At 44.4% G+C, this 72,089-nt stretch overlaps 1 long non-coding RNA gene across 1 annotated transcript; it reads right to left on the bottom strand.

The window, feature by feature from the left end:
- Positions 1 to 34,697: 34,697 nt before the first annotated feature.
- Positions 34,698 to 61,152, bottom strand: LOC141106253 (uncharacterized). Its single transcript, XR_012235704.1, has 5 exons — positions 60,111 to 61,152; positions 44,295 to 44,352; positions 39,714 to 39,792; positions 35,366 to 35,414; positions 34,698 to 34,972 (listed from the first exon to the last, which is right to left on the bottom strand). It is a non-coding gene; the product is annotated as an uncharacterized lncRNA (long non-coding RNA).
- Between the last annotated feature and the right edge of the window lie 10,937 nt (positions 61,153 to 72,089).

Below are 72,089 nucleotides of genomic sequence, written 5' to 3'. Positions count from 1 at the left end.
TGATCCTCTTAGCACAGTACCACAGGCAGCTGCAGTATTTACAAGTTAGTGTAGTGCGTCCTCTGCACAGTGTGCACCTAAAGCTACCTGAAGAAAATTAGTGGTGTTCTTCTGATCCTATTAGTACAGTACCACAGGCAGCTGCAGTATTTACAAGTTAGTGTAGTGTGTCCTCTGCACGGTGTGCACCTAAAGCTACCTGAAGAAAATTATTGGTGTTCTTCTGATCCTATTAGTACAGTACCACAGGCAGCTGCAGTATTTACAAGTTAGTGTAGTGCGTCCTCTGCACAGTGTGCACCTAAAGCTACCTAAACAAATTTAGTGGTGTTCTTCTAATCTTATTAGTACAGTACTGCAGGCAGCTGCAGTATTTACAAGTTAGTGTAGTGCGTCCTCTGCACAGTGTGCACCTAAAGCTACCTGAAGAAAATTGGTGGTGTTCTTCTGATCCTATTAATACCACAGGTAGGCAGCTACAGCATTTACAGTTAATGTAGTGCGTCCTCTGCACAGTGTGCACCTAAAGCTACCTGGAGACAATTGCTGTTGTTCTGCTCCTATTAATACCACAGGCAGGCAGCTACAGTATTTACAGTTAGTGCACTGTGTCCTCTGCACAGTGTGCACCTAAAGCTACCTGAAGAAAATTAGTGGTGTTCTTCTGATCCTATTAATACCACAGGCAGGCAGCTACAGCATTTACAGTTAGTGTAGTGCATCCTCTGCACAGTGTGCACCTAAAGCTACCTGGAGACAATTGCTGTTGTTCTGCTCCTATTAATACCACAGGCATGAAGCTACAGTATTTACAGTTAGAGTACTGTGTCCTCTGCACAGTGTGCACCTAAAGCTACCTGAAGAAAATTAGTGGTGTTCTTCTGATCCTATTAATAACACAGGCAGGCAGCTACAGTATTTCCAGTTAGTGTAGTGTGTCCTCTGCACAGTGTGCACCTAAAACTACCTGGAGACAATTGCTGTTGTTCTGCTCCTATTAATAACACAGGCGAGCAGCTACAGTATTTACAGTTAGTGTACTGTGTCCTCAGAGAGCCGTAATTAGCCAAAGCCAGGGTGGCTTTGGCCAATTATGGCTCAGGGGGTTTAGTACATGCCCCACACTATATAAGGTCGCCTGCACGGCGGCCCTGTGTAGTGTGTTCCGGCGTTGAGAGAGAGATAGATATACACAGAGACGGTGTCATTTGATTTAATTTAGATAGAGTAGGCAGGCGAGTCAGTTAGCTGCACTTACAGTGTATTGTGTATATATATATATATATACACACTGTATTCAGTTTAGCTAGATCCGTTCCTGTTATTCTCTTCCTACTACTGACAGGCAGGCAGGTGTTTTTGCAGTATTTACAGCTGCCTGAAGAAAATTGCTGGTGTTCTTATGATCCTATTAGTTCTATTAGCTACAGTATTTACAGTTAGTGTAGTGCATCATCTGCACAGTGTGCACCTAAAGCTGGCTGAAGAAAATTAGTGTTCTTCTGATCCTATTAGTACAGTACCGCAGGCAGCTGCAGTATTTACAAGTTAGTGTAGTGCGTCCTCTGCACAGTGTGCACCTAAAGCTACCTAAACAAATTTAGTGGTGTTCTTCTAATCTTATTAGTACAGTACTGCAGGCAGCTGCAGTATTTACAAGTTAGTGTAGTGCGTCCTCTGCACAGTGTGCACCTAAAGCTACCTGAAGAAAATTGGTGGTGTTCTTCTGATCCTATTAATACCACAGGCAGGCAGCTACAGCATTTACAGTTAGTGTAGTGCGTCCTCTGCACAGTGTGCACCTAAAGCTACCTGGAGACAATTGCTGTTGTTCTGCTCCTAATAATACCACAGGCGAGCAGCTACAGTATTTACAGTTAGTGTACTGTGTCCTCTGCACAGTGTGCACCTAAAGCTACCTGAAGAAAATTAGTGGTGTTCTTCTGATCCTATTAATACCACAGTCAGGCAGCTACAGCATTTACAGTTAGTGTAGTGCGTCATGTGCACAGTGTGCACATAAAGCTACCTAGAGACAATTGCTGTTGTTCTGATCATATTAATACCACAGGCAGGCAGCTACAGTATTTACAGTTAGTGTAGTGAGTCCTCTGCACAGTGTGTACCTAAAGCTACCTGAAGAAAATTGCTGTTGTTCTGCTCCTATTAATACCACAGGCAGGCAGCTACAGTATTTACAGTTAATGTAGTGCGTCCTCTGCACAGTGTGCACCTAAAGCTACCTGAAGAAAATTGCTGTTGTTCTGCTCCTATTAATACCATAGGCAGGCAGCTACAGTATTTACAGTTAGTGTACTGTGTCCTCTGCACAGTGTGCACCTAAAGCTACCTGAATAAAATTGGTGGTGTTCTTCTGATCCTATTAATACCACAGGCAGGCAGCTACAGTATTTACAGTTAGTGTAGTGCATCCCCTGCACAGTGTGCACCTAAAGCTACCTGAAGACAATTGCTGTTGTTCTGCTCCTATTAATACCACAGGCAGGCAGTTACAGTATTTACAGTTAGTGTATTGCGTCCTCTGCACAGTGTGCACCTAAAGCTACCTAAAGACAATTGCTGGTGTTCTCATACTAAAAATACTACAGACAGGCAGTTGATTCTGCTAGCTGCAGTACCAGTATATATATACATCCCAGCTTTGTGCAGCTACATCTCACTGCAGGCCATTAGTATGTCTGGAAGGCCAACAAGGAGAGGCAGACAGTCACAAGCCAATAAAAGAGGGCAAGCAGGCTCTGTGTCTAGAGGCAACAGTGCTAGTCGTGGAGACGGTGCATCCTCATCAGCATGTGGCTGTGGGACACGCTAGTCCTTTTTTTCGGCAGCTGGCCGTGTTGAGCCGCAACATGCGGAAGACTTGGTAGAGTGGACGACCAAGCCGTCCTCATCCTCCTCATCCTCTCTCACCCAGGCTCAGGGTACTTTGTTTGGCAAAGCAGCTGCCAACGCGGCCTCTTCCCTCGGCTCAATGGCATCAGTCACTCCTTCCCTAGCTCCACCATGTCCTCCTGAGGAGTCCCCCGAACTGTTTGACCACAGTGTTGGGTACATGCTCCAGGAGGATGCCCAGCGTTTTGAAGGCTCCGATGATGGTACCTAGCTAGAGGAAGGCAGTAACGTGAGCCCAGAGAGAGGGGGTGCCCAAGAAGGACAGCAATCTGGCAGTCATGTTCCCCCAGCATCAGCATACTGCCAGCTTTGCTCCAGTGATGAGGAGGGAGGGGATGATGAGGTCACCGACTCCACGTGGGTGCCTGATAGGAGAGAGGAGGAGGAGGAGGCACATCACCAACAAGGCAGGATGCCCTCCAGGGGCCAGCTTAAGGGCAGCACACCGACTGCATCACACCGCAGAGCTCCGCATGTGCAGGGCGCTGCTGTCTCTGCGCATTATTCCAACAGTTCTTTTGTGTGGGCCTTTTTTGGGACGAGTGCATCAGATCCCACCACTGCTATTTGCAACATATGTCTCAAGCGTATCTCTCGTGGCCAAAACATCTCCCGCTTGGGCACCACATGCTTGACCAGACATATGTTGACCTGCCATGTAGTTCATTGGCAAGCGTACCTTAAAGACCCACACCAAAGAACAAAGTGGACCTCTCCTTGCTCCTCATCAGCTGGGATCTCCAATCCCACTATACCTTCAGTCCTCTCTGAGACCTGCACTGAGAGGAATGAAGGTGTAGAATTAGGTGGGTCACAGTCAAGTACTTGGGGGCAATCTGCTATCAGTACACCGACGTCAGATTGTACCAGGCAAATTTCCCTGCCCCAGCTGCTGCACCGCCGAAAGAAGTTCCGTCCCAGCCATCCACATGCCCAGCGGTTGAATGCTAGCTTGGCTAAATTGCTAGTACTTCAACTGCTGCCTTTTCAGTTGGTAGACTCTGCCCCCTTCGGTGAGTTTGTGGAATGTGTGGTTCCTCAGTGGCAGGTGCATATTACCGCTGACTCATGGTCCAGCAGGCATGGACAGGGAGATTACCTATCTTTCACCGCGCTCTGGGTGACTCTTCTGACAGCTGGGAAGGATGCAGGACAAGGTGTAGTAGAAACACATGGACTTGTACGTGGCTGGGAGGAGGTGGCTGCGGATCATGTCGTCCTTAGTGACCCTGAGGACTCCGGACCGAATGCCTCAGCAAATCTACGCTGCATGGCCTCCCTGATCCTGCAAAGCCTGCAGAAGGATCCTCGTATTCGTGGTATCAAGGAGAGGGAGCAATACTGGCTGGCAACCCTCCTTGATCCACGTCACAAGGGTAAGGTTGCGGACCTTATCTTACTGTCGCAGAGGGAGCAGAGGATGAAACATCTTCGGGAGGCCTTGAAGAAAGGTCTGTGCAATGCGCTCCCAGAGACTGGGAGGGTACAAACTCCTGTTCCTGGACAACGTGTTGCTGAGGCTTCGGTCACTCAAAGAAGGAGCGGTGGAGAAGGTGGCCGTCTGACCGATGCGTTCAGACAATTTTTTAGTCCGCAGCCCCAAGCTACCATCGCCAGCATCTGTTTTACATGGTGTAGGAATACCTAGGGGCAAGATCTGACTTGGACACCTTTCCCACCGAAAATCCTCTGGGTTACTGGGTCTTGAGGATGGATCACTGGCCAGAGCTTGCACAGTATGCAATTGAGCTACTGGCCTGTCCTGCATCCAGCGTTCTTTCGGAACGCACATTCAGTGCTGCTGGAGGTTTTGTAACCGATCACAGGGTGCGCCTGTCCACCGACTCGGTCGATCGACTGACCTTCATAAAAATGAATCAGTCTTGGATCACCACCGACTCGGTCGATCGACTGACCTTCATAAAAATGAATCAGTCTTGGATCACCACCAGCTACCAAGCACCTGATGCCGATGTAACCGAATAATTTTTTTTGAAATCTCAGATCCCTTCAAGACTGCCTATGCTGATGCTGAGTGACTATCCTGTTATGCTGAGTGACTATCCTCTTCCTCCTCAATGATCATGCTGATAGCTTGTAAGAATATTTTTGGTTCTGGGCGCCGCCACCAGTGGCTAAGGCCCAATTTTTCAGCCCCTGTTTAACAGGGGTGTGTTATTACAATTTTTTTATGCAATATTTTGCAAGGAGGGTTCGTTGCTGCACTCAACTAGAGTATTTGTGAGGGGTTTCAGTGCTGTGGCACCAGCACCAGTGCCTAAGGCCCAATTTTTCAGCCCCTGTTTAACAGGGGCGTGTAATTACAATTTTTGATGTAATATTTTACAGGAGGGCTCATTTCTGCGCTCCAACTAGAGTATCTGTGAGGGGTTGCAGTGTTGTGGCACCAGTGTCTAAGGCCCAATTTTTCTGCCCCTGTTCAACAGGGACATGTAATTACAATTCTTGATCTAATATTTCACAGCAGGGCCTGTTTCTGCGCCCACCAAATGTAACTGTGAGGACTTACAGTGTTGTGGCACCAGCACCACCACCACCAAAGGCCCAATTTTTCTGCCCCTGTTCAACAGGTGCTTGTAATTACAATTCTTGATCTAATATTTCACAGCAGGGCCAGTTCCAGCTCCCACCAAGAGTACCTGTGAGGACTTACAGTGTTGTGGCAACACCACCACCACCAAAGGCCCAATTTTTCTGCCCCTGTTCAATAGGTGCATGTAATTACAATTCTTGATCTAATATTTCACAGCAGGGCCCGTTTCTGCGCCCACCAAGAGTAACTGTGAGGACTTACAGTGTTCTGGCACCAGCACCACCACCACCAAAGGCCCAATTTTTCTGACCCTGTTCAACAGGGGCATGTAATTACAATTCTTCATCTAATATTTCACAGCAGAGCCCGTTCCTGCGCCCACCAAGAGTAACTGTGAGGGCTTACAGTGTTGTGGCAACACCAACACCTAAGGCCGCAATTTATACAGAGTATATAGGGCAGGCCCCTACTTTCAAACATCCAACTTACAAACGACTCCTACTTGCAAACGGAAGGAGACAACAGGAAGTGAGATGAAATCTACCCCTAGGAAGGTAAATTCTCTCCTGTAAAAGTTAATATGGGAAAAACGTGTCTCCTCTCCACTGATGCTTTATCACCAATGCTTGTTTCACTAAAAACCCCAAATTGTCAAAAAACATTTGTCATTGGGACAGAAAGTGAGGTAAAATCTTCTGAAGAGGTGCACAGACAGCAAAACAAATGTCACAGGGGTGATAACCCTTCCCTATGTTTTCCAAAAAGCTTAAAAATAGATTTTTTGGCTGGAGCTACACTTTAAAAATGTACCAGTTCAAAATTACAAACAGATTCTACTTATCAACAAACCTACAGTCCCTGTCTTGTTTGCACCACCTGTATACTGCTGTTCAGAGGGCCTGGGGCCCCACGACTTTCCTTTTTTTAAATTTGGGTGCGGGGTTCCCCTTAATATCCATACAAGACCCAAAGGGCCTGGTAATGGACTGGGGGGGGGGTACCCATGCCGTTTGTCTCACTGATTTTCATCCATATTACCGGGACCGGACATTACATTAAAGCCATAAGCAGTTTTAAATGACTTTTATTACTTTAAAAATGTCATTTTGTGCAGGGACTGTTCTAAGCACAGGAAACACGTGCCACTTTACAGGCATACTATAGACACCCCCCAGGTACGATATTTAAAGGAATATTTCACTTTTTTTTTCACTTTAAGCATCATTAAAATCACTGCTCCCGAAAAAACAGCCGTTTTTAAAACTTTTTTTTGCATTGATACATGTCCCCTGGGGCAGGACCCGGGTCCCCAAACCCTTTTTCGGACAATACCATGCAAATTAGCCTTTAAAATGAGCACTTTTGATTTCGAACGTTCGAGTCCCATATACTTCAATGGGGTTCTAACGTTCGAAATTTCGGTCCGTTCACAGGTTCTGGTGCGAACCGAACCGGGGGGTTGTTCGGCTCATCCCTAGTGCTAGGTAGTAATTAGCCTGGCTAATTGGTAGTTTTATCCACTGACTTTCTGCCCTAAACCTGAATCTGGTGCATTTCTCTCTTCTGTCAATAGGTGGCACTGCTGCTTTTGGCATTAGGATGACAAGACCACAACTACTCCTGTTATTAGAGGCCAGGTTTGTGAAGTCTGAAGAAGTACCAGAGTAGCCTTTTTCACTATTCGGGGATGGTGAACAAGTTGGAAAAGCTTCAGCGTTCAAGTCAGGGCCACAGCGGGGTGAGGGTGGGTGACACTTGGAGTGTACAGCGGGTTAGCTGTGGAAGACTTGGTAAAACTTGAAGAGGATTCAGCGGGTTAGCTGAGAGCCAAGCCAGGAACCCAGCATTTAGCATGGGTGACGCTTGGAATGTACAGCGGGTTAGCTGTGGAAGAGTTCAGAGGATCCAGCAGGCGGCTGGGATCTGAAGGTCTGGTGAGAAGACTGGGAGCTCAGTGAGAAAAGCTACAGCGGGAGGCTGTGAGATGGAGGCCAGGTCCTACACAACGGGGATACCAAGTTTGGTATGTGTACAGATCTGTGTTGAAGTCAACCTACAAGTTCAGTTGCCATAGGAGTCAGCAGTTCTACAAATACAGTGCTGCAACCAGCTTAAAAGCCCTCAACCTGTATAGTTGTCTGTCTATTTTGTCTCGGAGTCTGCCAATTGCTATTGCATCTGCCTAGGGGTGTTCAGGACCTGACCCTCTCTCCCCCAGTTCTTGTTAAGAAACAATAAATCTCTTTTGTTCGCATTCAAAAAGTGACTGGCACCCAATCATTCTATTTTGCATTACACCCACTATGCCTAGTAACCCACTCTACAAAGAAGAATGTCAGCTCTCCCTGACTCTGTAGGTCACCATTAGGCCTCTAGGGGTCAGGGCCCTTGCTACATTTGGCACCCAACATGGGGCAAAGGCATTATTCCTGCAGTGGTCGTCCCTGGCAACCGGCTACAGCTACATTGGGATTTCGTCCGGCTCTGTGGGAAGGGGGCAAGTAACATCTTTATTCTGCATAGACTGTGTTATTATCCATTTCAACCATATGGGGAAGAACCAACGTGTCTCATTGCTCATGGGAGAGTGTCAGCCTGGTCTTTTGTCACTTTACGTCAGCACTGCAGGGGTTAAGGCAGACCCCATTAAAGTTTTGGCACGCCATGTGAGGAAGGAAGCAGGCACTGAAGTTCCTGGAGAGCATGTACGCCAATACCTTGGCAGGGGGAGGAGCAGTCGCTCTGCAGGGGAGGAGAAGGAGATGCTGCTGTGTACTCCGCCATTACCGTTACACGTGTTGCTATACTGTTATCAGGCTGAAAGTATGGCGCAGTTTGGAGTCTCAATGTTGGACTGGAAAGTCTATGTTCCCAGGCATCGGTCTACCCCCACAGAAACTACAGATAAATTGGGACAAGTGTGTCGCCATTCTAGCTCAGGAAGCTCCTGAGAACCCTGTTGCTGTCGCTCGGCTTACTGAAGTGGCTGCTCCTTCATCCATTGAAGCTGCCAGGTATCCCACTTATCTCCTGGGGCCGCAGTCGGGCCCACCCTTCTCTGATTAATGAACCTCCTGGAGAGAAGACAACTGAACCTAGTAAGCCTGATGCGAGTGAGGGCAGTGTGCCTGTGGGGACTATAAAACCTGTGGCCACTAAGGGAGAAAAGTTTGAAAAGTCTGCTGCTGGTAGTTCAAAAAGCAACTTCCTCCCGGCCCAAGAGTATTCCACTGAATCAGATTCCGATTTTCTGTCTGATCGGATCTCTGAACCATTTTTGAATATTATGTTTTGGCCTGAAAGTGATGCTGAGCAACAGAGTGAGCCTACAGAGGAGGAAGTTCTTTCTACTATCCAAGCCTCCAGCATTAGGCCTGAGGTTGTCTGCATCTACATCTTATGTTCTCTGTCGTGCAAGTTTCAGAAAAGAAGGAAAAGCTATGTGTAGCCCGTGGCAGAGGCTAAGGACTGATACGTCCATACTATGTTCGCTCTGTGCTTATGGCCTGTGGCAGGGGCCAAAAATCCAATTGTTACTAAATTGGGATTATGGTTGCTGAGTTACCCAGACTGTGTCATTGCTGGGTAGCCTAATCAAGTTGATCTGCAACCTTGCCTCACCACTATGGGAGCATCTGGAAAGTCTGTTCAACTACTTGATCCTAGTTGCTATTAGTAACACTATTCAAATATTGAAAGCCTGTGACAAGTTCCTTGTGACCAAAGTGGATTACAAAGTGTGCTGGTGGAGTTGTGTTGACTTTGCCTGAAGTTGCTCCACACTTGAAAATGTTGATGCGGTGACATTTCTGCCCGTGCTGTTCTGCTGGACTGTGTTCCTAAATCGCAGCAGTTGCAGGAAATGCCCCACAAGAGTCATGCTGGCCTGTGCATGGAAATTGCCAGTATGCCTCCCTCTGAAAAGTGACATGCTGATTTGAAGTTGAGAGACTTCAGCATGTCTTGTTTTTCATTAACAAGAAAAACTATTCTCAGTCCCTGGCTGTGCTAAGGGCAGGCTGAGATATCCTAAAATTGCAAGGGGACCCCGTTGACCAGGAAGATGGACAAGTTCTTCAAGAATTACAGTCCCTTGCATGTTGGTATGGCTAAACTGCTGTTTGTATACAGCCATGCACCCTGTCCCCGGAGTTGTCCCTATGAAGAAGGGAGACTGCTGGGCAAAGTTGTTGCTGTTTTGCTGCAGCTCCAGTGGGAAGATTGATGGACTTGGGACTCCAAGGACACTGGAGGTGTTTAGTTAGTTAGGTAGGATATGCTGTAGCAAAAAGGGCAAGTTCTCACCTTGAAAATCGGATTACTGAATTAAATTTACTATGTAAATTCACACAAGGACTGTTCTCTGATATTGACCACTAGGTGGCATGAGAGTGCCAACCTGAGTGAGTCTTGATTGCAGCTTTGCTGATATTTCAATGTAGATTGATAAGTAAAAGTTCTTTTTGCTATGGAAAAGGGGTGGCGCCCTCGAGGGGGTGGGGCCCATTTTCCACTGTACATACGATTAGGTATAGTCATTGCTAAAGTATATAAATGTACATTGAAATATATTACTGTGTTCATTTTTGCACCACTTTGTTGCTCTCAGCTGAGAGTGAACAAACTTCACTTATGTACATATTGCACTGTATTGCAATAGGAATAGGATGTGTTTCTATGCTCTCTGTTTTCTTCTCTTTCAGGTGTTCCAGCACTTGTCGCGTCTTCCTTGGCTGAGGAGAGACAATGACAGAAGCTTGTATAACAATGCTAAACTTTCTGTTCTTTACAGGTGTATATAGTAAATAGATAGTTAGGCTATAAGACTACTGTTATTGTATTTTTCCCTCACTTGTTAGGGTGGTACACCACACATAAAACTGTAAATACTGTCCTCTATTTAACTGCCCTTGTGTGAAATGCCACTTGCCTATGTACATATGTTATGTATACCTACTTCATGTGGTACGCCACATGTATTGTTACTTTGTTTGTCCTTCCCTGTTACCCCACCTATCTCAGTTTTTGCCTGGACATCCACTCTCAGGCTTAAGAGTATTTTTATTTTTTCTGCAAACTCTGAGACATAGTTTTTCTTGGCAGGGGGAGAATGTAGCACCCTGGTATTAGGCAGGGTTGCTAACAAATTTAAGTATGTTAAGTAGTAATTAGCCTGGCTAATTGGTAGTTTTATCCACTGACTTTCTGCCCTAAACCTGAGTCAGGTGATCAGTGTTCTTTTAGCCCCAGGCTGAGGCCTGGGGGCTGTATGTGAAGCTGCAGCTGAAGGTTAGGTCTAAGCCTGAGGCCTAGCCACGTGTGTAGAGGCTCAGCCCTAGGGGTGCCTGATCATTGCAGAGGTTCAGCTGGACGGTGAACAGAGTGTTGCCAGATGTGAAGGAGAAGCAGTTGCCACATGGGACGACCACTCCTGTTACCAGAGGCAAGTGAGAACCAGAGGTCAGAGATAAAGGGAAGACTGCTGCCAGTAAGGGACAACTACTCCTGTTATCAGAGGTTTGTGAAGTCTGAAGGAGAAGGCCTTCAAAAAATACAAGGTGAAGGGATCATCATCAGCGTTCAGACTTTATAAAGAATGCAACAAGAAATGTAAGGGTGCAATAAGGACGACTAAGATAGAACATGAAAGACACATAGAGGAGGAGAGCAAAAAAAATTCCCAAGAAATTCTTTAAGTATGTAAACAGTAAAAAGGGAGGACAGACCATATTGGCCCCATAAAAATGAAGAAAGACATCTGGTTACAAAGGATGGGGAGATGGCGAAGGTATTGAATTTATTCTTCTCCTCAGTCTTCACGAGGGAATCGGGGGGCTTCAGTAACCAAAACTGCAGTGTTTATCCTCATGACACATCACAGGAAGCACCTCCATGGTTAACAGAGGACAGAATTAAAATTAGACTTGGGAAACTTAACATTAATAAATCACCGGGACCAGATGGCTTGCACCCGAGAGTACTTAGGGAACTCAGTCAAGTAATTGCCAGACCATTGTTCCTAATTTTTACTGACAGTCTGCTGACTGGAATGGTACCAGCTGATTGGAGAAAAGCCAATGTAGCACCAATATTTAAAAAGGGCCCAAAATACATCCCTGAGAATTACAGACCAGTTAGCCTTACATCAATAATATGTAAACTCTTGGAAGGGATGATAAGGGACTATATACAAGATTTTAGTAATGAGAACGGTATCATTAGCAGTAATCAGCATGGATTCATGAAGAATCGTTCTTGCCAAACCAATCTATTAACCTTCTATGAGGAGGTGAGTTGCCATCCAGATAAACGAAGGCCCGTAGACGTGGTGTATCTGGATTTTGCAAAAGCATTTGACACAGTTCCCCATAAACGTTTACTGTACAAAATAAGGTCAGTTGCCATGGACCATAGTGTGAGTACATGGATTGAAAACTGGCTACAAGGGCGGGTTCAGAGGATGGTGATAAATGGGGAGTACTCAGAATGGGCAGGGGTGGGTAGTGGGGTGCTGGGACCAATCCTATTTAATTTGTTCATAAACGACCTGGAGGATGGGGTAAACAGTTCAATCTCTGTATTTGTGGACGATACAAAGCTAAGCAGGGCAATAACTTCTACGCAGGATGTGGAAACCTTGCAAAAAGATCTGAACAAATTAATGGGGTGGGCAACTACATGGCAAATGAGGTTAGATGTAGAAAAATGTAAAATAATGCATTTGGGTGGCAAAAATATGAATGTAATCTATACACTGAGGGGAGAATCTCTGGGGGAATCTAGGATGGAAAAGAACCTGGAGGTCCTAGTAGATGATAGGCTCAGCAATGGTATGCAATGCCAAGCTGCTGCTAACAAAGCAAACAGAATATTGGCATGCATTAAAAAGGGGATCAACTCCAGAGATAAAACGATAATTCTCCCGCTCTTCAAGACTCTGGTCCGGCCGCACCTAGAGTATGCTGTCCAGTTCTGGGCACCAGTCCTCAGGAAGGATGTACTGGAAATGGAGCGAGTACAAAGAAGGGCAACAAAGCTAATAAAGGGTCTGGAGTATAGCAGTTATGAGGAAAGGTTGCGAGCACTGAACTTATTCTCTCTGGAGAAGAGACACTTGAGATATGATTTCAATATACAAAAACCATACTGGTGACCCCACAATAGGGATAAAACTTTTTTGCAGAAGGGAGTTTAACAAGACTCATGGCCACTCATTAAAATTAGAAGAAAAGAGGTTTAACCTTAAACTACGTAGAGGGTTCTTTACTGGAAGAGCGGCAAGGATGTGGAATTCCCTTCCACGGGTGGTGGTCTCAGCGGGGGGCATTGATAGTTTCAAGAAACTATTAGATAAGCACCTGAACGACCGCAACATACAGGGATATACAATGAAATACTGACATAAAATCACACACATGGGTTGGACTTGATGGACTTGTGTCTTTTTTCAACCTCACCTGCTATAGAACTATGTACCTGAGCAGCCTTTTTCATAAGCCGGGGACAGTGAACAACTTGGGAAAGCTTCAGCGCTCAAGTCAGGGACGCAGCAGGTGAGTGTGGGTGACACTTGAAGAAGATTCAGCGGGTTAGCTGAGAGCCAAGCCAGGGACCCAGCAGGTAGTGTGGGTGATGCTTGGAGTGTACAGCAGGTTAGCTGTGGAAGAGCTCAGGGTATCCAGCGGCTGGGATCTGAAGGTCTGGTCAGAAAACTGGGAGCTCAGTGAGAAAAAGTACAGCGGGAGGCTGCGAGATGGAGGCCAGGTCCTACACAACGGCTACTAAGTTTGGTATGTGTACAGATCTGTGTTGAAGTCAACCTACAAGTTCAGTCACCATAGGAGACAGCAGTTCTACAAATATAGTGCTGCAACCAGCTTAAAGGCCCTCAACCTGTATAGCTGTCTGCCTATTTTGTCTCAGAATCTGACAATTGCTATTGCATTTACCTAAGGGTGTTCAGGCCCTAACCCAGTGACTGGCGCCCAATCATTCTATCTTGCATTACACCCACTATGCCTAGTAACCCACTCTACAAAGAAGGATGTCAGCTCTCCCTGACTCTGGAGGTCAACATTAAGCCTCTAGGGGTCGGGGGCCTTTCTACATTAACAATTAGAAAATTGAAGATGAATACTTTGCCAACCTTAGTCACAGCTCTCAACACACCACAGTAGGTTTTAATGGAGTGGTGATCCTCAAAGATGTTCAGGGAAAAAAAGGAGGGCTCTAAGGTATCCCCTAGAAAAATCAGAGGACAGATGGGAGAGCCCTTATAATAGACTGTATTGTTTAAATATTGTTTGAAATGAAAAAAGATCAACATACATTTGGTGAGGTTGCAAATGACCAAGTGATATGCTACGTGCAACCTCCCAAGTGCTAATGTGGAAAATACCCCTGTCTGTATGCAGGAAAAAGTAGGTTGCTCTCTATGCCTTGGACAATCCGGCCTTAAATCTGTGTACTTACATTTTTTAATCCCCTTGCATGATTCAGCAGCTCCAGCTCCCCTAAAGATTACCTAAGGGAGTGCTTAACAACGGCCATGAATTCCAGGATCCGTGACATCATTCATAGGCTGCCATGGCCCATCCTTTGTCAATGTACCCTCCTCTCTCCTCAAGCAGCCGATCTCTGACACAGAAGAGCCATAGCTGCTGCATCATGTGACCGGATTGAAAATAGCTAAATACACAGATATTTTTTTATACAAGCTATGCATTATAAGTAGGAGGAGGGGGGAGGCAACATTTTTAAGAATGGTTAGAGTTACTTATTTTCCACTTTAATGCCCTACTGTGTCTACCCCTAAACTTGATCCGAGCGGCCATTCCTCTAAACCAGTAAGCTGTACCAAATTCTGGAGTCACTTTTCTGAAGCCTATCGGACTGCCCCCCCATGAAAGGTAAGTTTAACCTCTTGTCGACAATGTAACACATATGTGCAGCAACAGGGAGGGTGGGCCTTAATGCCAACAGGCTGTACATATGCATCTATGGTGGCTGAAGATTAAGAGTGGACTCAGTTCCCAGTCTCTGTTTATGGTCAGGAGCTAGTGAAAAGAACTTCTGATCATGTGACCACTTTGACAGCCAAACTGTCACGTACCTTATAGCAGAGCCTGATGTGTAGAGAGAGGCCTCTCTTACAGCCCCGGCTCAGGGACCACTGATGTTGAGACAGTGGCCGCAGGAGCATGGTGAGGTATGAGCACCTGTAAGTTGTCCAGCCGACCGGAGCTGTAAGTAATAGATGCTTCACCAGAGATGTGTCAGATTTCCAGAATAGCAGATGGCAGCAGGAGCAGGGGACCCTGGAATGGGTGAACAGCAGGCAACAGTTGCTTGGTAGACAGCTGGCTAGTAACAGGTGCTGGAGAATCTGGCAGCACATGGCAGGTGAGGAACCAGCAAGGACCAGGTAGCATTCAGAACAGAGCAGATGGATAACTGGATAGGTGATTAAATGAACCAGATCAGCAACAGACATCAGATGTAGGTATGGATGGCAGGCAGAGAATGGTCAGGATACAGACAGAGGTCAGTAACATGAAGCAGGCAGACGAGCAGGAGGCAGAGCAGAAACAATAAACTAGCAAAGGTCAGGACAGGTAGTGTTCAAACATGGTCAGGACAAGCTGGGTCAATCACAGAAGTCAAACACAGGAACAGATGCAGGAACATGGGAATAGCTGTAGATCAGACAGCACTGGCTTACACAGCTGCTGCACTTAAATAGTCTATTTGGCACCAGTGTTAATGGCAGGTGCCAGCACGCACGTGCCTGCGTACATGCGCCTTCATATGCGCAGTCTATGTACAGCAAGGTAAGCACCCGCAGATCTGCGCCTGTGCATCTGTATGCGCCTTGAGCCTTCACCTGTACTATGGCCAGTGCTTTCCTGACAGAAACAGTGATCACATGTTTAGAAAGCTTGTTCTGCCTCCCGCATTAGACCCAGTTAAAGGGCCACCTGAAGGGGTTAAAGTTATTGTACACCTTAATGTTTTTATAAATAACAAATACTTTATACTTACCTGCTCTGTGCAATAGTTTTGCAATAGTTTTCCCCCTCTTCTCAGGTCCCCCGCTGGCTCCTCCCATCAGTAAGTGCCTATCATAGCAAGCCGCTTGCTGTGAGGACACTTGTGTGAGCTCACCCCAGTGACATTGACACTCCATTAACACAAAGAGAGTGGCTTGGACCCACCACCCTCTCCCTCCTCACTGCCTGTGATTAAAAGCAGTGGGAGCCAATGGTTCTGAGGGTACAACGATGGAGAGAGTCGAGAGAGCCAAGGCTCTCGTGCACAACGCTGGATCAACATTGGTCTCAGGTAAGAATAAGGGGAGGCTCGGGAGATGAGCTTCACTCAGGAGTTTTTTCACCTTAATGTGGAGAATGCATTAAGGTGAAAAAACCTTCAGCTTTTAGACCCACTTTAACAACTGCGCAGTTTTAGAATAATATCCTAATTTTGCAATAGACCACAATAAACACAACTGCCCACTCTGTAAGTTGGCCAGCCATTTTACAATGTGTTGGATATAATTTATTGCTGTAAAATTAATGGTGTTAATATTTGAACTACAGTTGACATTACTCTGGATTAACTCTAAAACACACTAACCATATCTCTGAATCTTCTCCATTCATACAAAACAACAAAGCACAAGGCAGCGTGGCTGGCAAATCCCTTAGAGGATATTAAGTGACTAGTTTATTGTAGTGGAAGTGTAAAAGAATCAATGCATGCAGCATACTTTGACTTCACTACAGATACTGATTACAGGCCACCGAAAACTAGTACCTTTACATCACATCAACAGAGGCAGTAGCAAAGTACTAGACCTGAAATAACTAATCAAGTGACGTCCTTGCAAAAAAATAAAATTTAAATTTCTGTGAAAGTGAAACATAAAGCCCCAATGTACTACTTGAAACTCTTTCTAAAGATGAAGGCAGTGTATGCCTGTCACAAGATTTAAAAAGGGTAGTTTTGAGGCGCAGAAGGAAATCTGAGGCTTTGCAGCCACCTTCTTTGTCCTTGCCTGCCTTTTCTTTAAAATATCCTAAAACAAAAAGGGTTGAAACTTTTAATATCGCCTGCACAAAATCATGCATTATGCAAGCTGTGCAAGGAGTAACATTTGAAAAAAAGTTGCTTTTTGCTTTTTAGTTGCATACCAAGCCACATACAATGAGAGATTGATATGGAAATATTCACAACCCTCTATCTCTCTCAGAAATAGATTTTTGAAATAAACATGACCTGAAAACAAAAAAACAAAAGTGTTGGCTTTAAAATAAATGAAGCACCATCAGTTAGCAAATATGAAGAGGATTTACTTGGCTGTGTGGCTTCAATGTCTGATTTGATCCCATACCCCAGTGCTGGCATGACTCCATCTGCACATGTAAGAATTTCGTTGTATTCAGTTCTTAGGTATCTTGAGAACAAAGGATTTTCTGATGTAGAAGTCTCATCAGAACCTGAAGGCTACATTTAAAAGTAAACTTCCACTTTACAAATCTGTTGACCTACAGATTATGTGTAGGTGCAGATACTTTTGCTCCTTTTTCAAAAATCATTTGGATGTTCCTTTTAAGCTTACCAGAAACAGAAACTGAGCATTCATGAGCATGAGGAAAAGCATATGGTTCTTTGCAACCTGTAGATTTTAATTTCAATGGCTACTATTGCTTGGAGTTAAAAAATACCCTTAAAATGTGAACATGAATTGTTAGATAAATACCATAGTGAAAGAATTCAAATGATCTAGTATAGATCTGTGTTATTCTAAATGTTCTATTTTATATGATTGCATAAAGTAAAGTGTATGTCAAGCCAAAACTTTTTAATGCCAGGAAGCAGCATAGATTTTTTATAATGTGAATGCTGTGATTTGCTCTCTCATTTGTCACATGAGCCAATCCGGCTGACTCCTGATCAAAAGTAGTGATCAGGTGACAGTTTGGTCAGTGTGTGCTCTCAGCACGCACACTCCTGCTGCTGTGAATGCATATGTGTGGTGGCTGGAAGTTAAAGCCCACCTTTCTTGCCACTGCATACAGTGGCGAAAATAATTATTTGATCCCCTGCAGATTTTGTACGTTTACCCAATTACAAAAAAATTAAAGGTCTATAATTGTTATCATAGGTGTATTTTAAATGATAAAGACAGAATACCAACCAAAAATCCCAAAAAAACACATGATACAAATTGAGTTGCAGTTCAGTGAGTAAAATAAGTATTTGATCCCCTACCAACCAACAATATTTCTGGCTTTCACAGACTGGCTACAGTATGTGCTCATGTGGTACACAGATTAGTCCTATCAATTTAAGAAGGTGCTCCTAACGACAACTCGTTATGTGTATAAACAAAACCTATCCACAGAATCTTTTTCTTCCATTCAAACCTCACCCTCATGGGCAAGACCAAAGAGCTGTCAAAGAATGGAATAGAGAAAAGAGGCAGCACCAGCTTTGCGCATTATCCTTTAGTAAATTTATTTGTAAAAACAGATTAAAAACTACTTACAAACATGTCAATATAATTTGTTTTGTAAAAACCTCCAAATGGTGGCAGTCAATGTAGGTACGATGATGAACGAGCAGACTTCAGGACCACTGCTGGCTTACATGTTTCAAAGGGATAACTTCTTCCTCAGAGCCTCTGAGGAGGAGGAGCTTGTGAATGGCCTCAAGGCAGTTGACAGTCACCAAACAAACCATTGGTAACACAATATACCGCCCTGGATTGAAACCCTGCAGGGCCCACAAGCCCCCCCCCATAAGAAACATACAAGTACATATTTGGGGGGCACACCATACAATGCATTTAAATTCAAGATGGTGCTGCTGTAAGACCTATAAACAGTACAAAATATTTTACAGCGCACACATACAAGAATGACATTTCCTGCAGGGCTAGTTAAAAACACCTGAACATATTAAAAAAATACGGGGGTTTGGTCACACTATATGGTCATATAGTGCTAAGCCCACTTACTGCGACAAAGTACCCCGAATTAGTGGGTCCTACACTAGTAATAGAATGGAAGATCCTCTGTCTCAACCATGGGAGCTAAACTCCTCTATGTGGGAGAACTGAAAGGGATACATCCTAATAACTGGTGGCCACTAAATAGGAGGTAATGAGGAGGGGGAGGGGTGCTCCAGCCCAAAAAACCTGGTCAGGGCCTATTACAACATACAAGTACATATTTGGGGGGCACACCATACAATGCATTTAAATTCAAGATGGTGCTGCTGTAAGACCTATAAACAGTACAAAATATTTTACAGCGCACACATACAAGAATGACATTTCCTGCAGGGCTAGTTAAAAACACCTGAACACCTGAACATATTCAAAAAATACGGGGGTTTGGTCACACTATATGGTCATATAGTGCTAAGCCCACTTACTGCGACAAAGTACCCCGAATTAGTGGGTCCTACACTAGTAATAGAATGGAAGATCCTCTGTCTCAACCATGGGAGCTAAACTCCTCTATGTGGGAGAACTGAAAGGGATACATCCTAATAACTGGTGGCCACTAAATAGGAGGTAATGAGGAGGGGGAGGGGTGCTCCAGCCCAAAAAACCTGGTCAGGGCCTATTACAACATACAAGTACATATTTGGGGGGCACACCATACAATGCATTTAAATTCAAGATGGTGCTGCTGTAAGACCTATAAACAGTACAAAATATTTTACAGCGCACACATACAAGAATGACATTTCCTGCAGGGCTAGTTAAAAACACCTGAACATATTCAAAAAATACGGGGGTTTGGTCACACTATATGGTCATATAGTGCTAAGCCCACTTACTGCGACAAAGTACCCCGAATTAGTGGGTCCTACACTAGTAATAGAATGGAAGATCCTCTGTCTCAACCATGGGAGCTAAACTCCTCTATGTGGGAGAACTGAAAGGGATACATCCTAATAACTGGTGGCCACTAAATAGGAGGTAATGAGGAGGGGGAGGGGTGCTTCAGCCCAAAAAACCTGGTCAGGGCCTATTACAACATACAAGTACATATTTGGGGGGCACACCATACAATGCATTTAAATTCAAGATGGTGCTGCTGTAAGACCTATAAACAGTACAAAATATTTTACAGCGCACACATACAAGAATGACATTTCCTGCAGGGCTAGTTAAAAACACCTGAACACCTGAACATATTCAAAAAATACGGGGGTTTGGTCACACTATATGGTCATATAGTGCTAAGCCCACTTACTGCGACAAAGTACCCCGAATTAGTGGGTCCTACACTAGTAATAGAATGGAAGATCCTCTGTCTCAACCATGGGAGCTAAACTCCTCTATGTGGGAGAACTGAAAGGGATACATCCTAATAACTGGTGGCCACTAAATAGGAGGTAATGAGGAGGGGGAGGGGTGCTCCAGCCCAAAAAACCTGGTCAGGGCCTATTACAACATACAAGTACATATTTGGGGGGCACACCATACAATGCATTTAAATTCATTCAAAGAAGGATTAAAGAAAATGTTGTGTTCAGATGAGACCAAAACTGAGCTCTTTGGCATTAACTCGACTTGCCATGTTTGTAGGGAAAAAAATTCTGACTATGACCCTAAGAATACCATATAACCATAACTACAGCTATAAAAAATCATTGTTATGTCCCATTCGTATGGACACTAGCAGGCTTGCCACATTTATATGTTTTATGTATGTGGTCTGATATTCAGATGTCCACAGAAGCCTATACAGAGACTTATAGAGCCTGGACAGTATGGCTGTAATCGCTGGGCCAAGGCAAAAACTAGTGAGTTGCCCAGAGTCAAATCAAAGAGAGAATAACAGTGCCATAGGGTCAAGCGCAGAGCATTTGTTATACCAAGCAGGAATCAAAACCACACCAGTTATAACTTCAAACCAGTAATTTCACAGTAAATAGCTAAATAATAAATTATTATGTTATAACATATAGCATAATAATATATGATTTAGCTTGATTAAAACAGCACCTTTTCAGCAGCAGAAGATTCTCATTCTCCCTATGTGTGAAAAAACTATAACTGTGTGAGAAAAACATGGGATTATGGGTAAATCTTATACCCATAAACCCATGTTTTTTCTTGTAGTTAAGAGGGCTGGGCTGGAAGGGAGCATGTGTCTTTTAGACTGACCTCACCACACGTTCCTGATCCAGTGGACCCAGCGGGACCCATGGTAGGGCCAGCCCTGCTTCTAGGGTTTCTCTAGCTATTATACAAGCCACAACCCCTGTGTTAATCACTCTTCCCACTGACCACACACCCACATACCAGACACACAACAAATAATAGCCTACCACCATCCAACAGTTTGTCCTCAGACTGGTCTGTTGGGCCGCCACATGCATACAGATCTCGGTCTGGCAGATCTGCTAAATTACAATGTGCATGCAATCTGCCAACACGCAGTGCAATTGCATACAGATTGTCAGTGAACTTAGACAGAGCACATAGACACTAAAATGCAACAATCTATCCAGAGATATGAGCTCTAGCTTAGTACACAGAAGTCACTTATTAAGTTTATCATTTAATATCCCAAAAATGGGCAGTGCATAAAATATATACAAAGAAAAGGAATTACAAAAAAGACAAAAAGACATACACAAATGGCAATTCGCTATGAAACTTAACCGGGATAAAAACAGAAATAAACTTTACAGAAGTTTATCCTTTGACAGAAGTATGTCCAAAACCATGTGGGGTTTCCCCAGTCAGAGGGACTGACTTTGTGGAATTCACCCTGTTCTTATCCTATGCGTCTCAATTTATTGAAATATGGATGTGGGCTGGACTTCAGCCCTTGGCCAATCAACCCTGGGGGGTGTTCCGGTCCCAGCCCACAAAACGGTTCTGCGTTCTGAAGTTATCAAAGTTGAATTGGCCCAAAACAGCTCTGTTCGTTGTGTCGGGAGTGGGATTTCTGACACCAGCGCATCAGTTTGATTGCGACAGTACTAATCACTGTTCAGCTGCCACAATCAGGAGCCATATAACATGTGTACGATCAAAAGGAGTTATTTTCATTTCTCTGCAGCTAATATTTTAGCTTTTATGAGAGATAAAATTAGATTATTCAGATCTGTTGATATCAATTAAAGCTGGCAGACAGTTTGGGGCCTTATGAATACCCCCTGCTGATTCTTGTAGCCAAAATGGCTAGTAGTCTTCTTTGAGGCTTTGGGAACGTGAGAATTTATATCTTCATGGAAGGGATAATTTTATCGGCATCTAATGCAGCGTACACACGGCCGGACTAGTCCCACGGAACGAATCAGTTGGACAATCCGACCATGTGTGGGCTTCATTGGACCTTCAGTGGACTTTTTCTGTCGAAAATCAGACGGACTTTAGATTTGGAACATTTTTCAAATCTTTCCGACGGACTCGAGACCGGTCGAAAAATCTGTTCGTCTGAATGCTAGTCCAACGGACAAAAAAGGACGCAAGGGCAACTATTGGCTACTGGCTATGAACTTCCTTATTCTAGTCCCTTCGTACGTCATCACGTTCAAACCAACGGACTTTCGAACGTAACTTTAGTCCGTTCGTATGTGGGCAAGTCCGGTCGTTCGAATGTCCGTCGTAACTCCGTCGAAAGTCCGTCGGAAAGACCGTCGGACCTTTGATGCTGAAGAGTCCGCTCGTGTGTACGCGGCATAAGTGCCAACTCTAGCCTAGAAGCTTGCTCTGTGCTTTTCAACGTATGTCTATGACTGATTACTGAATACTGTGAATACTGTATCTTTAATTTTTTTGTTCAATACATTTTTATTGAGAGATGAAATACAGGTAACAATGAGTGAATAGCAAAATATCAAGAAATCCTCATAGTAGCTTTTGGTACAAACTTAAAAATATGTAAGGACATCCGGCACGGATAATAAATCACCTCATGAATTTTCAGGCGTTCATATATGCCTATTGTCTTTCCAATAAACACTATCCTGTATTATACCGTATCACAGTAAAATTGTAAAAAATGCTAATGCCGTGTACACACTGTGACAGACCTAGCTGGGAGAGTGGAATCGAGCGAGCAGGGGCTCGTACATTGGTTGGCAGCCATGGGATTTGCTCTCCAGTTACTGGGACACTCCAAACCAGCCTGCAGGAGAGCCACGCTGAAAGACTTACTTGAGAGCCGTGGAGGGAATGGTGGGATTGTGCTTCCTTGCCGTGAACACATCCAAACCATCACCTGGATCTAAGGTCCAGATAGCAGGAGAGGAGAGGTACAGATACCAGCCACCATGGAAGAGGAAAATTCAGAAGGAGGTTGCGAGAGATGCAGATACAGTACAGAGGACCAGTATCAGAGCAGGTCCTGCTAGGATGGTTTGATTCTATCAGCTGCGAACTCTGGTAGGAAGCGCTAGCCCGTGAGCAGCGAAACCAGGGAAAAGTTCTCCCCTCCATCCATGTAAGGTACTGGTTGCAGTATGAAGTGCGAATGCTGTTATTGGGGGAACAGCCAGACCAGGAGTGGACAGCCGAGTTAAGCAGGCTGATCCGGGCAGAAATGCGGTTGGACGAGAGCTACAGAGCCCTCCAGTGGTATGTAGCCCAAGTGTGCCCGTGGACAGCGGATGACAGCCCCACGGAAGGCTTTGACTACGATGGCCTGGGATTGTTATACTGGAGGCTGTCCAGGGACCCTGACTTTGGGAGTGATCGGGAGTGGCGTTTGGAGGAAATAATGGAGCTCAGAGAGCGAAGACTGAATGTCTCAGAAGTGCACTGGGCACAGGAAGATTTGGAGTTTCTGGCCGTTCAGGAATGGGAGCTGGAGATCTCCTACAGACAGCTCAGCAGCAGGGTGGGGTTTCCCTTTGCCTGGGACTATCAGGAAATACCAGTTGACAACTCTGAAATCCTGGCTGAAGAGTTGACAATGTGGCAGAGTAACAGTGTGCTTTGCCAACCTGGCCCCGCAGCTAATGAGGCGGAGGTCTTATGGCGGATGCAGCAAGTGCTGACTGACCTTGATGAACCTGTTTCTGCATTGGATGATCTTGGATGGAGGAATGTGCCTGTCCAGCAGCATGCCAGAGAATCGGCAGTGGAAAATCTGAAGATTGCCGTCCCCAAACCTGAAGTGCTGACAACAGGGCAGAGCTCTGCTAACCTCTGCCCAGCACTGATAGCATATTCTGGGTTCCAGGGACAGGAGATGGTGAACTTTTATCCCCAGACACCAGTTGCAGAGACAGGGGATTTGATAGACTTTTCTGCTGAGGAAGAACAACCTGGTGAGCCTCCAGCAGAAGAAGAGCTGTTATTAGGGCCAAACTTCACTGTGCCCTGCCCAGCACCAACAGAAGTATCTGTGAAGTTACAAGGAACTTCCCCAGCTGAAGCGCTGGCAACCGGACAGGGTCCAAGATCTCTGCCCTACACCTGCGGCGGTTCCGGAGGCTCAGGGTGAAAAGGAGGTGGTCACTTCCCAGCAGCAGATCAGGATACAGGGGGAGAAGGGAGAGGTGGTGTTCGTCGTCCCTCCCCAACAGTTGGCCAGGGTGGAGGAAGTGGTCTTTCCTCCCCAGCAAAGATCCGTGCACCTGGGAGACAGTACCACAGACATATCGTCCCAACATCCAGATGAGGGAATGGAAAAGGAAGCAGCTGGCTCACCTCCCCAATGGCAGCTACACAGTTTGGGAGTGGAGGAAGCCAGCTTCCTGCCCCAACGGTTAGCTGGAGCGGAGGATGCGTAGTCCCCAGAAGAAGTGCTGGCAACAGGGCAGAGTGATACAAACCTCTGCCCAGCACCGGCAACAACTACAGAGTTCCAGGGAGGCGGGGCAGTTGGCCTCCCTCCCCAACAGTTAGCCGGAGCAAATGGTGTGGGGTTTCCAGCAGAAGGGCTGGCAACGGGGCCGAGTACTGCTGGACTCTGCCCTCAACTAACAGAGGATGGATTTCCTGTGATGGTGGATGGGACTTCAGTCTCCACCTGTATACCCCAGGGATGCTGGGCAGTTGGCCCAGATCCCCAACAGCATGACGGAGTGAGCCCAGACACCCTGTCTTCTCTCCAGCGGCAGAAAGGACTCCAGGGAGAAGGGCCAGTCCAGGCCTCTCCCCAGCGGCAGATATGTTCTCTGAGAGAGGCAGATGTTGGCTGGGTAAGTAATGCTTTGTTTGGAACAATTTGTTTGGGGTACTGTGTGGGTACAGGCATTAGAGGACTGGAACTACTGACTAACTTCAGAGTCAACCCGTCTGGGGTCTCCTCCTGTGTTAGTCTCCTGCCAAAAGGGGAGAAATGTGACAGACCTAGCCGGGAGAGAGACTTTTGGAGGGGACTGAATGCTAGCCTCTTGCCGATCGATCATGGGTCCTGGCATTTGGGGGAACGGTGCTCTTTGTGAGCTGTATGCCTGGGGACCCTTGAGGTGGTATTACTGTGGATTTGGATCCTGGTCCCCCAGGACACACAGACTCTGGGGACCCTGGATTTGCCATATTAGAAATAGTGGCTGATTCATAATTCTGGGACAAATACTGTTAGGAGATGCTGATGTCAATTCCAGACACCTGTCTGTCTGTTGCCTGCTAGAATGTGTATTGTAAATATATCTAGTATGGGATCTAAGAGTCATTAGATCCCATTGTTGTTTGTGTTAATTAACTCTGCTATTGTGTGAAGAAGAGTTCGGTGTGGATTTGTGATAATGTTGATTGGGTTTTCTGAGCTACAAGACGGCCAGTCTGGCCTAAAGGTCATGTCTGAGTCATCTAGGCTGTCTAAAGGGATTAGTTAATTAGCCCATGTTAATTAGGTTTCTGGTCACAGGTGTATGCTCAGAGTAATATGAGCAGGAGGTATGCGCCTCCTCTTTTACTGTATAAAAGAGCCTGTATTCCTTTCAATACAAGAGATTCCTGGTTGAACTTACATACAGCCTGCCTGTTGTTTGTTCTGAGCTACACAACTGGATTAGAATGGCACATAGCTGTAGTTCTAGTCCCGGATCATCGGATGACCAAACCATCAGATGTTGCGATCTGCAATCTGATTCTATGGCCGCAGAGGAGTGTCGGAAGAGTGGAATCGAGCGAGCAGGGGCTCGTTACACACACAGTCGGATTTTCCGACGGGAAATGTTGGATGTGAGCTTGTTGGCTGAAAATCTGACCTTGTGTATGCTCCATCGAACATTTGCTGTGGGACTTTCCGCCAACAAATGTTGGCTAGCAGGTTCTCAAATTTTCCGCCAACAAAATTTTGTTCTCGGAAAGTCTGATCGTGTGTACACAAGTCCGCGCACAAAAGTTTGTGCATGCTCAGAATCAAGTACGAGCCAGAAGCGTTCGTAATGGAGATATCACATTCATCACGCGGCAAATTATGAAATCTCTCAATGCAGCGCATTCTCTTCTTCTTTATAATGCTATATTATTGAAGTTGCTTTGCTGCTGATATTCACAGAGTTCTGACAAACAGATTTTTTATTATTTCTCGTGATCTCCTGAATAATATTTATTTTTGTTGTTTTTTTTTCTCGTGATTTTTCTCGTGATCTCCAGAATAATCTTGTTTTTTTTTTTTCTCGTGATCTCCAGAATAATTTTGTCGTTTTGTGTGTCAAGTTACCGCAACACCATTATTATCTTATATTTTTTAACATCAAAGATACAACTATGTTGGTGTCCCTTGTTAATTTGACATTGTATTTTGAAATGTACCTGCCTACTCACAAACAAACGGTCCTTTTTTAAGTAAAACACATAGCCAAGTATTTAAAAAAAAAATTAGAAATTTAATAGGGGTCATGACAAAAAAAAGAGGAAGGCAATGCTGGAAAAACAGTTGGAATTGGTGAAGTCTTCCAAAACAGTTGGAATTGGTGAAGTCTTTGTACCCCAGGGCAGACATCAAATCAAGTACGAGCCGGAAGCGTTCGTAATGGAGATATCACATTCATCACGCGGCAAATTATGAAATCTCTCAATGCAGCGCATTCTCTTCTTCTTTATAATGCTATATTAATGAAGTTGCTTTGCTGCTGATATTCACAGAGTTCTGACAAACAGATTTTTTATTATTTCTCGTGATCTCCTGAATAATATTTATTTTTGTTGTTTTTTTTTCTCGTGATTTTTCTCGTGATCTCCAGAATAATCTTGTTTTTTGTTTTTTTCTCGTGATCTCCAGAATAATTTTTTTTTTTAGTGATCTCTATAATTTTTTTGTCGTTTTGTGTGTCAAGTTACCGCAACACCATTATTATCTTATATTTTTTAACATCAAAGATACAACTATGTTGGTGTCCCTTGTTAATTTGACATTGTATTTTGAAATGTACCTGCCTACTCACAAACAAACGGTCCTTTTTTAAGTAAAACACATAGCCAAGTATTTAAAAAAAAAATTAGAAATTTAATAGGGGTCATGACAAAAAAAAGAGGAAGGCAACGCTGGAAAAACAGTTGGAATTGGTGAAGTCTTTGTACCCCAGGGCAGACATCAATTATTTGACTGTCAAAATTGGTAACCTGAGGAGTCCCTTTATAGGGAGCACAATATGGTCCAGGATTTTTGCCAGACCACACCAAACCCAGGCCATCATTCTCAACACTTCCTTCTACACTTCCTTCCATGCTGCTGTGGTGGGTTGGGTGGCTGTGTTGTTGGTGGTGTTGCTGGAGGTGGAGGAGGAGTATGGTCCAACTCACACAGGTGGGTTTGAGTTGTTAGTTCACCCCTCGTCCCCTTGTTTAGGGCCTGCAGAATGATTTCCTCATGATGGCCCTCCTCCATGTGTTCGAGTTTGCTTGCTGTGACACAGCCAAATGCCTAGTGGCCACCAGGGGTCGCGTTAAGTGCAGCAGTAGCCTGGCAAAGGAAAACACTCCTCCAGGTTCCTCGCCTTCCTGGTCCTTTTGGTTGGAGGGCGGAGGGGAGGAGCCTGGGATTCCGTCAGGCTGCTTTCCACAGCCTCCTCCTGGCTGAGATTTTCCTGTGTATAAAAATGGTACATAGTTTTAATTTTTTGGTCATCAATCACACACAATTTTGAGCTCATGACTGTTGCAAATTGAATGTTACCAAATAGAAAAGACTATCCTTCTGACCCCAGCATTTTTCATTCTTGTCCCAATCATTTTTGGCTACTACTGTCTATTGATGTGTAAACCACTTTGTTAAATCAGAAATTAGTGATCAATAACATCATTACATTTTTGACAAGAAATATGTTCAACAATGCTATACTGGGTCAAGCTGAGCTCCTGCACATCTTCCTGGGTAGAAGGCCCAGGTTGGACTTCAGGAGCCTCAGCTGATGTGGAAGGAAGTGTTGAAGGAAGTGTAGATAGTGATGGCCTGGGTTCCGTCTGGTCTGACAAAAAACGCAGTCTGCCGTAGTACCACAGCCTGGGTACATATACGTCATCTGCTGCTGCTCCGTGTCTCATGGAATCTTGGACCTTCTTGCACTCCCTATTATATGTGCTCCTCAGGCTACCAATTTTGGCCTTCAAATAGTTGATGTCTGCCATGGGATACACCAGCTTCACCAGTTCCAACAGTTTATCCAGCGCTGCCTTCCTCTTTTGCTTGTTCGAGTAGCCCCTGCATTGGACTTGCCAGAGACATGGCAGCTCCGTGTACATGTCTAGGAATTTGGGCAGGAAGTCTGGGTCAGTGAATTTATCCACCATATTAGCTGCAAGACACAACACAAGACAAACCCTAATGTCAGGCTAAACTCTCCTAATCTTTTCCCAACATAGGCCTCAATCTATAAGCAGTATAGGCCACTAACCACTGATGCCCCAAGTTACAATTGTACCTTTGTTTGCATGATCGGTGCTTACGATCCTCCGTCCTCCACTCACAGATTGTATGTACAACGCCCGCGCGTTATGCTTTATATACACTGTGCATGCATCAAACACAGCCCCTGTCCTTCTTTCTAGTGTATTCCACGCCTCTTCTCTTTCGGGGCAGTGGGAGAGCGAATAGCGGAGACACAGCAGGTGTGTGCTGTTATCAGCAATGATGAGGAAAGCCTGGAGCAAGGCAATTCCAGATCCAGGAGGAGATATAAGGCCTCAAATATGTCCTTTGAAGAGATTATTATATTATTATTATTATACAGGATTTATATAGCGCCAACAGTTTGCGCAGCGCTTTACAACATGGGGCAGACAGTACACTTACAATACAAATCAATACAGGAGGGATCAGAGGGCCCTGCTCGTTAGAGCTTACAATCTAGAAGGGAGGGTCAAGTGGAGACAAAAGGTAATAACTGTGGGGGATGAGCTGATGGGAAAAAAAAAAAAAGTACAGTTGTTAGGTGTGGATAGGCTTCTTTGAAGAGAAGTGTTTTCAGGGATCTTCTGAAAGCTAATAAAGTAGGAGATAAGCGGACAGATTGGGGTAAGGAGTTCCATAGGATTGGAGAGGCTTTGGAAAAGGCCTGGAGGCGAGCATGGGAGGAGGTGACAAGGGAGCTAGAGAGCAGGAGGTCTTGAGAGGAACGAAGAGAGCGAGTAGGTTGGTATTTAGAGACTAAGCAAGTGATGTAGCTGGGGGCGAAATTGTGGATGGCTTTGTACGTAGTTGTTAGAATTTTGAATTTAATTCTTTGGCCGAGCGGAAGCCAGTGGAGGGATTGACATAGAGGAGTGGCAGACACAGAGCGACTGGTAAGGTGGATGAGTCTGGCAGCGGCATTCATAATGGATTGAAGAGGTGATAGACTATGTAGAGGTAAGCCAATGAGAAGGGAGTTGCAGTAGTCAAGGCGAGAGATGACCAGCGAGTGAATTAAGAGCTTTGTTGTGTCATTGGTTAGAAAGGGGCGTATTTTGGAGATGTTGTGGAGGTTGAGGCGGCAGGATTTGGACAGTGATTGGATGTGTTGCTTGAAGGAGAGTTCAGAGTCTAGGACTACACCTAGAACCTTGGCATGTGGGGATGGGCTTATAGTCGTGCCATCGATTTTGACAAAGAGATCAGGGGAAGAGGCATAGGGGGGAGGGAAAATTAGAAGTTCAGTTTTGGCTAGATTGAGCTTAAGGAAATGGTGAGACATCCAGACTGATATATCTGAGAGTAAATTACTGATACGTGAGGAGACAGAGGGAGTGAGCTGAGGGGTAGAGAAATAGATTTGGGTGTCATCGGCGTAGAGGTGGTATTGGAAGCCATGGGAGGCTATCAGTTGACCCAGGGAGGCAGTGTAGATTGAAAATAGTAGAGGTCCAAGAACAGAACCCTGAGGGACCCCAACAGAGAAAGGAAGAGGAGAGGAGGAAGTAGAGTTATAAGAAACGCTAAAGGTGCGGTTGGATAAGTAGGAAGAGAACCAGCGAAGTGTACAGTCACGGAGACCAAAGGCGTGTAGTTTTTTGAGGAGGAGGGGGTGGTCAACCGTATCAAAGGCAGCAGAGAGGTCCAGGAGTAAGAGTACAGAATAGTGTCGATTGGTTTTGGCCGTTAGTAGATAGTTTGTTAGTTTTAGGAGAGCAGTTTCTGTGGAATGTTGAGGATGAAATCCAGACTGAAGGGGATCGAGAAGGCCATTATCAGCAAGGTGGACGCTCAGTCGGTTGTAGACCAGACGTTCGAGGAGTTTGGATAAGAAGGGGAGCAAGGAGATGGGGCGTAGGTTGTTAAGATTGGATGGGACCAGTGAGGGCTTTTTACGTATGGGTCTGACAAGTGCATGTTTTAGAGAGTTAGGGAAGATGCCAGAAGAGAAGGAGAGATTGAAGATGTGGGTTAGAGAGTGTAGTATAGGGCCAGAGGGTGAACGTAGCATTTGTGAGGGAACAGGATCCAGAGGGCAGGTGGTAAGGTGGACATTAGCAAGTAGTTTAGCAACTTCGTCTGTAGTGGTGGGGTTGAAAGAGGGAAATAATGATTGTGCCTGTGGGCATGAAGTGTAAAGCGTGGAGGGTGTTGGCACAGTAGAGATCTCAGCGCGAATAGTATCAATCTTCTGTTTGAAGTGATTGGCGATCTCCTGTGCAGTGAGTGAGTTGGCGGGTGGAGGCGGTGGAGGACAAAGTAGAGAGTTGAAGGTGGAGAAGAGTTGACGGGGACAGGATGATAAGTTGCTAATGAGAGTGGTAAAATAGGTCTGCTTGGCAGAGAGGAGGCTGGAGTTGTATTTTTGGAGGGCAGATTTATATTGGTAGAAATCTCTCTGGGACTTAGTCTTACGCCACAGGCGCTCCAGAGCACGACTACGTTTTTTAAGACTTCTAGTATCATCTGTTTGCCAAGGTTGAAGGGGTCTGGGCTTGATTCTGTGTGTAGTGAGGGGGGCAAGTGAGTTCAGTGAGGCTAGAAGTGAAGCGTTGTACACAGAAATGGCTAGGTTGGTGCAGGATAGGGGAGAGATTTTTTCGTAGAGGTTGTTGTTGGCAGAGTAGAGAAGAGAAGGGTTGAGATGACGTAGGTTTCTGCGGGTATCTTTAAGGTGGTTGGAGGGAGAGGAGGTGAAGGAGAGGGAGAGAGTGAAACTAATAAGGTGGTGATCAGAGAGAGGAGATGGATAGTTAGAGAGGTTGCATGGAGTGCAAAGGCGAGAGAACACGAGGTCAAGGATATTGCCTTCTGAGTGAGTTGGAGCATGTATCCACTGCTTCAGGTCAAAGGAGGATGTTAGGCTGAGAAGTTTGGAAGTGGAGGGAGTGTTAGTATTAATAGGGATGTTGAAGTCCCCGAGAATGATAGTGGAAATTTCAGAAGAAAGAAAGTAGGGTAGCCAGGCAGAGAAGTCTTCAAGAAAGGTTGATACTGGTCCAGGGGGCCTGTAGATCACAGCTATCCTTAGAGAAATTGGAGAGAAAAGGCGAATACAGTGTGCTTCGAAAGAGGAGAGTGACAGAGAGGGAGGTGGCTGAAGTACCTGAAAGGTGCTATGTGGGGCTAGCAGGATTCCGACACCTCCTCCCTTACGTCCGCAGGATCTGGGGGAGTGAGTCCATAGAAGACCACCATGGGATAGGGCAGCAGAAGATGCAGTGTCGGATTCATGGAGCCAGGTTTCGGTAATGGCGAGTAGGTTAAATGAGTTGGCAATAAAGGTCATGGAGAGAGGTGAGCTTGTTGCAGACAGAGCGTGAGTTCCAAAGGGCACAGGAGAAAGGGAGTCTGGATTTGGGAGGAATAGAAATGGGAATTAAATTGTGTTGATTGCGGTGGCTGCTGCCAGGGGGTGCAGGGTGATGGGCGCGTGGGGTACAGTTAAATGATGGAGGCCCAGGGTTTGGGGATATATCTCCAGAGGTTAGGAGAAGCAAGAGGGTGAGGGAGGTAATATGGGAGTGGGATTTATATGAGGTGACATGCCCCAGGGTCTTGGAGATTTTTAGTGTATGTGGATTTAGAATTAACAGGAGTTGGTGAGTGCAGTAATAAGGACAGGACAGGAGTGAGGGTGATATATATATGCTGTGGGGGGGAGAAGAGGGGTGAAGGAGAGATAGTTTAAGGATGGAGGACAGAGTTGTCAAAAGCAGTGGTAGAGAAAGCATGTTCCAAGGAAAAAGAGCTAAAGGAGTAAACAAGTTCACCTGATGTCTGTGTGCTGGTTTTCAAAGTGTTTATCTTGTGTCCTTTCGCTTTGTGCATTCGCTGAAGTGCAGAGTCAGAAGTGCATTTCACTTGTAGAAATCGCCACTTTGGGAAAGAGCCAAGTTGCAAATGTGTACCCCCTGCAAATGCTTCCCCCAAGAGAAGCTTAAATATATACTGATAGGGGTAGGGTGTGGGCGGATTTCAATTAGCAATCAAGAGGTTATAAAGCTTGGCTGGTTAATAGGGCAAAATTCTTAATTCACAAACAGACTAGCAAGAGGGCACTAAAGTTCAGAGGGCCATAATTTTGGGTAAGACAAGGGAGATAATAAAGCATTGTAATGTGGACAGGTCTACAGACAGTTAAGTAAAAATAACATACCAGCATTATTAGAGACACATAAGAAAAAAGAAAAAAGAAGTGTTTCAGTTTTTGGCTGGAGCTGTAGTAGTAGGAGCATACCAGAGTTAAGAGACATAGGAGACAGATTTCACTAATGCGATTCTGGCTGGAGCTGTAGTAGTAGGAGCATACCAGAGTTAAGAGACATAGGAGACAGATTTCACTAATGCGATTCTGGCTGGAGCTGTAGTAGTAGGAGCATACCAGAGTTAAGAGACATAGGAGACAGATTTCACTAATGCGATTCTGGCTGGAGCTGTAGTAGTAGGAGCATACCAGAGTTAAGAGACATAGGAGACAGATTTCACTAATGCGATTCTGGCTGGAGCTGTAGTAGTAGGAGCATACCATGAGATGATGGAGATCTTGACATGGACATCTTGAAGAGGGCAGACTATGATGGGAATCATGGACCGTACAGAAACCCAAATGTGAGAAAGGCCAAGATCATGACTAAAGTTGTGAAAAGTCTGCACCAGACTTTTGGGGTATGATGGTCCAAGGAGCAATTGAGGAAACGCTGGTCAGACCTGAAATTGAGGGAGCAGGGTCAGTATAGAAGGATCAGGAAAGTGCTGCAAAAAAGTAAGTATTTGTCGTGTGTTCCTATTATTATTATTATTACTTTTGTGCTGGTACATGTGCTTTTCTTTACTGTTGTACAGTTTAAAATGGCAGGTTTGAGGTTCATGGGCACAGTAATCGTTCGTATTAAGCATTGTTCGTTCGACCACTAATATGACGTTTTTGGCAGATGCAGGTTAACTACATTTGTTCATGCCTATTCGTATTAAAAGAAGTTTATTACATTGTTGTCTAGATGTGTTTGAAACTATAATGAAATGTCAACTTGATTCAGTGTATGGAGAGGACACTCAGCAGCTGTTTACACATCTGGACACAGGAGCACTAGTGTGGGACACCATAACAACCTTTTTATGGTGTCCCATGCAGGTGCTCAGTGGATACTAGGGGTCTCTCCATGTGTGAAACTTGCACAAAACAGGTAAGTATTCCAGCTTTGGAAAGGAAAAAAATCATGTCTTCAGCTTGGAACTCTGCCAAAACAGACAATTGGACGACACTTCCAAGCAATGTTTCATATTACTATTTCTCGCCTCTAATATCTGTCTGCTATGTATACATTTTTTGTATTCACATAGGGGAGAAAAGAATTGGGACATCTGAGGACACCAGGAACCCCACACCTCCTGAAAAAGGGGAACTCAGCACACAACCTGAGGATGTGGATGCAGAACCTGAGGATGTGGATGCAGAACCTGAGGATGTGGATGCAGAGGTTCAGGAAGTGGTCAAAACGGTGTCCACAACACGTCAGTGTCTGAGACCACAGCTTCAGGTAATAGATGAATACCTTCATATTTATAATATATGGTGTGTTTTTTTATTTTTAGGTGATGTGGATGTTGTGGAAGAAGAAACTCACTTCAACAGTGCAAGTGCACAAGTACTCATTAGTGAGATAAAGATGTGCAATTGAGATTTAGAAAAGGTCAAGCAAAATATCAATGATGTTCAAAAAAGACTGACCAACATCATTAATGTTTTAGGCAAAATCTTTAAACCAAAAAAATGTAAATTTTATCGTTATTGTTCTACGTTTTTTAACAGTTTTAAAGTAATTGCAAAGCCAAATTTTGAAGATGTACACAGTGTGTCAACATGTGCTGTCTGCCATCATGGGATATCAATGTACACGTTTTGTGGGTGCAACCCCTTCCTCAAAATGAAAGTAGGTGAGAGGAAGGGGTTGCACCCCGAAACACATCCATTGATCCCCCATGATGGGAGCTAGCACATGCTGACACACTGTGGCTTATTTAAAAAAAAAAAAACACTTTGCACTACAAGTGCAATGCAAGTGCACTTGAAAGTGCACTTGTAGGGCAAAGTGGATTGTCCTTTCTGAAATAAGGCCCAGTGTGTCAACATGTGCTAGCTCCCACATGGGGGATCAATGGACGTTTTTCGGGGGTGCAACCCCTTCCTCTCACCTACTTTAGTTTGGAGGAAGGGGTTGCACCCACAAAACGAGTACATTGATATCCCATGATGGCAGATAGCACATGTTAATTAGAGGGTTTGGTATCACCACAGAGTGGTACTGTGGATACTAGGAAAAGTACTCTGTGCCACATTGTCTAAATTGAAAGGCAAAAAATGAAATTGGAGGGCTTGGACTTTTTAGGCACGACCACAAAGGGTATATGATATAAAAAACTATAAGTTTATTAAACATAGAAAATACATATAAAAAACACCATATGAACAGAGCATATAAATATATCAAAGTTACACTAGTATATCCAGTACATAGCCATGGGAGATAGCATAGATGGTTTAGGTATGAAATACCACTCATTCCATAACTGGTGTATTGAACTCTGGATAAGGGCTATGTAGCTGACTGAGATGGTAGTAGCGTCTTGAGCTCTACATGTTACGCGCTTAGTGCTTCTTCAGGAGCATCAAATAGACTTACTAAATAAAAGACAAAATATATGGTAAAAAAAAAGCATAATACATAAAACCTACAGATATAATATTAAAAAATTGATATTAATACTGCGACTAAGGGATGCTGAGATGGAATATGTAGACCGGTCGACATGAGGGACACACGCAAGATTCGTGAACTATGGGGACATGCGTAACAAAATAGCAACAGATAATTGTTTCGAGGCCCCATATTGGGATGTAAATAAAAGATAAAATAGAAGGCCAAAAGGGTATAGCAATCAGAAGGTCCTCTTGTTAAGAGGAGAGGGTCAATTAAACTATGGTAAATTGAAATTAAAGAATGTTAAGATCGATGAAATAGGAGAGGGGAAACAGTAGGATAGGGGGATTGGTAGAGGGAAGGTGTATACTTACGTGTATTAGATAGGTGTTGGGAGAAGACAACACAATTGTGTGGAGAACGCTGCGGAAGCCATAAGACAAAAATTATGTAAAAATGAGTAAATCAATGATTATTTAGTAGTCTTACATAGTTACATAGTAGGTGAGGTTAAAAAAAGACACATGTCCATCAAGTCCAACCTATGTGTGTGATTATGTGTCAGCATTACATTATATATCCCTGTATGTTGTGGTCATTCAGGTGCTTATCTAATAGTTTCTTGAAGCTATCAATGCTCTCCGTTGAGACCACCGCTTGTGGAAGGGAATTCCACATCCTTGCCGCTCTTACAGTAAAGAACCCTCTATGTAGTTTAAGGTTAAACCTCTTTTCTTCTAATTTTAATGAGTGGCCACGAGTCTTGTTAAACCCTCTTCTGCGAAAAAGTTTTATCCCTATTGTGGGGTCAACAGTACGGTATTTGTATATTGAAATCATATCCCCTCTCAAGCATCTCTTCTCCAGAGAGAATAAGTTCAGTGCTCGCAACCTTTCCTCATAACTAAGATCCTCCAGACCCTTTATTAGCTTTGTTGCCCTTCTTTGTACTCCTCACTCCATTTCCAGTACATCCTTCCTGAGGACTGGTGCCCAGAACTGGACAGCATACTCCCAGGTGCGGCCGGACCAGAGCCTTGTAGAGTGGGAGAATTATCGTTTTATCTCTGGAGTTGATCCCCTTTTTAATGCATGCCAATATTCTGTTTGCTTTGTTAGCAGCAGCTTGGCATTGCATGCCATTGCTGAGCCTATCATCTACTAGGACCCCCAGGTCCTTTTCCATCCTAGATTCCCCCAGAGGTTCTCCCCCCAGTGTATAGTTTGCATTCATATTTTTGCCACCCAAATGCATTATTTTACATTTTTCTACATTGAACCTCATTTGCCATGTAGTCGCCCACCCCATTAATTTGTTCAGGTCTTTTTGCAAGGTTTCCACATCCTGCGGAGAAGTTATTGCCCTGCTTAGCTTAGTATCGTCTGCAAATACAGAGATTGAACTGTTTATCCCATCCTCCAGATCGTTTATAAACAAATTAAATAGGATTGGTCCCAGCACAGAACCCTGGGGAACCCCACTACCCACCCCTGACCATTCTGAGTACTCCCCATTTATCACCACCCTCTGAACTCGCCCTTGTAGCCAGTTTTCAATCCATATACTCACCCTATGGTCCATGCCAACGAACCTTATTTTGTACAGTAAACGTTTATGGGGAACTGTGTCACATGCTTTTGCAAAATCCAGATACACCACGTCTACGGGCCTTCCTTTATCTAGATGGCAACTCACCTCCTCATAGAAGGTTAATAGATTGGTTTGGCAAGAACGATTCTTCATGAATCCATGCTGATTACTGCTAATGATACCGTTCTTATTACTAAAATCTTGTATATAGTCCCTTATCATCCCCTCCAAGAGTTTACATACTATTGATGTTAGGCTAACTGGTCTGTAATTCCCAGGGATGTATTGGTGCTACATTGGCTTTTCTCCAATCAGCTGGTACCATTCCAGTCAGTAGACTATCTGTAAACAACGGTCTGGCAATCACTTGACTGAGTTCCCTAAGTACCCTCGGATGCAAGCCATCTGGTCCCGGTGATTTATTAATGTTAAGTTTCTCAAGTCTAATTTTAATTCTGTTAACCATGGGGATGCTTCCTGTGTTGTGTCATGAGGATAAACACTGCAGTTTTGGTTACTGAAGCCCCCCGATTCCCTCGTGAAGACTGAGGAGAAGAATAAATTCAATACCTTCGCCATCTCCCCATCCTTTGTAACCAGATGTCCTTCCTCATTCTTTATGGGGCCAATATGGTCTGTCCTCCCTTTTTTACTGTTTACATACTTAAAGAATTTCTTGGGATTTTTTTTTGCTCTATGTGTCTTTCATGTTCTATCTTAGCTGTCCTAATTGCACCCTTACATTTCTTGTTGCATTTTTTATAAAGTCTGAATGCTGAGGATGATCCCTCAACCTTGTATTTTTTGAAGGCCTTCTCCTTTGCTTTTATATGCATTTTTACATTGGAGTTAAGCCATCCAGGACTTTTGTTCGCTCTTTTAAATTTATTACCCAATGGGATACATTGGCTAATGCCCTTATTTAATATGCTTTTAAAGCAAACCCATCTCTCCTCCGTATTCTTTGTTCCTAATATTTTATCCCAATTTATGCCTTTTAGCAAGGTTTGTAGTTTAGGGAAGTTGGCTCTTTTGAAATTCAGTGTCTTTGTATTCCCTTTATGTTTCCTGTTTGTGTGATTTATACTGAAACTAATTGACCTGTGATCGCTGTTACCTAAATTGCCCCGTATTTCCACATCCATGATCAGGTCTGTATTGTTGGTAATCAGTAGATCCAGTAATGTTTTATTTCTAGTTGGTGCGTCTACCATCTGACCCATAAAATTGTCCTGCAAGACATTAAGGAACTGGCGAGCCTTAAATGAATGCGCGGTTCCCTCCGCCCAGTCTATGTCTGGATAATTAAAATCCCCCATTATGATAACACTTCCCATCCTTGCTGCTAATCCAAATTGTGATAGGAGATCTGTCTCCACTTCCTCCCTCAGGTTAGGGGGCCTATAGCATACTCCCAGTATTATTTTCCCCTTAGCTTCATCCCTTTGGAGCTCTACCCATAAGGATTCCACCTCCTCTCTAGCTCCCTCAGTGATGTCATCTCTCACATTCACTTGTACTTTATTCTTGATATATAGGCATACCCCTCCCCCTTTTTTACCCTCTCTATCCTAGCGGTATAGGGTATACCCTTGAATGTTTGCCAGCCAATCATGAGAGCTGTTGAACCAGGTCTCTGAAATTCCCACAAAATCCAAATCCTCCTCGTACAACAGTATCTCTAGTTCACCCATCTTGTCCGTCATGCTCCTGGCATTGGTGAACATGCCACATAGTTTAGACCGGTCGCATATTGTCCTCGTATCGGGTGTTTCGAGATTGCAACTAGGACTTGCTACTATACTCACCTTGTGTTTTTGTGCTTTGGTTAATCTACCACTAATGCCCCCAATACTACCCTCTGGAATATCTTTCGTGCTGGCTATCTCTGCCTCTGGACCCTCCCCCCATGGCCTAGTTTAAAAACCCCTCTAACTTTTTTGCCATCTTCATTCCCAGCAGATCTGCACCCTCCTCATTTAGGTGCAGTCCATCCCTTCTATAGTACCGGTTACCGACTGAGAAGTCGGCCCAGTCCTCCAGGAACCCAAACCCCTCCTTACTACACCAGCTCTTCAGCCACTTGTTTACTTCCCTAATCTCCCTCTGCCTTTCTGGTGTGGCTCGATGTACCGGTAGTATTCCTGAGAATACTACCTTGGAGGTCCTTTTCCTCAATTTAGCTCCTAAGTCCCTAAAATCGTTCTTTAGGACACTCCATCTGCCTCTGACTTTGTCATTGGTGCCAACGTGCACCATGACAGCCAGGTCTTCCCCAGCCCCTCCCAGTAATCTGTCCACAAGATCCGTGATGTGCCGAACCCGAGCGCCCGGTAGACAACATACTGTCCGGCGCTTCAGGTCTTGGTTACAGATTGCACTCTCTGTCCTTCTAAGAATTGAGTCCCCTACCACCAGAATCTGTGTTTCCTTTCCCTTTGCTGCCCCCCCACTCTCACTGGAGGAGTTCTTCCCCCGGCAGCTAGGATAGGGGGGGCACTGAAATAAAAGAGCAGAGGTTAAGGCGGCATACCTGATAGTACCGACTAGAGTAAAAGTCCAACTGTGGACAGCTGCTGGGGTAGGAAGCAGCCGCAGCCAAGATTAGGTGAGGAATGCTAAAACGGCGTCCCTAAGTACGCACGCCCCGCTAGTAGTCCCCCCAATCGGCAGACGCCGATGTGACATCATCCAAGCCAGCCGCTGATCGCACATTGCGCATGCTCCCAGACCTGACGTTGGCGTTGATACAAGTACGGCGCGCGAGAGAGGAAAGTAGAGCAGGAGGTGCAACTGTGGATACGGCAGGGGGAGAGGAACTCCCCCTGGCGGTTCCAACATGCGCCTACATCCTAAGGAGAAGGAGATGTGTCGCTGGGTGGCCGCATAGTACCGAATAATAAGCCATGTCCGACCACAACCAGGCTAGTACCACCAAGATGCATGCAGAAAACTGCCAGCATAAAACAATAAACGCAGTATAAAATCAATAGTATTGGTACCACAAAACAAAGTAATATATGATAACAACAATACCACAGTAAGAAAACAAACTGTTTTTAACCAATATTAGAAATTGGTGGATATAATAACATATGAACTCTAGTATAAAGTTCAAATAGAGATTATACTTAATGCATTAGGCCCCTTTCACACAGACGGACCGTCCATCCATTTTTCTTCCATCCGTCGACGGACGACAATGCATTCCTATGGGCAAACAGATGACCATCTGTTACCATCAGTTAACCTCCGCTTCCGTTTTTATCCGTTTTTTTTAACGTACAAAGCTACGTCCGGATCCGTCAAAACGGATATTAACTGACGTTAACTGACAATGTCCGTCAACGTCCGATCAGTTAATATCCGTTTTGAAGAAATAATTCAAAGTTCATACTTTGACAAATAAAAAAACAAAGTGAAAAAAACTTTATTTTAAAAGGGTTATGCAGAATAGTAAAACTGTTTTGAACATATCATGTGCTTTTGTGTCTTTTTATGCTATCAAAACACAATGAAATACCCAAATTAATGAATTAATAAATTTAAATTTGCACTGCACTATTTATATATTTATATATATATATATATATATATATATATATATATATGCATGGCAATGTAGGATGGGTGGAGCAAGGCTTTCTGGGTAATTTCCTTAAATGCAAAGAAACTGCTGCAAACGGATGAAAACAGATACAAAAACGGATGAAAAAACGGATGTAAATGTGTACATTAATGGATGAAAACGGATATTAACGGAACGGAAGACGGATGAAAACGGAGATTAACGGAACGGATGACGGATGAAGACGGATGAAGCAACGGATAAGAATTGATATGTTTTTAACGTGGCTAAACTGATGGTGCCCGTGTAAAAGGGGCCTTAAAGAGGACAGGACGGGGCAATATTAAGCTGAAGGGGGTGAATGGACAGAACTAAACGTATGGAAACAGATATATTGTATGTGTGAGAGATGATAGGGGACTAATGAAGAGAGTCAACTATTTTACATACGATTAGGGGCGCTAATACCAGAGTTCACAAAAAAGGTTTGTAAGTATGTGCCTCGTTTATCCCAGGGGCATGGATGGCACCAAGGCTCTCTATCCATGTGGTTTCCCTTTGGAGAATGTATTTGTCCCATTCACCACCTCTGGGATCCTTGGGGATGACGGCCAGTACGATGAAAGATATCAAGGAAACATCAAATTTATGATACAAATCCAAATGTCTGCTAACAGCAGTAACCATTTTTCCACTTGCTGAATAGTAAATATGATCCTTGATTCTCGATCCTAAGTGTCTGGCCGTTTTCCCCACATAGAAGGCCCCACACTGGCAAGACATGAGATATACTACCCCTTGAGTATCACAGTTAGCACAAAATTTGGGAACAAAGGTTTCTTCATTTGGAAAAGTGAACCTGGTGCCTACATTGATCTACGGGCAAAATGAGCAGTTGCCACACCGTGTCATACCATGATCAAGCTGTTTATTTTTGGGTTTATCTGAATAGTGGCTGGATGTTAACTTGTCACGTAGAGACCTTGCTCGTCTGAATACAATTTCTGGGAAGGGACTAATGTACTTATTGAGGATAGGATCCTCTTGGAGAGTTGGCCAGTGATTGGCGAAGATGTTACACAATTCCTTGTGTTGTTCTGAATATCTGGTGATATATTTGACAGTCTGACTGGTGTTTGTTTGTTTGGTTTTGTAGAGTAAAGAATTGCGTGATTGACATACAGCTTTATGCAGAAAGCATTTGCTTGGATTTTAAATTCATCCAGATGGGTACAATTACGCCGTAATCTTAAATATTGGGCATATGGAATGCTCTTGATAAGTGCTCTAGGGTGAGCACTGTCTGCATGTAGCAGGGTGTTACCTGCAGTCTCTTTCCTAAAAAGGGTAGAGGCTAAACAATGATCTTGGTCTTTAAGGCGTAGGCAGATGCACAACATGTGCCCATCGCTACCCCCTGTACCTGGAGGAAGTGGGACTCTTTAAATTTAAAGCAGTTACGGGTGAGTATGAATCTCAACAACTCCAAGATAAATTCACAGTAGTTTCAGCCCTAGGACGGAGCTGTCAGCAGGGAAGGAGAGGAATATACACCACACCGCACGCCATACGAGCCGCTGCTAAACGAAATACACCTATATAGTTTGGTGCACTGTAGCACCTGCATACTGTGAGTACCCTCCTGGAGGAATTTCTTTTATTTTAATTAAATCCCTTACTATATTACACCATGGAGCTTTCTTTTTCTCTTTTATGAATGATGTTTTACCTGTGAGGATTGGACATACATCATTGCATCCTGAGTGAGCCCAGGAGTGGCCCCAATGAGTGTTTTGACACTGTTTAACTACCGTGTCACACGAATAGAGGTGAGCGCAAGCACAAGTGGGGGATCACGGGAGAGCACATCCAGCTTGTTGTGATTTGGACACTTTTCAGGAGAAGCTTGATGAACACTTCATTCATGGACACTGTTTTCTTGCACTTCTTTGTTTCAGTTTGAATCTACTGATCGTATTTTGTTTGGACACTTGATTGTCACAGGATTTGCACTTATTAATTAGGTCTATATTCATGCATGATGCACTTTCAGCATTTTATATAAGGATTGCACTTTTATGTGGATGCACTTTGTGAATTTTATATATAAGGATTGCACATTATATATATATATATTTTTACATGTAAGTTTTTATTAGCATACTAATTATGGTTTAACATTTTTGCACAATTAGTTTATATTTTATACTCAGTTTATATATATTCATATTTTTTTTTTCAATTCACATTTTTAGCGCGAGCACAATTGATTTTATTTATATAGAAAAATATTAGTTTTTCAATTTGGTGATGGAGGTCTCCGATATGCGAGAATACCATTGTTTTTTACATAGAATATTCATGACCATTGTCTCATAGTATGTTTTGGTCATTAGGACAATGTTCCCTCCTTTGTCAGAAGCCTTGATTTCAAGGTTGGGGTGATTCTGTAGATATTGAATAGCTCGTAACTGAGAGGATGTCAAATTATTTGCTCTGGGTATAATGGTCATATGTCTGATATCATTGACTGTGCCCATCAGAAAGGCCCAAATATGGGGGTTCGTCATCAAATCTGAGAAGCGTTGAGATTTAGGTTGAATTGATTGGTAGAAGATCTCAATGGGATGGAGCATAAGGCACCCTGGGGGGGTGTCTGGCTGGTAGGCTCCTCCGATTGGTCACTTTCGTCAAGGAGAAGCATTAAATCGTGGAGGGCTGGAAAGTCCTCAATCGAGAAATGCTTCACCTGTTCAGAAATAAGTTTGTCTTGTTTTGATTGGAGGTGGTCCCTATCAAAAAGAAATTTATATGTGAGATTTCGTGAGAAAAGATAGACATCTTTGATGGCTTCGTATTTGTCGATATTTGTCGATGGGCAGAAACTGAGTGAAAATTTAAGGACATCCAGTTGCTCGTCATCAAAAGAGAAAGGGGTAAGATTAATAACACCCAAGCCTGGTGCTATGTCAGAAGCGTTGTGGTTGTGGGCAACTGAAAATTTGGCTGGGGGGATATTAGGTTGGATATGTACATCTAAGGTGCTCTGTTTGGTATACATTTGAAGTTGTGCTGTAGGTGGGATGGTCATGAGGGGGGTAAGTATTTGTGATTGCACCTGATCAGCAGAAGCTAGAGTAGCTCGGCCAGCAACTGCTGAAAAAGTATTGTGGTTGGGAGTTGTCTGGGAAGAATGATGAGTTTGTGCTTGAGTGTTAAGTATTTGTATAGCTTGTAGGGGGCAGTGGAACCCATATATTTAGGTTGAGACTGAGACCCACCTCCGTTATTCAATGTATTACTAGACATGTGCATTCGTTTTCGTCCGACTGCATTTTCGTCCGAATTTCAGGTATTTTCGTTATCGTTTTAACAAACGATAACGAAAGTGCAGAATCCGAAAAACGAAAGATCCGACATAAAAAAATGCTTTATTTTCGTTTTCGTTGCTACAACAGTTCGATATAGATAGGAGATTCGACATGATGATGACAATAACAATCTGTGTCCATCAAACCTGTGGTCGAATGTGCCTAACCTTAACTCTATTAGTCCAAGATTATTCTACATAGAGAGAAAAGATTCGACGTAGGGGAGAAAAGATTCGACGTAGGGGAGAAAAGATTTGACGTAGGGGAAAAAAGATTCGACATAGGGGAAAAAAGATAAACAAAAATAATGATGATGATGAATGTTATTGGCTAATTGTAACCAAAGAGGAGGAGCAGTAAAATAGCTAGAACTAAGTACACACGTACTTTGGCTTATGGTGTCTGTTGAAAGTTCTGAGAAGATTCGACGGAGCAGGTAAACTATATGGCATCGTACAGTTTAGCTGCTCCGTCGAATCTTCTTTGAACATTCGACAGACACCATAAGCCTTCAATGACAGATTCGACCTGAATTTAGATTTTCGGACGAATGCAATTTTTAACGAAAAACGAAATAAATAAAAACGAATTTCGGGAGTAACTAAATAAATTTATTTTTCAGACGAAAACGAAATTCCGAAACGAAATATTTCAGTGTGCACATGTCTATGTATTACCATGTGTTTGAGTGTGGTAAAGCAAGCTAATGTCTTGGGTAGGGGGATGTTTTTTAGAAGAAGGTGTAAAAGAACCACCACCATAATCCTGCTTACATGCTCCTAGGTTGCTGTGAAAACTTGTGGAGTTTCCTTTTCCTTTTCTAGGAAGAGACTGGGAAGAAAAAAGAGAAGAATCAGATATAGTGTCATCGTCAGTTGCTGTGTAATAATTTTTGATTCTAGACATACGATTTTTATTTCTAGAACCCCTCCCTTGAGTAGGATTATGCCACTGATAGGCAAAGCCTTCAGAGAAAGCCAGCCTATCCTATGATAATTTGTTATGTTTTTTGTAGATAATATCCTTTCTAATTCTTGTTACATAATTTTTAGTTTCTTGTACCCGCTTGGCAAATTGTGCATGATTCTTAATACTTTCATTCATGGATTGCAATAGAAGGATCTCTTGATCTAGAGTATTGAGTTCAGATTGGTACTGGGTAATCAGCAGTTTCATGAGTTCAGAACTGCATTGTGTAAGTACATTTTCCCAGGCTACCTTAAACTCCGGAGTAATTTGGAAAGATGGATAGATCTGCACCTTTAAGCCAAGAGGGCTGATGTTTTCACAAACATATTTCTATAAGAATTCTATGTGCCAGTAAAGGTTCAAGTAAACGTTTCAACTTAGCCATGTATTGATTTATGCCTATCTCTTGCTCAGTATCAGTGTTACAATTAGTCTAAATAGTCAGTCATGTACCCCATCCAGCCTGAGCCCACAAAGTCAATTTTTAAAAAGAAAACAAAAGGTCAGTACCAAAGGTAAATTAAGAAGATATTGGGTAATTAATAATAAAACAGTCGAAAGTATATGACAGCCATTCAAAAACCACTAAAAAACAAGTGCCCAGGTGTTACCACCCATATAAATTAAATAAAGGGTTTTGTATCACCACAGAGTGGTACTGTGGATACTAGGAAAAGTACTCTGTGCCACATCCTAAATTGAAAGCCAATTAATGAAATTGGAGGGCTTGGACTTTTTAGGCACGACCACAAAGGGTGTATGATAAAAAAAACTATAAATTTATTAAACATAGAAAATACATATAAAAAAAAATCAACAGAGCGAGTCGATATAACAAAGTTACACTAGTATATCCAGTACATAGTCATGGGAGATAGCATAGATGGCTTAGGTATGAAATACCACTCATTCCATAATTGGTGTATTGAACTCCGGATAAGGGCTATGTAGCTGATTGAGATGGTAGTAGCATCTTGAGCTCTACATGTTACGCGCTTAGCGCTTCTTCAGGAGAATCAAACAGACTTACTAAATAATAGACAAGATAGCACATGTTGACACACTGTGTGTTTTGTGGCTTTATCAAAATAGATGTAGGGAAAAGACACACATTTTAGGCATGGGATCATGAGGGAAATGTAAATTTTGAGTCCTAATTTGTGTGCATCTTCAAAATTTGGCTTTTACAGGGGTGAGATCACCTCATCTGATGAAGGCGACATCAACACAGTTTTGATATACTAATGTCTCATATGGCCTTCACTTTATCAAAGTTGAACTTTTTAAGTTCCTGAGTTGAGGATGTGTATGTTATGGTTTTAAACATGCCTGTTTAGCCACAAAAAGGCTATATACTGTCAAACATACATGTTATACACCAAAGATGTTGGTTTGTTAAAAAACCCTTTTATAACGCACATGTGAATGTGCTTGGAGTAAAATGTTTTATACTCAACAATGTGTGGCTTCTTCTTTCAATGCTCAATACCGTTTTTTTTAGTAAGTTGGTGTAGTTACAGTGACAATAAAGGAGTATTTACTAAAGGCAAATCCACTTTGCACTACAAGTGAACTTTCAGTGCACTTTCAAGATTAGCCTTTAGTAAATAACCCCCACTGGGCTGTAAAATTTGCCAATTTGCCAAAATCAGGCCATTTTGGGGACTACGAGCAGTTAAATCACGGAGTTGAAAAGGATGATTATTTTTATCATTAATGCATTACATACATTAACAACAAAAACATTGTGTGTGTGTAGCAGACCCACAGGACAACATAACATAATAGTTAGCTGAAGAAGAGATTGTCAACTCATGTATTTAATAAGTTACGTTTGCACTATTGAAGAAAATGGCCAAAAATAAAAGGCCATTGGAGAACCTAGGAGACAGATAAGAAACACAAGCAGTAAATCAAATGAAATATGAGTTTAGTTTTAAAAAAAAAAAAATGATTTTAACCACCTCAATACTGGGCATTTTTGCCCCCTTTCTGCCCAAGCCATTTTTCAGCTTTCAGTGCTGTCGCACTTTGAATGACAATTGCACGGTCATACAACACTGTACCCAAATGAAATTGTTATCATTTTTTCCCCACAAATAGAGCTTTCTTTTAGTGGTATTTGATCACCTCTGCGGTTTTTATTTTTTGCGCTATAAACAAAAGAAGAGTGACAAGTTTTTAAAAAAACACAATAATTTGTACCTTTTGCGATAATAAATATCCAATTTTTTTTCTTTAAAACAAATTTTTTCTCAGTTTAGGCCAATATGTATTCTTGTACATATTTTTGGTAAAAAAAAATCGCAATAAGCGTATATAGATTGGTTTGCGCAAAAGTTATAGCGTCTACAAAATAGGGGATAGTTTTATAACATTTTAATTTTTTTTTATTTTTTTACTAGTAATGGCAGCGATCTGCGATTTTTATCGTGACTGCGACATTATGGCGGACACATCGGACACTTTTGACACATATTTGGGACCATTCACATTTATACAGCGATCCGTGCTATAAAAATGCATTGATTACTGTATAAATGTGACAGGCAGGGAAGGGGTTAACACTAGGTGGTGATTGAGGGGTTAACTGTGTTGCTAGGCAGTGATTCTATCTGTAGGGGGCGGGGACTCACTAGGGGAGGAGACCGATCGGTGTTCCGCTGTACTGGGAACATACCATCGGTCTCCTCTCCTCTGACAGGACCGTGACGTGGATCTGTGTGTTTACACACACAGATGCTGTGATACCGGACATCGTGGCCGCTGGGCACGCGCACCGGGTGCCTAGTGACATGGCGCGCGCGATCGCCGGCGGCGGCGCGCGCGGCCCCTGGTGGCCTAAGAAAGCGAGGACGTCATATGACGCCCTCCCGCAACGAGAGCTGTGCCGCCTGGCCGTCAATTGACAGCCGGCGGTCGGCAGGCGGTTAAAGAGCTTCCAGATTCTCTGGTAAATCAATTGCCTCCCTACCCACAAAGTACTCCATATAGCTTTGTCGTACTTTTGGGGGGCAAGCCAGATCGCCAGTTTCAAGCGCCGTCATTGTTTGTGCCAGGGAGTCGGCCTCAGTCGCAACTGAGGCCAGATAGTTGGCTGCATTCTTCCTTAGGAAATTATGAGGAATGCAGCAGCTCATAATGATATCATTCAGTTTGTATTCGGCCATATTGATGGCTGTTTGAAAAAGCCTGAACTGGCTGTGTCATATACCAAATAAGACCAGAACTGTGTGGACTGCAACAGAGTGAACCAGACATAAACAGGTGAAAGTAAGTTTATTAAGGTAAATGCATATACATGTGAACACACCACAGACATACACATACAAACAGAGTGAACAAACCAAACAACCAAATAGTGATAATAAACCAACTAGCATATGTAGCAAAAGGGGAGACCAGAATCATAGTCAAGCCAGGCCAGGCCATAAACGGGAGATCAGTAGATGGGGGGGGGCAGGAGTAAACAGACAGGGAACAAGATGGAAGGGATCAGGCTGCAGGGCAAAGATCCAGGGATACAGGAACAGATATAACAGATTCAGGATAAGGAATACAGGAATCAGGCATCAGGCATCAGGCACCAGGCATCAGGATAGCAGGTAAACATGCTGCAGGTCAGGGCACAAGGACAATACCAGGGCAAGATGAGTGTGCACTTGCCGGGTATTTATACAATAGCTGCTAACGAAGTCAGGTGAAGCCTGATTGCAGAAGGTAATACCTGCTCCACACTGCCAGGATCCCTCCGCTGGTGGACGCCAGTACTGCGGTCAAAAGATGCCATAATACCAGCAGGGAAAAGCTCTTCTGACAGCTCCAAACTGCCATTAGATACCTGCTGGTGGGCCTCAGTACTGCACACCAAATGGCTGATATTACCAACGGAGAGAACCTTTCCTGACAGGCTGGCCATTATGACAAAGGCATTTTCGACCACTCTTCTGGCACGGGCCAGCCGGTAGTTAAAAACCCTCTGTTCTGGAGTCAGGGTCCTCATGGGGAATGGCCTCATCAGATGGTCCCCCAGCGCAAAGTGGCAAGCCTAAGCTGCCATTCTGAAGACCCCTGTAAAATTCAGTCTGTGCGATCACTCCACCATCTGACATACGGCCATTCTTCTACACGTCTAGATAGAGAAACACATAAGTCGCCGACAACACCGCCAACATCACAATACTACTGTACCCCTTGTAATTCTAGTAGTATGACCCTGAGTTTGGGGGTGGGATGATCCAGACGTGCTTCCCATCTATCGCACCACCGCAGTTGGGAAAGTCCCACTGCTGGTCGAATTGGGAGGCCACACTCTGACATTCCTGTGGGATGGAAGGAAACTGTGGAGTCAAACAAGAAAAAAAGTGTACTTTTGCACATAACATCGCAAGCAGATAAGACACAAACATTCTTGGCCAACATAAGTAGAACATTTATTGAAATGAGTATTTAAAGACAAAAGTATAAGGTCCACTTTTTAGATTCCTCACCCCCTCTGATGGCCCATTGGAAAAATTTTATGGTGGGGAGAAATGTTTTGGACAGGTAACTGTTTCCACTTCATTGAGAGCTGAATGCATAAATAGTATGTGTTACTTTGGCCAGCCCCTGCTTACACTATTGGCAGCCCACTGGACAGGTAAGAAGTGTCATAATCCAAAAATATGAATACACACTGTCCAAATTGAAGCACATTTTTACATTCTGCAATTACCTATCAAGATAATAGGATAACAAAACTTTAAAGAGTACCATTTGAAAGTATTCAGGCAGGCACTTGCACTACATGCTTTGGTGAATTCATCCATAAATCTGACCACAAAAGAGGTAGGTATAGTGTGTTTGGATTTGGCAAAGTCAGCAGATAGAGTATTGGTATCGGATGACTTAGCGGTTGGGGAGTGGGTTGGTTCCAAATGAGTTTTGGCCCCCCCAAAAAAGCCTCTTGCACTATGCCTGAATTTAAGGACAACAATAACATTTGGACACATTTTAGGGCGTGTTTAGGGTAAGCACTACAATGGAGCTGACAAAATACATTGTTATTAAGTGACTAGGCTAGGTGTGTATGGGCCCAGAATAGCATGCTGGGGAGTAGGGATGAGCCGAACACCCCCCCCCCCGGTTCGGTTCACACCAGAACATCCGAACATGCAAAAAAGTTTGTGCGAACACCGTTAAAGTCTATGGGGCACGAATGTGAAAAATGTAAAGTGCTAATTTTAAAGGCTTATATGCAAGTTTTTGCCCTAAAAAGTGTTTGGGGACCTGGGTCCTGCCCCAGGGGACATGTATCAATGCAAAAAAAAGTTTTAAAAACTGATGTTTTTTCGGGGGCAGTGATTTTAAGAATGCTTAAAGTGAAACAATAAAAATTAAATATTCCTTTAAATATCGTTCCTGGGGGGTGTCTATAGTATGCCTGTAAAGTGGTGCAGTTTTCCCATGTTTAGAACAATACCACAGCAAAATGACATTTCTAAAGGAAAAAAAGTAATTTAAAACTGCTTGCGGCTGTAATGTATTGTCGGGTCCCAGCAATATACATGAAAAATGGCATGGGTCCACCCAGCCCATTACAAGGATCTTTGGGTCTGGTATGGATATTAAGGGGAACCCCGCACCCAAATTTGAAAAAAAATGGCGTGGGGGGGCCCCAGGCACTATATACTCTGAACAGAAGTATATATACTATACTGTCTGCCCTAAATACTCTGCAGAAAATTGGGTCTTAGGTGTTGGAGGTGCCAGAACACTGTAACCCCTGACAGTTACGCTTGTTGGGCGTGGGAACGGGCCCTGTTATGAAATATTATATCAAGAATTGTAATTACATGCCCCTATTAAACAGGGGCAGAAAAATTGGGCCTTGGGTGGTGGTGGTGGTGCCAGAACACTGTAAGCCCTCACAGTTACTCTTGGTGGGCGCAGGAATGGGCCCTGCTGTGAAATATTATATCAAGAATTGTAATTACATGCCCCTGTTAAACAGGGGCAGAAAAATTGGGCCTTAGGCAGTGGTGGTGGTGGTGGTGGTGCCACAACACCGTAACCCCTGACAGTTACACTTGTTGGGCGCAGGAACGGGCCCTGCTATGAAATATTATATCAAGAATTGTAATTACATGCCCCTGTTAAACAGGGGCAGAAAATTGGGCCTTAGGCAGTGGTGGTGGTGGTGCCACAACACTGTAACCCCTCACAGACATACTTGTTGGGCGCAGGAATGCGGGCCCTGCTATGAAATATTATATCAAGAATTGTAATTACATGCCCCTGTTAAACAGGGACAGAAAAATTGGGCCTTAGGCATTGGTGGTAGTGGTGCCACCACACTGTAACCCCTCACAGATACTCTTGTTGGGCGCAGGAACGGGCCTGCTGTGAAATATTTGATCAAAAATTGTAATTACATGCCCTTGTTAAACAGGGGCAGAAAAATTGGGCCTTAGGCAGTGGTGGTGTTGGTGCCACAACACTGTAACCCCGGACAGTTACGCTTGTTGGGTGCAGGAACGGGCCCTGCTATGAAATATTTGTTCAAAAATTGTAATTACATGCCCCTGTTAAACAGGGGCAGAAAAATTGGACCTTAGGCAGTGGTGGTGGTGCCCTAAACCAATAATATTGTTGGAAGCTAGCATCATCAAGATTGAGGAGGAATAGGATAGTCACTCAGCATAGGCAGTCTTCAAGGGATCCCACATCCATAGAAAAATCAATCAGTTACATCAGCATCAGCTGCTTGATAGCCTATCAATGGAGTCTGTGTACAGGCGCACTCTATGATCCGTTACAAAACCTCCAGCAGCACTGAATGTGCGTTCAGAAATAACGATGGATGCAGGACGGGCCAGTAGCTCGATTGCATATTGAGCAAGTTCTGGCCACTGGTCCATCCTCAAGACCCAGTAACCCAGTGGATGGTCTGTTGGAAAGGTCTCCAAGTCTGCTCTTGCCCCAAGATATTCCTGCACCATGTAATAGACGCTGGCGATTGTTGCTTGAACCAATCAGACCTTGGCTCTGAGGACTAAAAAATTGTCTAAAGGCATCGGTTAGCCAGCCACCTTCTCCACCGCTCTTCCTCTGACTGACTGAAGCCTCAGCAACACGTTGTCCAGCACCAGGAAATTGTAACCTCCCAGGGTCTAAAAACGCATTGCACAAACCTTTCTTAATGGCCTCCTGAAGATGTTTCATCCTCTGCTCCCTCTGCGAAGGCAGGATGAATTCTGCAACCTTACCCTTGTAACGTGGATCAAGAAGAGTTGCCATCCCTCTCCTTGATACCATGAATCCTAGGGTCCTTTCGCAGGCTTTGCAGAATGTAGCAAAAGTTTGCAGACATATTCCATTGTGAGTCCTCTGGGTCACTGAGGATGACGTTGTCAGGAACTACCTCTTCCCAACCACGTACAACTCCTTGGGTTTCTGGGGACTGAAAACCATCCCTTGAAGGCTGCTGCTGAGTGTTATCCTTTACATCCATGCTGACACAATCCTACTCCTCCTCTTCTTCCTGTGTGTTTGGCGGGCCCACAGAAATGCTATCTGGATAAAGGGGGCCTTGAGAGGTAAGGAAGTCCTCCTCTTCCTCCTGCTGTTCTGCCTCAAGTGCCCTGTCCATTATTCCACGAAGCATGTGCTCCAACAGGAAGATAAGAGGGACAGTATCAATGATGCATGCACTGTCGCTGCTCACCATCCTCGTGGCCTCCTCAAATGGTGACAGGACAGTGCATGCATCCTTGATCAGTAGCCACTGGCATGGCGAAAAAAAGCCAAGCTCCCCGACCCTGTCCTGGTGCCATACTCACACAGGTACTCATTGATGGCCCTCTTCTACGAGTGCAGCCGCTGCAGCATTGCCAACATTGAGTTCCACCTGGTGGGCATGTCACAAATGAGGCGGTTGATGGGCAGGTTGCATACCCTTTGAATGTCAGCCAGCCGAGCACTGGCATTGTATGATCACAGACTTTTCTGGCCTGCCTCAGAAGATCTTGTAAGCCTGGGTACCTGCTCAAGAACCGATGCACCACCAAATTCAGGACGTGTGCCAACATGTGACATGGGTCCAGTGTCCCTGTCAGAGGGCGGAGAGAAGGTTGGTGCCATTGTCGCATACAACCATTCCTGGCTGAACCTGGCATGGCGTCAACCACCTCTGAGCCTGCCCCTGCAGAGCTGACAGAATCTCTGCCCCAGTGTGGCTCCTGTCACCTAAGCAGACCAACTCAAGCACCGCATGGCATCTTTTTGCCTGAGTGCTTGCGTAGGCCCTTGACCACTTACGGAGCACCGCTGGTTCAGAGAAGAAATCAGAAGAGGCCATAGAGGAAGAAGAAGAGGAGGGGGTGGAGGAGAGAGCTGTGGCAGAATGACCACTAGCATTTTGGAGGCGTGGTGGCAGAACAAACTCCAACAATACTGAACCCTGTCCTGCATCCTTCCCATGGCCAGCAGAGTTACTCAGTGCGCCGTGAAGGAAAGGTAATGTCCCTGCCCATGCCTGCTGGACCATGAGTCAACGGTAATATGCACCTTACTGCTGACCGCCCTGTCCAACAAGGTCAAAACATTGCCTTCCACATGCTGGTAGAGAGCTGGAATGGCCTTCCGTGAAATAAAATGGCGTTTTGGAACCTGCCACTGAGGTACAGCACATTCCACAAATTCATGGAAGGGGGCAGAGTCTACCAGCTGATAAGGCAGCAGTTGCAGTGCTAGCAATTTGGCCAAGCTAGCATTCAGATGCCAAGCATGTGGATGGCTGGGACCGAATTTCTTTTTCTGGTTTAGCAACTGGGGTAGGGAAATTTGCCTGCTAAAATCAGATGGAGGTGTACTGATAGCAGATTGGCTGCAAGTACTTGGGACACCTATTGCTGTACCTTCATTCCTTTCAGTGCAGGTTTTTGAGAGGACTGGAGGTATAGTGGGGTTGGAGATCCCAGATGAGGAGCAAGGAGAAGTCCGCCTTTTTCCTTGATGTGGGTCTTTCAAGTGCTGTTGCCAACAGACTGCATAGGATGTCGTCATATGTCTAGTCAAGCATGTGGTGCCCAAGCGGCTGCTGTTCTGACCACGCTTGATCCGCTTCAGACATAGGTTGCAAACACAACGGTGCGATCTGCTGCACATGTGTCAAAAAAGGCCCACACCAAGGAACTTTTCAAAATCAACGGGGAGTCAGCAGCGCCCTGCACCTGCGGAGCTCTGTGGTGTGATGCAGTAGGGCGGCTGCCCTTAAGCTGCCCCCTAGAGAACATCCAGCTTTGTTGGAGTTGTGCCTTCTCCTCTCTTCTATCAGGCACCCAAGTAGAGTCAGTGACCTCATCATCCCCTCTCTCCTCATCACTGGACAAACTTGACAGTATGCTGCGACTGGGGGAACATGACTGCCAGTTACTAGTCCTTCTTGGGCACCCCCTCTCTCTAGGCTCATGTTACTCCTTTCCTCAACCTGGGAACCAACATCGGAGCCTTGCAATCGCTGCGCATCCTCCATCAGCATGTACCTGACACTGTGGTCAAATAGTTTGGGGGACTCCTCCGTGCATGATGGTGGGGCTAGGGACCGAGTGACTGTGGACAAGGAGCTGGTGGAATAGGCCACTTTGGCAGCTGCATTGGAAGGCAAACTACTCTGAGCCTGGGTGACAGAGGATGAGGAGGATGAGGACTGCTTTGCTATCCACTCCACCAACTCTTCTGCATGTTCTGACTCAATAACACGGCCAGCAGCAGAAAAAAATCACCAGCGTGCCCCATGGCCACCTGCAGAGGATGCACCATGTCCGCAACCAGCATTGTTGACTGTAGACACAGAGCCTGCTTGCCCTCTTTTAGTGGCCTGTGAGCGTCTGCCTCTCCTTGGTGGCCTTCCGGACATGATGTATATTTTGTTTGGCAACACCACACTCCACTGTATTGTGTAATGTGTACACCACCAGAAAAGTAGTAGCAACTGCACTACGGCTGCACTGTATTGTGTAATGTGTACACCACCAGAAAAGTAGTAGCAACTGCACTATGGCTACACTGTATTGTGTAATGTGTACACAGCAGAAAAGTAGTAGCAACTGCACTACAGCTGCACTGTATTGTGTGATGTGTACACCACCAGAAAAGTAGTAGCAACTGCACTACGGTTGAACTGTATCAAATAGATTTCTAGGCTACACCGACTGGATGCAGAGTGTATATATATATATATCTATATATATATATATAGATATATATATATATATATATCTAGATATAGCTAGATATATCTAGCTATATCTAGATATATCTATATATATCTATATATATATATATATATATATATATATATATATATATATATATATATACTAGACTATCTATATATATATATATCAAATACACTGCTTGAAGTAGATTAGAAATAGCACACCACGGAATGCACTATATATATATATAAATATATATACACAGTGGGGACGGAAAGTATTCAGACCCCCTTAAATTTTTCACTCTTTGTTATATTGCAGCCATTTGCTAAAATCATTTAAGTTCATTTTTTTCCTCATTAATGTACAACAGAATTGTTGACATTTTTGCAGATTTATTAAAAAAGAAAAACTAATATCACATGGTCCTAAGTATTCAGACCCTTTACTGTGACACTCATATATTTAACTCACGTGCTGTCCATTTCTTCTGATCATCCTTGAGATGGTTTACACCTTCATTTGAGTCCAGCTGTGTTTGATTATACTGATTGGACTTGATTAGGAAAGCCACACATCTGTCTATATAAGACCTTACAGCTCACAGTGCGTGTCGGAGCAAATGAGAATCATGAGGTAAAAGGAACTGCCTGAAAAGCTCAGAGACAGAATTGTGGCAAGGCACAGATCTGGCTAAGGTTAGAAAAAAATTTCTGCTCCACTTAAGGTTCCTAAGAGCACAGTGGCCTCCATAATCCTTAAATGGAAGACATTTGGGATGACCAGAACCCTTCCTAGAGCTGGCCGTCCGGCCAAACTGAGCTATCGGGGGAGAAGAGCCTTGATGAGAGAGTTAAGGAAGAACCCAAAGATCACTGTGGCTGAGCTCCAGAGATGCAATCGGGAGATGGAAGAAAGTTGTAGAAAATCAACCATCAATGCAGCCCTCTACCAGTTGGGGCTTTATGGCAGGGTGGCCCGACGGAAGCCTCTCCTCAGTGCAAGACATATGAAAGCCCGCATAGAGTTTGCTAAAAAAAACCTGAAGGACTCCAAGATGGTGAGAAATAAGATTCTTTGGTCTGATGAGACCAAGATAGAAATTTTTGGCCTTAATTCTAAGCGGTATGTGTGGAGAAAACCAGGCACTGCTCATCACCTGTCCAATACAGTTCCAATAGTGAAGCATGGTGGTGGCAGCATCATGCTGTGGAGGTATTTTTCAGCTGCAGGGACAGGATGACTGGTTGCAATCGAGGGGAAAGATGAATGTGGCCAAGTACAGGGATATCCTGGACGAAAACCTTCTCCAGAGTGCTCAGGACCTCAGACTGGGCCGAAGGTTTACCTTCCAACAAGACAATGACCCTAAGCACACAGCTAAAATAATGAAGGAGTGGCTTCACAACAATTGCGTGACTGTTCTTGAATGGCCCAGCCAGAGCCCTGACCTAAACCCAATTGAGCATCTCTGGAGAGACCTAAAAATGGCTGTCCACCAACGTTTACCATCCAACCTGACAGAACTGGAGAGGATCTGCAAGGAGGAATGGCAGAGAATCCCCAAATCCAGGTGTGAAAAACTTGTTGCATCTTTCCCAAAAAGACTCATGGCTGTATTAGATCAAAAGGGTGCTTCTACTAAATACTGAGCAAAGGGTCTGAATACTTAGGACCATGTGATAATTCAGTTTTTCTTTTTTTAATAAATCTGCAAAAATGTCAACAATTCTGTGTTTTTCTGTCAATATGGGGTGCTCTGTGTACATTAATGAGGAAAAAAAATGAACTTAAATGATTTTAGCAAATGGCTGCAATATAACAAAGAGTGAAAAATTTAATTTTATACTTTCCCACTGTATATATATGCAGATCTCCTCTAGAGCAGTGATGTTTTGGGGCTGTCGCTGGGCAACACTGACTTTCAACTCCCTCCAAAGGTTTTCTATGGGGTTGAGATCTGGAGACTGGCTAGGCCACTCCAGGACCTTGAAATGCTTCTTACGAAGCCACTCCTTCGTTGCCCGGGCGTAGTGTTTGGGATCATTGTCATGCTGAAAGACCCAGCCATGTTTCATCTTCAATGCCCTTGCTGATGGGAGGAGGTTTGCACTCAAAATCTCACGGTACATGGCCCCATTCATTATTTCATGTACATGGATCAGTCATCCTGTTCCCTTTGCAGAGAAACAGCCCCAAAGCATGATGTTGCCACCCCCATGCTTCACAGTAGGTATGGTGTTCTTTGGTTGCAACTCAGCATTCTCTCTCTTCCAAACACGACGACTTGTGTTTCTACCAAACAGTTCTACTTTGGTTTCATCTGACCATACGACATTCTCTTCTGGATCATCCAAATGCTCTCTAGCAAACCTCAGATGGGTCCGGACATGTACTAGCTTAAGCAGGGGGACACGTCTGGCACTGCAGGATCTGAGTCCCTGGCGGCGTAGTGTGTTACTGATGGTAGCCTTTGTTAAGTTGGTCCCAGCTCTCTGCAGGTCATTCACTAGGTCCCCCCGTGTGGTTCTGGGATTTTTGCTTATCGTTCTTGTGATCATTTTGACCCCACGGGGTGAGATCTTGCGAGCCCCAGATCGAGGGAGATTATCAGTGGTCTTGTATGTCTTCCATTTTCTAATTATTGCTCCCACAGTTGATTTCTTCACACCAAGCTGCTTGCCTATTGCAGATTCAGTCTTCCCAGCCTGGTGCAGGTCTAAAATTTTGTTTCCGGTGTCCTTCGATAGCTCTTTGGTCTTCACCATAGTGAAGTTTGGAGTGTGACTGTTTGAGGTTGTGGACAGGTGTCTTTTATACTGATAACAAGTTCAAACAGGTGCCATTAATACAGGTAATGAGTGGAGGACAGAGGAGCCTCTTAAAGAAGAAGATACAGGTCTGTGAGAGCCAGAAATCTTGCTTGTTTGTAGGTGAGCAAATACTTATTTTCCACCATAATTTGCAAATAAATTCTTTCAAAAATTAGACAATGTGATTGTCTGGATTTGTTTCCACATTTTGTCTCTCATAGTTGAGGTATACCTATGATGACAATTACAGGCCTCTCTCATCTTTTTAATTGGGAGAACTTGCACAATTGGTGGCTGATTAAATACGTTTTTGCCCCACTGTAGATATATATATATGTATATATATATATATATATATATATATATATATATATACATATACGTGTATATACTAGACTGACTGTATATATATATATATATATATATATTAAATATACACTGCCTGAAGTAGATTAGAAATAGTACACCACAGAATTCACTGTAGAATGTAGATTTCCAGGCTACATTGACTGGATGCAGAGTGTATGTGTATATATATATATATATATATATATATATATATATATATATATATATATATATATATATATATATAAAAACACACTGCGAGAGAGAATTGGTCACGATTAAGCAACCAATTTTTGGTCCAAGAACTCCTCCTCCCCCTGTTCATGGACTGGACTTGGGTCAAAGCAATAACTCCAACACCAAGTCCAACAACAGCACGAACTCTACGACGAGAACGTAACCGAAACATGGCTAGAAAACGAACGGCTGCTCAGACGAACTGACAGAACGCACTGAAAATCAGAAAGAACCTGAGAAGAACAGGCTGAAAATCAGAAACGAGCAGACAAGAACGCACTGAAAATCAGAAGCGGACTATAATCAGAACGCACTGAAAGACAGGAACAAACTGACAACATTCACTAAAGAACAGATATGAACCGACAAGCACAAACTGAAAAGCAGAAACAAACTGTAAAGCACAAGGCTGAAAAGCACGAATCGTCTCTCACCAAACTGCTACTAACACGAGATAAACACGAGATTAGCCGAAGGAGCTCAAAGGGTGGCGCACTGGCTATTGAACTTCCTTTTTTTCGGCTCATCGTACGCGTTGTACGTCACCGTGTTCCCACGTTCGTAATTGTTGGCCAACATTTGTGTGACCGTGTGTATGCAAGACAAATTTGCGCCAACAACCTTTGAACAAAAATCCACGGTTTTGTTGGCGCAATGTCCAATTGTGTGTACGGGGCATAAGAATAGCGAATAACAGAAAACGGAGGAAAAAAAACTTAGTGGGGAGCAGAAGTGAAAAAGAAGGGGTGGGGTAGGGTGAAGAGATAGGATCCCTGCGTCATCCAGATGCTTACATACACAGTTACCCACTGAGATACATGTTAGACAGTTTGCGACATGATTTCCGCGTCGGAGGATGAAAATTTAAAGTCAAACCAGCAGGACCATATTTTTTTTGACAAATCAGATTTGTTTCTATGGGAAAGTGTGAGGTCTTCCATATGATAAGTATGGTCAACTTCTGACAACCACTGACGTAGATTTGGGATAGTGGGTTGTTTCCAATGCCTGGGTATAAGTGGCTTTGCAGCGTTCAGAAAATGAGGCGTTATCAATGTCTTGTATGTTCCCACTGGTTTGCCTGTACATTTAAGCAGTACGACCCAAGGGTTATTAGGAACTTCTTATGGAGCACCACTGGGGTGAAGTGCCATCTCACCATCAATTTATAATTCACCTCAGCTGTTTTAGTAGACATCGAAGAGGTATGTGTTAGCTGTAGAATTGTAGATCGTTGGGCCTCAGACAGTGGTTTCTGTAGGTCCTGCTCCCATTTATGTAGGAAAGTCGACTCATCTTTTGAGGATAGGGCAAGTAAGGCTTGGTAGAAGTAGGAAATGGGTTTAGCAATAGGTTGATCAATTCGATCGGAGTCAGTTCCGAGACAGAGCGTAGTGGTTTGGGGAGTGATTTTATAAAAGCGGAAAGTTGTTGGAATCTCCATTGGTCTAGGAATGACACTGCTGCGGATGGCAGAAGGGACGTGAGAGGAAGAATGCCTGTGGTAGATGTTACTTGATGCAAAAGGGTCATAGATCCAAAGCTCATAGAGTGAGATTCAGGGTTCAGGGTCCCCGGTAGGAAGTAGGCATGCCCAGACAGTTGCATGAGGGGAGAATTATGTGGCCATTTGTGTGTTTTGCACAGAGAGTCCCATATCATAAAAGGTGGACCATGTGAGAGATGAGGTGGATGTGGACAGATTCCTGAATTTCTTAGGCATCCATATTCTAGGGAATAGATCCACACCACAAGTTCAGATTCAAGGGCCACCCATAACTTAGAGCAGTGGTCCCCAACCTTTTTAGCACAGGGGACCGGCATTGTGGATGAAAATTGTGCCAAGGCCCGAGGGTGGGGGGTGTCTGGGTGACAATGCGTTTTTTTGCAGCCAATCTGTCAGAAAAAGGCTGGTGTTAGCACTTCAATCATCACAACATCATGGTTAATATGGTGTCAGGATGATTGAAGCGCGTTATTTTTATCATTATATTATAATATAAAATTAAATAGTTCAACTCACCATAATGCAGAATCTGCCACCAGATGCAGTTTGTCACTTGCCACCAGATGCAGCTTGCCACGGTGTCTATCACCAGATTGCCACTTGCCACATTACCTGCCACTAGATGCAGATTGCCACATGCCACAGTCACATGCCACCAGGTGCAGATTGCCACATGCCACCAGATGCAGATTGCCACAGTCACCAGCCACCAGATGCAGATTGCCACAGTCACATGCCACCAGATGCAGATTGCCACATGTCACCAGATGCAGATTGCCACCAGATGCAGATTGCCACAGTCACATGCCACCAGATGCAGATTGCCACAGTCACATGCGGCCAGATGCAGATTACCACATGCCACCAGATGCAGATTGCCACATGCCACCAGATGCAGATTGCCACAGTCACTTTTCACATGCCACCACATGCAGATTGCCATATGCCACCAGATGCAGATTGCCACATGCCACCAGATGCAGATTGACACAGTCACTTGCCACGTGCCACCAGATGCAGATTACCACATGCCACCACATGCAGATTGCCACATGCCAGTCATATGCCACCAGATGCAGATTGCCACATACCACCAGATGCAGACTGCCACCAGATGCAGATTGCCACATGCCAGTCATATGCCACCAGATGCAGATTGCCACATACCACCAGATGCAGACTGCCACCAGATGCAGATTGCCACATGCCAGTCACTTGCCACCAGATGCAGATTGCCACATGCCACCAGATGCAGATTGCCACAGTCACTTGCCACATGCCACCAGATGCAGATTTCCACAGCCACATGCCACCAGATGCCGATTTCCACAGCCACATGCCACCAGATGCAGATTGCACATGCCACTGTCTCCTGCCTTCTAGACACAAATTATCACTAAGCACAGAAGCAGTGCAGTGGAGTGGTGTGTTCCGCGTGAGAGAGAACAGCGGTGATGCGGGGCGGGCGGTGAGAGATGATGTCACCTCTCTGCTCCCCCGCTTCACCTCCAACAGTATACCGGCTGGGCTGTGTAGGCGGAACAGCGGTGATGCAGGCGGGTGGTGGGAGATGATGTCATCTCTCTGCTCGCCTGCTTCACCCCCAACAGTATACCGGCCGGGCTGTGTAGGTGGAACAGCAGTGATGCTGGCGAGCGGTGGGAGATGATGTCATCTCTCTGCTCGCCTGCTTCACCCCCAACAGTGTAGCGGCGGGGCTGTGTGGGCGGAAGTGCAGTGTTGGCGGTGATCTCTCTGCTCGCCCACCGCTGCCGCACCTCAGATTGTGCAGACTTTGCGGCCCGCCTGTAAACAGGCTGCTGCACGGTAGTTGGCCGCAGTCTGGGGGTTGGAGACCCCTGACTTAGAGTCTTTGTGGTATTTCCAGTCTGAGATTCTATTTAATACAACCGCTAAGAAATAACCCTTAATGTCTGGTAGGGCTAGCCCCCCACTACGTTTAGATCTAGTGAGCAAGTTTCTTGCGATTCTAGGTCGCTTATGGTTCCAGATGTATTTGCAGATTAACGATTGTATCAGTTTCAAGAATCCCGGAGGGATTCTATATGGAATCATCTGGAACAGGAATAGCAGCCTGGGCAGCATGTTCATCTTTACGATGCTTATTCTCCCCAACCATGAATGTGCGAGTTGGGTCCAGTATGTAGGTCAGCTCTTATCGTGTTCGGTAGGGGCATGAAGTTCAAAGAGGTTAGTTTAGCGGTGAGGAAGATACCTAAATATTTCATCAAGAGATTTTGCCAGCTAAATGGGAAGGAATGGAGATATTTAGTATTTCAGATTTTTACATGTTTATTTTGAAGTTGGAAATAGTGCCGAATGTTGTAAAGGCCGACATTGAGTTAGGGAGGCATATGAGAGGTTGTTGGACATAAAACAGAATGTCATCCGTGTAAGCCGTGGATTTATGTTCTGTGTTGCCTATGGTGATTCCGTGGATGTTAGGGTTGTGTCTTAACCTGGATAGCAACGGTTCTAGGGAGAGGAGGAATAGGATGGGGGAGAGGATACACCCCTGGCGAGTGCCATTGTGAAGTATGAAAGGATCACTTAAAGTGCCGTTTATACGCAGTTCTGCCATGGGGAGTTTGTAGAAAGCTGAGAGCCGACCCAGAAGAGAAGGGCCGATTCCCAGATGTGACAATTTTGCCATCAGAAATTCCCAGTCCACCCTGTCAAATGCTTTTTCTTTTCGGCTGGGAAGATCTGCGTACATACGATATCAAAGATACGGTGCAAAGGGAGTTGTCCCGGGCTTCTCTTCCAGTGATAAATTCGGTTTGGTCCCTAGAGAACCATTGGGGTATTAGGGGGAGGAGTCTATCTGCAATCGCTTTGGCATACAATTTGGCATCTATGTTCAGCAGTGAGATGGGTCTATAGCTTCCGCAAGTGCTAGGATCTTTACCTGGCTTAGGGAGGTCGTTAGGCATGAAGTGTTTCAGGACAGAGAGCTTCACCCGCAGCGATTGAGTTAGCATACAAAGTCAAACGTGGGATAAGTGTATTTATAAATGTACAGTTTTATGCTACTGTTAGACGATCTGGGCCTGGGGCTTTGCCATTAGCCATAGCTTTAAGTGCTACTCATAGTTCTGAAGTGGTGAATTCTCCCTCCAGAGCTTCAAGAGAAGCAGTGGGTATTTTGGGTAGGTTAGCTTGTGTTAGGTATTCTTGGATAAGTTTATCTCTTGTGTCTTTGTCTGTTATGGTGTGTTGTACGTGATAGAACTGTTGATAAAAGGAGCAGAACTCTTTAGCTATATCCGATGTCTCATATGCCAAGTTATCAGTTGGTGTCTTCATTTTCACTATGAATGCCGCAGATTTTTGTTGTTGTAATGAGTGGGCCAATAGTCTGCCAGGTTTGTTTTCCAATTCGTGCAATCTTTGGGCAACACATCGGAATTGTTGTTTTTGTTCTAGGTGGAAGAGGCTCTAAGTTCCTCCGTCTTCAGAGTCAGTGATCTAAAGAGCATTTGTTTTATGCTTCCTTTCCAGGGGTTGGTGTGTTTTCTCCTTTTTCTTCCTAGAATCTAGTTCAATAAGTCTCCCCCTTATGTGCGCCTTGTGCACTTCCCAGAGTACCCCTGGCGATATGTCTGGGCTTGTGTTTTCTTTAAAGTAAAGGGGCAGTTCCTTTGCTATCTGTCTTTTATCAATTTCCTCAAGAATAAGATTGTCATTAAGTTTCCAGTTCATTGTCTTTAGGGGTAGGGAGGGAATTCTCAGCTTTGAAATAATCGGGTCATGGTCCGATATTGGGGAGGTCTCAATATGGGAACTAATTGGCAGGGCTAGGTGATGGTGGTCAATAAAAAAGTAGTCAATCCTACCTCGTTCCTACCTCTTACCTCGTAGAAACAAATATCGACCCGATGGGTCACATATCCTGGTCTCAACTATAAAAAGGGTACCCCTACGGAATCCAATGGCCACTCCCTTTGCCTTACGAACATCAGACAAACTGTAATACCATGCGGGGTAGTGGTGGGAGAAGAGTTTTACTGATGTGGTTTGGGTGAGAGGGGTCTTTTGCAGGAAGACAATGTCCCCCTGCAAGCGAAGTAGTTCCCTATATAGGTTATGTCTCTTACCAGGGGTGTGGAGTCCCTGAACGTTGAGGGATAGCAGGTTCACCGTGGCCATTAAACTCGACAGGGAGACTCTTTCTGTCCATTCCTCTGATGAAGCTGGATCTGAGGCAAGGGGAGAACAGGAGAAGTGGGAGAAAAAAAAGAGAGGGAGGGGAGAGAGAGGGGGTAGAACAGGTATAGCAGAAAGAACCAGTCAATAGATACCAACATGGAATCTAAAACTTCTAGCCACTCTCGAAAGTGTGCATGTTTTGCTCACAAATATCTGCGGTGCATATGCAGGGCGTACCTGAGTCCCAACATTCGTGGGCTCACCACCCCAAAGGGGGTAGCCACACGCGGGCATAGTGCCACCCGTCGCCCCGCAAGGGGGGTGTTGGTAGCACTGGGCATTTGAAAGCACACACCGAATCAGGGGTGTATACCATCGTAGTGCTCCGGCACTGGCATTCTGTATCTTTAATAACACAGAAATAAACTATATCTAGAATTATACTACTTCTAAAGATCACATCACATCTCAGCTACTGGCACAATTGCCCTACTCTTATATTTATGTTACATCCACGTTCACGTTTATGTTACATCTTTACCTTCTAGACGACGCATAGCTGAGTCTAAATGGGCCAACTAACATGTCTGCATGGAAGGTTCCCTAGGTTTGGGGGTGAAGGTTCCCCCAACTTAAGCTTGGCACAAGCTGACATTTCAGCTTGTCCTCTTGCAGATAGGAAAGTGCTACTGCGCCCCACTTTGAGTAATCCTAAAGGGTCTGGATCAACAGATCGCCCTGCAGATCCACTACATCCACTGGCCACTGACTAACTACTGAAAGGGTACAGGCAAATCTGTCATTGTGTGCTGTAATCATTCTCAGCCATTGGCCCCTGCCATCTATTAGGCTGGATTCACACCTATGCATTTTTTGTGCTTTTTGCATTTTGCAGATTTGCTCTACAGAACGTGTTCCATAGGAAACCATGTTAAATGGACTGCAGTGCAAATCTGCAAAAAGCACTAAAACTGCATAGGTGTGAATCCAGCCTTAGTGGCACTCTATTAGTTACCACACCCAGATGTTTAAGCCTGGCATAAGGCCGTTCCTGGGTGGTCTGTCCTGCTTCCATGGCTTGCGCACCAGGGGATCCACACTTTTGCCTGCCTCCCACACTTTTTCTCTTTCTGCCCCATCAGAGGACCTGCCAGCACAAGGCCTGAATTCCTCTAGGCTGACACCAAACCCATCAGCCCGTAGGAACACAGTGCAGTCAAATGCAGCATCTGAGAGAGGTCAGTTTTCCCCCATCATCCTGTGGTCCTTCCTCTGCTGTGCATAACAACATATCCTCAATCATGATACTTGTTGCTGTGGGGACAGAGGATATAGCCACAGAAGACTTTCTGCCAGGGGTCATCATCTGACATGTGTCACACCCTTCTACTCTGTCCTCCTCATCAGAATGCCTGTCAATGCAACACCTGAGCTCCTCTGAGCCGACATCAAACCTATCAGCCAGTAAGTAGTTAGTGTCGTCAACTGCAGCTACTGGGGTAGAAGACTCTTATTAGGCCGGATTTGACTTAATACCCTGTAGAATTTCCTACGCAACACACAGCAACAAATCCTCAGTGGCAGTACTTGCAACTGTGACGACAGAGGAGAAGGTCACAGAAGACTGAATTTCACCAGGGGTTGTCCTTTGACCCATGTAACACACTTCTTCTCTGTCCTCCTCAGCAGAACGCCTGCCAGCACAACACTTGAGTTCCACACAAATTTAGGGTACATTAGTTCTTTACCAGAATTGGTACATTGCTGTTTCCTTCAATAGATTGCTCTATCTCATGTTAACAAATGTGAAAAGGCTAATGCGCAAGGGCAAAAATAAAAGGATTAACCACTTCAATACCATGATATATCAGTGCCCATCAGCGCAGCCTCATGAGTGCAGCCTTGCCAGTGCCCCCTTATCAATGCCCATCAGTGCCATCTCATCAGTGCCACCTCATTAGTGCAGCCTTATCAGTACCCACAAGTGCAGCCTCATCAGTGCCCATCAGAGCAGTCTCTTAAACACACATCAGTGAAGAAGAAAAATTACTTCTGTGCAAAGTTTTATAACAGAAATTTAGAAAAACTTTTTTTTCCCCACAATTTTCAGTCTTTTTTATTTGTTTAGAAAAAAATAAAAAACCCAATGGGGATTAAATACCACCAAAAGAAAGCTCTATCTGTCTCTAAAAATTATAAAAATGTCATGTGTTGCATGACTGCGCAATTGTCATTGAAAGTGCGATAGCACTGAAAGCTGAAAATTGGCCTGGGCAGGAAGGGGGTGAATGTGCCCAATATTGAAGTGGTTAAAACCCAGACTAAAACCTGATTTTTGAACTACATTACCAATGAAATGTCAACTTTCTTCCACAGGTTAAATTTATCTGAAATAGTGCTGTACTGACTTTTGTTTCCAGCATTCAACTTACCAGAGAGACATTAAGTCCCCTTTCAAACTACAGCGCCGGTCGTTTTTTGCCTTGCTTTAGCGGCGTTTTAGCTGCGTTTTGGCGGCGCTTTTCGGCTGCTAGCAGGGTGGATTTTACCTTAAAAAGAAAGGTAAAAAATTCCATTTTGCGGTGCTCTCAAAGAGCAATTACAGAGCTTTGGAAGCACTGCCCATTCATTGCAATGGGCAGAGGTGTTTTGGAAGTGCTGTTTACAGTGCTCCCAACCCGCCCCAAAGATGCTGCTTGCAGGACTTTTTATAACGTCCTACAAGCGCCCCGCCCCAGTGTGAAAGCACACACTGCAAATAATGGGAGGCAGTACTTTTTAGAAGTTAGTTCTAGTGCTAAAATGCCCAGAAAAGGAAAAATTGTTGAACTGAGCCCAATGCTTACTCCAGAGAAGGGGCAGCAGAATTATATCATTGGTCTTTAAAAGTCTCACATTCTTCAGATGCATTTGCGATCATTGCAACAGTTATTCATATTGCAGTGCTATGGAGCTCCGGGTGAAGGTGTATAAAGAAAAAAACATGCCCCATCTCATCTACCTTCTTTATTCATATAATTAGCATAAGACAAAATGATTACATATGGTAGACATACGTTGTACATAAATACACAAAATCTGCTATAGTGACATTGGTTTACGCAATTTTGCCATTCTCTTATAGCTATACCTCCACTTAGCAACATATAGATCGGTAAACCACCTTCCACAAAATGTGTTTGCAAAAATAAACTAATTGTCTCAAATGTGCCTACAAATAAAACACTGTATTAACCAAATATAGATACTGACTTACAAACTCGAACAAAGAGCTGAAAATACTGAGCAATACACAAGGAGACCTTTCCATAGTGAGATCAGTAACCATACAAAAGAATGGAAAACTTTAGACACAGCTGTCAGCTTCTATTACTCGCTTTTTGTTTCAGAGAATAGAGGATTATGTTGCAGCTGGTCAGTGAATAATGACCCTCACATCATGGAGGAAGAGCTTTGGTCTGAATGACAAGTGTACATTACGTGGTTCCTGGAACGATGGGATTGTCCATTTGTGGAGAGAAATGCAGCTTGGGGGCTTTGAAAGTACTATTTCTAACAATTCCCATCAACCCCAAAAGGGCTTATAGCTAGACTGTTCTGTACCAAAAAAAATCTTAATGCTTTCAGAAATAGGTGCCATTCAGTTAGAAATGTTTTCTCACTAAATAACACTTGATGGTCTACTCAAATAAATGGCTCAGAGGTGTCTGAAATAACAATGTTTAGCAAAAAGGGATCCTCAATCATAGCAAATCATGAGATGGCCTGATATCTGGGTCTGGAGATAAATATTTGTGCTGATGAAACCATTCATTCAACAGCGAAAAAAAAAAAAAAAGCTGAAATCCAAGTGTTTTTTTTATTTTTCAAAACTGAAAGAAAACAAAATAAATAGGTAGAGATGAGACATAAGATAGTCATAAACATGCAGCAGTGCTCTTAAAGATATTTCCTAAACCTTTGCATAAGCATGCAAGATTCTTCTTGTCAAGCACGTATGTTTATGCATGGAGAAGCCATCCCTGGCTCCAGCGGGGGAAATAATAGTGATTGCTTTGGTAATTTTTTTCTTGAAGATCAACCATTAAAAGTTTCTGTAAAGGGTCCAAAGTGCCCATAGCAGTGGTGGACAAAATGTAAAAGACTGTTTTTAATTTATAAGCACCCACCGTAGTTCCGTACTAGCTCACAGGGGCAATTTAAAACACATACATTTGCAAGTACAAAGCAGCCACTATATATATCTATATATATCTATATATAGATATATAGATACAGTATGTCACAAAAGTGAGTACACCCCTCACATTTTTGTAAATATGTTATTATATCTTTTCATGTGACAACACTGAAGAAATGACACTTTGCTACAATGTTAAGTAGTAGGTATACAGCTTGTATAACAGTGTACATTTGCTGTCCCCTCAAAAAAACTCAACACACAGCCAGTAATGTCTAAAGCGCTGGCAACAAAAGTGAGTACACTCCTAAGTGAAAATGTCCAAATTGGGCCTAGCTAGCCATTTTCCCTCCCCGGTGCCATGTGACTCATTAGTGTCACAAGATCTCAGGTGTGAGTGGGGAGCAGGTGTGTTAAATTTGGTGTTATCACTCTCACTCTCTCATACTGGTCATTGGAAGTACAACATGGCACCCCATGGCAAAGAACTCTCTGAGGATCTGAAAAAAAGAATTGTTGCTCTACATAAAGATGGCCTAGGCTATAAGAAGATTGCCAAGACCCGGAAACTGAGCTGCAGCACAGTGGCCAAGACCATGCAGTGGTTTAACAGGACAGGTTCTGTCAGAGAACTCACACAGCAAGCACCCGTCTCCGTGCAGCAGCTGCCAACCCTCATTTCACTAATGTGCATGCACGGAACTGTAGCCAGAGACAAATGAGATCCAGAGTGAGCATGCACAATGGCACCTCCATGCAAACGCGCGCGCTGACGCGCACCGCGAGTGCCAATAAGTGAACGCGCATGCACTAATGCGCTAAGACGCTAATGTGCATTCGCGCATTCACAAACGCACGTACGCTGCCATGAATCCTGGCACACAGCACCCTATATAAACAGAGAGTCTGCCTAGCATCAGTGCTGGATCGTCTTCAGCTTGTCCCTGTGTTCCTGTTGTTACTCTGCCTGTTTGACCTTGTTCCTGAAAACCCGGCTATCTTCTGACCTTTCTGTTGGATCTCCCCTGCCTGCTGAACCTGCCTCTGCATGCAATACTAACCTTCGCTTGGACTTATGATTACAGCTCTGCCTTCTGATTTGGTACCCCACTGCCAGCCTGTTGCCGACTCCTGCCTGTTCCTGACTCTGCAGTTGATCCTGATCTGGCTCTCGCTGAACAAGTCTGGTGATCAGTTTCCACATCTCCTCAGCAGAGGTTCCTGTATCTCCAAGAAGTTCCGGCCTCCTGCCTGCAGGCACCTGCACCGTTTCATTGCCCTCGCACTCCCTGTACCCACCACCAGGGGTTCTTGGACTGGAACCGTGCAAGAGGTCACCCTCATAATTTCGGGCTCCGCTGTAAAGTACGTGACAGGTTCCACTCAGAACAGGCCTCGCCATTGGTCGACCAAAGAAATTGAGTGCATGTGCTCAGCATCATATCCAGAGGTTGTCTTTGGGAAATAGATGCATGAGAGCTGCCAGCATTGCTGCAGAGTTTGAAGGGGTGGGGGGTCAGCCTCTCAGTGCTCAGACCATACGCTGCACACTGCATCAAATTGGTCTGCATGGCTGTCATCACAGAAGGAAGCCTCTTCTAAAGATGATGCACAAGAAAGCCCACAAACAGTTTGCTGAGGACAAGCAGACTAAGGACATGGATTACTGGAACCATGTCCTGTGGTCTGATGAGACCAAGATAAACCTATTTGGTTCAGATCGTGTCAAGCGTGTGTGGCGGCAACCAGGTGAGGAGTACAAAGACAAGTGTGTCTTGCCTACAGTCAAGCATGGTGGTGGGAGTGTCCTGGTCTGGGGCTGCATAAGTGTTGCTGACACTGGGGAGCTACAGTTCATTGAGGGAACCATGAATGCCAATATGTACTGTGACATACTGAAGCACAGCATGATGCCCTCCCTTCAGAGACTGGGCCGCAGGGCCGTATTCCAACATGATAACGACCCCAAACACACCTCCAAGACGACCACTGCCTTGCTAAAGAAGCTGAGGGTAAAGGTTATGGACTGGCCAAGCATGTCTCCAGACCTAAACCCTAATGAGCATCTGTGGGGCATCCTCAAATGAAAGGTGGAAGAGCGCAAGGTCTCTAATATCCACCAGCTCTGTGATGTCGTCACGGAAGAGTGGAAGAGGACTCCAGTGGAAACCTGTGAAGCTCTGGTGAACTCCATGCCCAAGAGGGTTAAGGCAGTGCTGGAAAATAATGGTGGCCAAACAAAATATTGACACTTCGGGGGCCCAATTTGGACGTTTTCACTTAGGGGTGTACTCACTTTTGTTGCCAGCGGTTTAGACATTAATGGCTGTGTGTTGAGTTATTTTGAGGGGACAGCAAATTGACACTGTTATACAAGCTGTACACTCACTACTTTACATTGTAGCAAAGTGTCATTTCTTCAATGTTTAGATGTGTGTTTTGGATCATTGTCATGCTGGAAAAGTGAATGACGACCAAGGGCACAGAGTGATGGTAGCATCTTCTCTTTCAATATAGAGCAGTACATCTGTGAATTCATGATACCATCAATCAGGGGCAGATCCAGAGCCTATGGCAGGAGGGGCACTGCCATAAAATTTTGCGGCCAATTTGTCGGGGCAATGGCTGGTGTTGGCGCTTCAATCATCACAGCACCATGGTTGATGTGGTGTCAGGATGATTGAAGCGCATTATTTATATTATGTAAAATTAAATCATTCAACTCACCATAATGCAGAATCATTTGGAGCCCTGAGCGTGTCACTTGCTACCGTCGCCTGCCACCAGATGCAGCGTGTCACTTGCCACTGTTGGCTGCCACCAGATGTGGATTGTCACTTGCCAATGTCGCCTGCCACAAGATGCGGATTGTCACTTGCCAATGTTGCCTGCCACAAGATGCGGATTGTTACTTGCCAATGTCGCCTGCCACAAGATGCGGATTGTCACTTGCCAATGTCGCCTGCCACAACATGTGGATTGTCACTTGCCAATGTCACCTGCCACGTGATGGCCTGTACTTTAGTGTGGACAACATGGAGGGAGCCATGAGGAGGGTGCCGGTGGGTGGGGCCAACACAGTCAGGGGCGGAGAAAGCCTGTGCTGGACGGGCTGGCAGCCTGGCTGGACGTGTGCTGTGCTGTGCAGTGCAATCTCAGTTGTTATATACTTGTTAGTTAGTAGTAGTAGTTACTGCTGTCTGCTGTACTGTAAGGAGGCGCCGCTCCAGGCTGTGTCACACTGTCACCTTCACGTCGGGATCGGGTCGGTCTGAGAGAGACTCGAGTCCGACCTCCGATGTGACGCCGTGACTCTCACTCACACATGCAGTGTGACTGACGTCACTCGTTGCTAACGCCAGGGCCGCCTGGTGTCTAGCAACAAGTGCAGGGAAGAGGCTCCACCCACCTCCTTCCTTCAGTGTCAGACAGTGACCGCCGCCGCCCGTACCACATGCGAGTCTCTCTCTCGGCGCCGCTGATCGGCACATGTGAGAGAGAGACTTGGGCCGGCAGCAGAGTGGCAGGAGGAGGATACAATAACATTCAGAGTTATTTGGGGGGGCAATTGCCCTGTTGCCCCCCCCTGGATCCACCCCTGCCATCAATGAAATGCAGCTGTTTGACACCAGCAGCACTCATGCAGCTCCACAGAAAGACACTGCTACCACCATGTTTCACTGTAGTATACCTCCCACCTTGAGATGGGACACCTATTTGCAAAAGTATGTAGGCATAGGACACACCCCTGCCACGCCCCCTTAGAATTATACAAAAAAATTATAAGGTAAACCCACAAGTGCTTTTTTTTTACCACTACTATTCCTTTATACTTAGAAATTGGATGGAAGGTTTAGCACTGTGAAACACTTTTTGAAAGATAAATAGTGCATTTTATATATAACTATACAGATCTGACCAAAATGAGGGACAAATTAGGAGGAAGGGACAGAGGGACTTTGTTACCAAATCAGGGACAGTTGGGAGCTATGCTGTAGACACCATGCATTTTTCTTTGTACTCAGTTCCAATTACATTTATCTTGGTCTCACCAGTCCAGAGTACAGAGTTCTAGTAGCCCTCTTCTTTTTCAGCATGGGCCCTGGCAAATTCTAAGCAGGCTTTTTTGTGCATGGGCTTTAGGA

This window comes from Aquarana catesbeiana, linkage group LG01 (assembly GCF_042186555.1).
Source record: "Aquarana catesbeiana isolate 2022-GZ linkage group LG01, ASM4218655v1, whole genome shotgun sequence".
NCBI classification, from domain to species: domain Eukaryota; kingdom Metazoa; phylum Chordata; class Amphibia; order Anura; family Ranidae; genus Aquarana; species Aquarana catesbeiana.
The sequence above is the reverse complement of the archived record's forward strand: the minus strand, read 5'-3'. Positions and strand labels throughout refer to the sequence as shown.